Genomic DNA, 72,089 nt, shown 5'->3' on the forward strand with positions numbered 1-72,089 from the left:
ATATTAGATATTTTGCACAAGAGAAATTTGCTTTTCAAGATTGTGACTTCAAAGCATGAAAATAAGCTCTCCTAGTAACACCCAATTCTCTATTAGCTTATCTGCTTTGTTTCCCAACAGTTTGAGGTTCTGTCACATGGCTTGAGGTTTTCTTTCCTACCCTCTTTGCATTAATTCCACATTGACTCTGCTGCCTTTGAATCCCACATCAGCAGGAAGCCTCACAGACTACCAAGATTTTAGTGCTGATGCCCTACGGCAACTGTCTGTCCTAGGAAAGAGGAAATGAGTGGGAGGAGGTGAAGGTCAGAGGGAGCCCATGACCAACAGGCCTCTAGAATATTTGTATACACCCCTGAAACGCCAGAGTGATATGGTCAGAATTCTTCATGCAGAGCAAGAATTCAAGATTTCTCGTTGTCCAGAGTAGATTGATTTCATGGCTAAACTCGAAAGAAAGTTTGGAGACAAGATCTTGATTTCCAAGCACTATTCTCCACTGAAAAGGAACCAAGGGCTCCTTGAAGGAAAGTCTGTTTCCAGGACTGGGGCAGGAAAAGTAGAAGATGCTCCTAGAATATTTTGTTGTGCCAGAAAGCAAGGAAGTACTCAAAGAACAATGTGGACATGTCAAAGGAACACAGAAGCCAACTTCAAGGGGCTCCCACTGGCCAGATCTGGGACAATTCGAGCATCAAAATAAATAATGATAGTAATGAATGATAATCTATTAAATTAAATAAAATTCCAAAAATACATACTGATGGAAGGAAGGAAGGGAGGAAGGAAGGAAAGGAGGAAAAAGAAAAGGCTCTTCCTCATAGAAGAAGGCCAACTAATAAATATAGAAGGAATAATAGAGTTAGAAAAGTATCAGTGATGCAAAAAACAGTAGGTCATAGTTTGAGGTCATTTATATGATCTCAAAATATCTCCCAACACATTTCTTATTAATAATAAAGAGAAAAGAGTAAATAAGTTTAGAGTGAAAAAACCTTAACCAAGTTATCAAGGCCATCACTACTAATGAGTCAGTATATACCAAGTTATCCAACTCATTATTAGTAATGAGACATCCTGATATGATATGATGGTACTTCTGTCAAATATGCATAACCTGAATCTAATCATGAGGAAACATAAACATCAAACAAACCCAAATTGAAGAACACTCTACAAAGTAACTGACCTGTAGTCTCCAAAAATATCAAGGTGAAGAAAGATGAAGAAAGGATAAGGAAGTGATCCAAATTAGAGACAACTAAAGAGACATAACGATTAAATGTAATGTGTGATAATGGATTAGATCCTGGACCCGGAATAATAACTCCAATTTTGAGATACTTTATTTGAACAATTTATGAAATTTGAATATGAATAGTGAATTAGACAACAATAGTATATCAGTGTTAAAGTTCCTCATTTTGATAATTCTGCTAGTGTAAGAAAATGTCCTTGGCCACAAGAAGTACCCACTGAGGCATTTCAGAGTAAAGGGGCATGATGTCTCCAATTTACTCTCAAAGTTCAGAAAATTTTCTGCAAGTCAAAGTTTTATCAAAATAAAAAAGGTTAAAGTAAAGCAAACCTGGGAGAGTCGTGGCACATCAAAGACAAATGAGGTTTACTGAATGCTCTCTGCCTTTCCCAACTCCATGCAGCGTGTACACACACACACACACACACACACACACACACGCGGTAGCTAAATTCCTTGTCCACAGCCTCTGTATGGAAAATTGTGCTGTCCATTTACTTCCCAGCCACTCCAGGACAGGGAAGAAATAAAATCTTATCAATGGAAGAACACTTTCACCTTGAGGTGCTCCTCTCTCCTCTTAGTTACGGAGTGCTTTGAGAAAAAAACTGATCACCTGGGGGCTTAAACACAAGAGCTCACATCTCATCCCTTCCCTTAACGAAGGCAGAAAAAGAAAAGAAACTTCGTTGAGAATTTTAAAACCCTCCCCCAAAAAAGGTAGCCATAGCGGCAAGAAGTGCAGTGCCCAGTTAGAGAGGGCCTGACACAGTAGACTAGGGAGGGGGCAGGACATGGGGGTGTTAGCAAGGGGTTAGGTGAAAATCCTGCCCAGAGAATTTCAGGAGGGGACTTCGGCCCATGGTGGGGATAGCGGAGTGTAGCAACAGCAGCCCATCTCCCAGCCCCTGTGAGCACAGCCCGGAGATGAGGGGCAGCCAGCAACAGAAATAGGAGACCAGACAGTCATCATCATGAGCTGATGTGTTGTAACCCACATTGGATATGAGATTATTTTGCTCATTGGAAGATAATTCTGTATCAGGAGGATTGGTTTCTGGTACTAAGGAAACCAGAACCTTCCTGCACACTCTTTTTTTGTTTTAATTGTGGTAGAAAACACATATAAAATTCACCATTTTCACCAGTTTTAGGTATACAATTCAGTGGCATTAACTACAGTCATACTGGTGTACAACCACCACCACCATCCATCTCCAGAACATTTTTCATCTTTCAAAACTTAAACTTTTTACCCATTAAATACTAACTCACAACTCCCCCTCCCCTAGCCCCTGGCAATCAAGACTCTACTTTCTTATGAATTTGTCTACTCTACTTACCTTTATGAATTTGTCTACTCTAGGTAACAGATATAAGTGGAATCATACAGTACTTGTCTTTTGGGGACTGGCTTATTTCACTTAGCATGATGTTTTCAGGGTTAATCCATGTTGTAGCATATGTCAGAATTTCATTCCTTTTTAAGGCGGAATAATATTCAACAGTACCATATTTTATTCATTCAAATGTTAATGGACATTTGTGTTGTTCCCACCTTCTGGCTATTGTGCATAATGTTGCTGTCTCCATGAGTGTACAAATGTCCACTCAAGGCCTTGCTTTCAGTTCCCCTGGTTATATATACTCAGAAGTAGAATTGCTAAATTACGTGGTAGTTCTATTTTTAATTTTTTAAGGAAACTTCATACTGTTTTCCATCATGTTTGCACCATTTTACATTCCTAACAGCAGCGTACAAAGGTTCCATTTTCTCCACATCCTTACTGACACTGGTTATTTTCTGTGTCTTTTTTCTTTTGATAATAGCCAACCTAATGGGTGTGAGGTGGTATCTCATTATGGTTTTGATGTGCATTCCCCTAATGATCAGTGAGATTGAGTTATCTTTTTGTGTGCTTTCTGGCCATTTGTATATCTTCTTTGGGGAATATTCAAGTCTTCTGTTGTTTGATTTCTTTTTTTTTTTTTTTTTGGCTGCTCCACACGGCTTGCAGGATCTTAGTTCCCTGACCAGGGATCGAACACGGGCCCCCAGGAGTAGAAGCACAGAGTCCTAACCACTGGACCTCCAGAGAATTCCCGGGGTTGTTTGTTTTCTTGTTGTTGAGTTGTAGGGGTTCTTTATACATTCTGGATATGAACCCCTTATCAGGTATATGATTTGCAAATATTTTCTCTCAGTCTGTGGGTTGTCTTTTCAATCTGTTGATAGAGTCTTTTGATGCACAAAAGTTTTTAATTTTGATGTAGTCTAATTTACTTTTTCTTTATTGCCTATGCTTTTCATGTCATATCCCATACACTCTTAACTTGTATCACAATTCAGAGTCAAATGGGCACTTATTTGACTTAGTTGTTGACGTTCTTGCCCTGTCACTTACTCTTCAACTACAGGCAGTGATATGGAACTCCTCAGCAAGGGCAGGATCTCCACTAAATGGCGGAAAAAGGGTGAGGAATGACCCCACAAATTATCAGTTTTTAAATACAAACGCATCTGGGAAACACAGGCTAAAATTTTTTTAATCAATGATTCACATCCTCATGAGATCCTGTCATCAACCAATAACCAGCTGCTAAGCTCAGGGACACTCATCCTTATCCTACTCTGGTCTATGCTAGGGAAGGGAAACCCTAAATGCAGCCTGATAGCCTGGTCACATAGAACAGAAAAATAGTTTGAACTCTGTTTTTTAGGCAGCATAAAATTCTGTGATGTGTTGATGAAAAATAAAAAGAAGCAAAGCACAGTCCTTCTGAAGGGCTGGCAGATAACTCTGAGCATCATAATGACATCAAGCTTCAGATAAACTAGACGCATATCTAGCAGTATTTACAGACAAAATGATGAGCCCTCAACCTCCCCACCTAATGGGCATTTTCTAGCGCCTTCTCCCTGTGTCCAATAATAAAAGCCAAAGCATTATTTCATACATTAGTTACCTCCTCTATAACGCATAGATAATAGTAAAAACAAGTGCTTATATACACTTACTATGTACTAGATACTGTTTTAATGCACAAATTAACACACTTAACCCTCCCAGACAATTCTATGAGGCAGATACTGTTATTGTCATCCCTATTTCATAGAAGAGAAAACTAAGGCACAGAGAAGGTTTAGTAACTTATCCCAGGTCACAAGGCTCAGAGAGCAGAGCTAGCATTTGAATGTGAGCTGTCCAGTTCCAGAACAGTGATCTTAATCATGACAATCTACTCTCTGGCTTTACAATTACATGTATATTTTTAAATATCTTTATCTATAATCACCAAAAAAAACCTCTCTTTCAAGACAATTTTAGTAGGTGAAACGGTAAAAAAAATTGGCAGGTCACCTGCCATCCTTTACGGTTTGAGCGATATGTACCTATCCTTTTAAATTCCAGAACACAGATTCAAACAGTTGATGTCAGAATGGGCAACATCTCTTCCAGACCAGCTGGGATCTAAACCTTTGGTTCAATGAATAAAGTTTCTATTGTGGAATTTCAGGCAGACTCAAGTATGTAGTAAAATCTAAAGGTGGGGAAGCCTCCAGTCAAGGCAGTTTTGCTGGTTCCCCAAATTGCTCTGGCCAGGCAGCTATCTCTGTTCTGGATGCACTATGATGACCTCACCTGAGATCTACCACCACCCAAAGCACCCCTTCCAGTTATTTTCATGGGTCTTTTGGTTCTCAATTCCACATTTGTCTCTTTATGCCTCAATTCCCTTACCTGTAAAATGGGCTAAAATACCTATATCATAGGATCTTTGTGAGAATTAAATAACACATGTAAAGCTCCCAGAAGGCTGGTATAGGGAAAGTGATAACCTGTTATTGTATTATCAACACTACTGAAGATGCGTTTTCTCCCTTGTTTTGCATTTTATGTGATGGTCATTTCCTTCCTGTCGACTGTTCCACCCATCTCATGACACTATCATAGACAACTTTGGTTACTGATTGTTGTGGATTGAATTGTGCCCCCCAAAAAGATATCAAGATATCTAACCCCTAAAACCTGTGGATGTGGACTTATTTGGAAATAGGGTCTTTACAGATGTAATCAAGTTAAGATGAGGTAACACTGGATGAGGACAGACCCTAATCCAATGTAACTGATATCCTTATGAGAAACACACACACACACACTCAGACGATGGAGGCAGAGATTGGAGTGAAGCATCCACAAAGCAAAGAATGCCAAGGATTGCCAGCAACCAGAAGCTAGGAAGAAGTAAGGAGGGATCCTCCCCTAGAGCCTTCAGAGAGAGTATGGCCCTGTAGACTCCTTGATTTCAGACGTCCAGCCTCCAGAACTAAGAAAGAACAAATTTCTGATGTTTTAAGCCACTCAGTTTATGGTAATTTGTCACATCAGCCCTAGTAAACTAATACATGGATCTGGACTTTTCACATTCACTCTCTGGGTTTTCCTTCTCTAATTTCCTTCCCCAAACCATGTCTCTTGTAGAATTCCCATTCATATTTTTGTGCATGAGCTTCCCCTCATCTATGCAATATCTGAGGAAATGTTTAGTCACAGTGGTATCAGAAACTGCCTTGTTTTAATTTGTTATACATTAATTCTTTCCCTACCACAAGATATGATCATGCAACAAGATGATATGACACAGAACACTGAACTTCTTTTATTTAACTCTGTCAGTGTTAGGGAGAAATCTGTTATCATTGGAATCAGACACCAATCTTGTCCTTTTGGGTTATCGTGAATCCTCATTTGGCTCTGGCCATTCATAATCTTGATGTCCTAATATTCTTTCAACTGGGAGATTACAAAGAAACCACTGTCATTTCACCAACTGATTATTCAATTCCATATTCCTAAATCTCATTTTTTCCAGCTTCTGAGTTAAACATTACATTTTATTTCAGCTAAATCACCCCTGTAATAGGCTGAATCTTATTCTGTTGGAGATTTTGATGACTTCTCCATAGATGGAACATAAAACAGTGTCTAGCATATATACATTTTTACAGTTTAATTCTAGGCTCCCAAAAGATAAATCGTGAACCAAATGGGAAAAGAGACATGAATAAATAATACCAGCTGAACAGACTAAAATATGTAGGAAAAGTTAAGCCCCTCTCAGTAAATGTCAAGTATGAAATTGTTTTATATAATTTTATTCATTGGACCTAACCTACTCCCACAAGATTTCACTTGATTTTCAGAGATTGATACCATTATGTTCTGCATTCCAAGTATGAGATCAAAACACTTCCAGGGCCAGACTACAGTTCCCTGCACTGTGATGCAGAACTTGCTCTAACAATGGAACAGAGTGAGGTCTACGGTTCTGCTAGACCCTACGCAACACTAGTCACTGTGGACCGGTATGTGTGGGTAATCACTGAGAGAGGACCAGGGCTGCAGAAGGAGTCTCCACTACAGCAGCAGATCAGAGCAAGGAAGTTTAGTGCAACAGCAGAGGAATCACTTCTAATTTTCAACGGCTACTGCCCCAACTGGGGCTGATTGGAGACAGCACAGCAGCCTAGCTAACCACACATGTAGGCAGATGTGGCAGAGATCGTTCACCAAATCGTTAGTCTTTTCCTCCTAGACACACAACTAGACTACATATCCCAGCCTCGCTGTGATGAGATATGGCCAGGTGACTGAGCTCTGGATATCGGTATGTGGATCAAAGTGGTATATTCCACCTTCAGGAAAAGGCTGCAAAACCACCCATGCAATCCTTCCTATTCTCTCCTGTCCTTCATCTGCCAGCCAAACTTAGAGAATTCCCGGGGCAGCTCCAAGGCCCTGGGGCAGAAGCCAGCAAACTTTTCTATAAAAGGCCAGAGAGTAAATAGTTTAGGCTTTTGGGGGTGTAGTCTCTGTCAGGACTACTCAACTCTGCCATTGTAGCAGGACAGCAGCCATTAACAATATGTGAATGAATGAATGCCTGTGTTCCAATAATACTTTATTTATACAAACAGGTTGGATTTGGCCCATAGGCCATAGTTTTCCAAACCCTGCCCCAGGAGAACCACTAAGTGGGAAGACCTTGTGTTCCTGAATAACTGTGTGGATTGGACCATCCCATCCCACGTGTTGACCTCATTGGCTAGGACATGAATAATGGCTTGGCATGGGATTCTGCTCATGGTAGCCACTCAGGGATCCAGGCCAACAGAGGCATCACCTTAGCCAGAACTTTCACAACCACCCTACTGCTGAAAAGGGAGTACTTGGAATTGCCCTCTTCTTAAAGCTTCCTCCTATAAGTGGTGTGTGTCATTCACATTCACATTTTATTAACCAAGTCAAGGCATATGACTACTTCTAACTTCAAAAGGAGGACAAAAAAGGAGAAGATGGAGAGGTGACCCAACCACATGCCCAAGAGGAGGCAAGAATCCAATTATTTGTGAATGGCACTACTGATAGTACAGAATGGTAAACAAAGTTACCAGTCATTCACATCTTAAGGGCAAGAAAAGCTTAATCAGACTGCTAACCTCCTAAGAAGTGAAATGTGATGTTAGAACTCAGGCCTCTATTGATGGAGCAGGCTTGGATCAGATGACTGAGTCAGGGCTGTCAGAAAGCAGCGTTATGACACAGGGTAAATGCAAACTTGGAGGAGCTCTGGATAGGGGAAGGGAAGACTAGGGGATGGAAATTAGCATCCTGGATACAGTGTTGCTTCCAACCCATCCTGTTCTCTTCCCTTACAGATATGACAGAATTAAACTGGCCCATTTACAAGTGATTCTTGCTTAGGTTGAGCCATAAGAGATCACCAATACTTGATCATTTTTTTTACCTATAAAAACATCTTCGTATGATCAAACCTAATATATTTTAAATGTCACTAATATGCACTTTGAAAATAGAATAGCATAAAACAGTTACATTATGTTCACAGAGTGGGAGGTTTCTATCCAAAAATGTTCTCAGCATATATATGGAATCTAAAAAAAAAAAAAAAGGTTCTGAAGAACCCAGGGGCCGAACAGGAATAAAGACGCAGACGTAGAGAATGGACTTGAGGACACGGGGAGTGGGAAGGGTAAGCTGGGATGAAGTGAGAGAGTAGCCTTGACATACGTACACTACCAAATGTAAAATAGATAGCTAGTGGGAAGCAGCCGCATAGCACAGGGAGATCAGCTCGGTGCTTTGTGACCACCTAGAGGGGTGGGATAGGGAGGGTGGGAGGGAGACGCAAGAGGGAGGGGATATGGGGATATATGTATATGTATAGCTGATTCACTTTGTTATAAAGCAGAAGCGAACACACCATTGTAAAGCAATTATACCCCAATAAAGATGTTAAAAACAACAACAAAAATGTGCTCAGAAAATAAAATATTCCCTAGACTGTATACCCAGAACTGGTCCTCGAACATACTCATAGAAGGAGCAAGACTGACTGTATTCTTGTCTTGACACCTCACTTCTAAACCTAAGGAAGAGAGAACTGATATATTTTGAGCTCCAACTATGTGAAGGGCCTAGAGCCAAGGTCATAGTTGAGCTGAAATGCTGATTAAGTGTCTGGCTAACCCCCAAGCAGCCCTAAGGATCTTTTTGTCTAGAGGAATGGAGCTTGTAGCCAAGCAGAGGTGGAGAGAAAGTGAAATAGATATGGCAATATAGGGTCAGCTCTGAGCCCAGCCTGCGGGACGAGGTCTGAGCCCTACACTAAGAGGCTATAGGCAGAAGCTGGAGGGGCTGTTTTCTTGAGGGCTTTTGTGAGATATAAGACTTAAGTGGTAAGTCTTCAGAGCTATCAGGATTTTGTGCCTTCTGGGTAGTGGGAACAGGCAAGAGCACCTGCAGTAGGGGGTCTGTTTGCCAGACAGCAACAAGTAGAGGGCTGTGAGAACCCAGGTGAGATAACCCCCTCAGGAAGCTCAGGAAAAAAAAAAAAAACAGAGGAAGACTGAGAAAAGAGGGGAGGGCTGATGTCCTAGAACTGTGCAGATGGGGCAACTGGCCATAGAATGTGGGCATTTCTTACAAAGTGTGTTAGTTAGGGTTCTCCAGAGAAACAGAACCAATGGGGTATGTGTGGGTATGTGTGTATGTTTGTGTAAAGAGATTTTATTATAAGGAATTGCCTCATGCAGTTATGGAGGCAAGTTCCAAGATCTGTAAGATGTGTCAGCAAGCTGGAGACCCAGGAAGGTCATGGTGTAGTTCCAGTCTGAAGACAGGCAGGCTTGAGATGCAGGAAGAGCCAACTTTCAGTTCAAGTCCAAAGGCAGCTAAAAACCAATATCCCAGTTCGAAGGCCATCAGGCAGGAAGAGTTCTCTATCAAGGGAAGGTCAGCCTTTTTGTTCTATTTCGGCCTTCAACTGATTGGACATGGCCCACCCACATAAAGGAGGGCTATCTACTTTACTCAGACTACAGATTTTTTTTTTTAACAGCTTTATTGGTGTATAATTACTTTACAATGGTGTGTTAGTTTCTGCTTTATAAAAAAGTGAATCAGCTATACATATACATATATCCCCATATCCCCTCCCTCTTGCGTCTCCCTCCCACCCTCCCTATCCCACCCCTCTAGGTGGTCACAAAGCACTGAGCTGATCTCCCTGTGCTATGTGGCTGCAGTCTACAGATTTAAATGTTAATCTCATCCAGAAACACCCTCGCAGAAACACCCAGAATAATGTTTGACCAAATATCTGGGCACCCTGCGGCCTAATCAAGTTGACATAAAGTAACCTCATTTATTCACACAGTGATGACTTGCCACTTCACAGGATCTTCCCAATACCTTCTGAGTTAAATATACTGAGGCAAGTCAAGAGGTTAAGTGGATTATCTGAGGTGCCAGCCAGTGGAGGAGCCAGGACTTGAACCCATGACTTCATGCATCAGTTGTTTCTAACAGTTTCCAGCATAAAGGTTTCTTTTTACTGGCAACAAACTACCATAATTTTGTTTATTATCTTGATTCAAGAAAACAAACTATGAAGAAAAAAATTTTAAACTGGGGAAAACCGAATATGATCTGGATTTTAGATGATATTAAGAAATTACTGTAAATATTTTTAGGAACAATATGACAAGATTATGTAAAAATATAAATCATAGATAGACCATTACATAATGGTATTTTTGTCTGAGATAATACATCATTAATAAAGCTTTCTTAAAAACTGTGAGTTCTCCCAGACAGAACTCCAGTACAGCATACCAAATGGTGTCCATGGCATACCCTTATCAAATATTCAATATTGACCCTGCCTCAATGCATTGACTTCACTCTGAGCCAAGCTCTCCCCACATGATGATAAGATGGCTGCAGAAGCCCTAGCCCTCACATTCTCTCAGCTTTATGGTTAGCAGGGAAGAAAATGTTCAACTTCCTTACAGTATCTGCAAAGCCCTGGGCCTTGCTCTCACTGGACCTAACTAGGTTACTTGCCTTTATCTGAACCAATCAACTATAGCTAGGAGGTTTAACCTTGGAGCTAAAAAAATAGAGCCAACCCCATGCCACATGACATAGGCTAATATTGGGGAAGAGGTGTTTGCCCAAATAAATGTGGGGTGCTGTTAAGAAGTCAGAATAGATGATGAATAGCCAAAACCACCAATTTTACTGCCCACATCTTCCTAAATAGGATTGACTCTGGGTGTGCTATTCCTTAAGTTTTCAGGTAACAAGGAAAGTTAGCCCTTTGAGAATGGAATGTTTCCTAAAGACATGGAAATCTTATAAGAAATTGGCTCAGGACAGTAGTCCAATCTTATATTCCACTATTCTCTTATTCTAGAGAAATTATTATTTTATAGGCCTGAGACTTTATGTCTTCACTTGTGTTAGGTCCCTCCACTTGAAATGCCCTCCCTCCCACCCTCTCGCATCTTGTAAAACTCCTGCTTATCTCTGATGTCCGGCTCAGGTGCCACTTTCTTCACATAGGTTCCTCTGAGCTCCTCCCCATCCGACCTGATCCAACCTCTTCTGAACCCCTATAACACGGCATACCTCTCTTAAGACACCTCTATTCTTCTCGCAAATTCATGTGATGCAAAGCTAATTGTGTTATCATCTTATTCTCCCTTCCAGATTATAAAACCTGTTTTAATTCATCTTTATATGCCCCAGTACCAACTCGTCAGCACTCAACATTTACTAAATTCCATTCCACTCAGCTTGCAGAGATATGTCAATTCTCATAATGATTCCAACCACCATTAAAATAATTCAAAATGGGGACTTCCCTGGTGGTCCAGTGGTTAAGAATCCATCTTCCAATGCAGGGACTTGGGTTCGATCCCTGGTAAGGGAACTAAGATCCCACATACTGCAACTAAGACCCGACGCAGCCAAAAATATAAATAACTTAATTAATTTAATTAAATTTAAAAATAAAATAAAATGTAGCATGTATTTAAAAAAATAATAATAATTCAAAATGTTCTATCTCTTTACCTGGGTGGTAGGTTCAAGAGCATTATCATCATCATCATTATTTTTTTATTATTATTATTCACTCTTTACTATGTGGGATATATACAATTTTTTTAAAGCAAACAGTTAAAATAAAGCCTGCCTTCTCATGGATTCTCCATCATCTACACATCACTTTCCTACATGATGAGCTGCTTAAATTGCGGAGGGCTCTAGGTAGACCAGGCCCCGGCTTTAATCCTGCTCTGGATCCCTCATATGCTTCTTAGAGCTCAATCGCTGCTGCCTTAAGAAAGCACTAGTTGAAACTTGACGCCTACAATTCTTAATTACAATTGCATTGCTGGGTTTATGGGCATCTCTGCTCATTTAAACTCAATGCTGACTGACAAATTGTGCTCATCTGCCTATTCGACAGTAATTCAGTCAGGCAGCCTGCAGCTTGCACCAGATTGATGAGCAGCTGTTTGATCTGTTTGGGGATGTACTGCTATTTTCTTGGTGTAGGCAGCTTTGTGCCGCTGCTGAATGGATGGATGGCTTCATCTCCTCTAGTGACACTGTGGACACTCTGGATGGCCTCACCTGTAACTCCAAATGCACTCTTTAAAAAAAATCCATCAGCCTCCATCCCAGACATATTATCACACAGAAGAGCAGGACGACATGGCTCATGAGACTCAACTCAAACTCTCGTTGCTGCTTTTCAGGCCAGTGACAGCTCAGGTTGACACCCAACAGGTGGCTACCCTCAAACTACAACCCAAAACCTACTAAATCCTGACTACGGTGACTTCTCTCTAAAGAAGTTCATGCTGGTAGCTTTCTCTCTAAAGACTTTCAGTAGAATAACCCTACTCATAACAATACGAAATACAATACAATACAAAATACGATTCTGAGCCACCCACTCTTCCTCTGTCATATCCCATGGCCTTCAGTCTCTTAAGCACGGCAAGTTTCTGAGTTAATTATCTGAATCTCTTCAAGCTGTGACGAGATCCCCCTTCCCCCATGACTCACACTTTATTATTTTTCCAGTTCAGGTTTTTCATGGTCCCTGTGGCCTGAATGCAGAGTGAAGGAACAGTGTCCCTAAGGTATAAGCAACTACTTTATTGAGATATAATTCACATACCATGCAATTCACCCATTTTAAGTGTACAATTTAATGGTTTGCGGTATGTTAAAATATTATTTTTTTAAGTTGTGGTGAAATATATATATATATAATGTACAATTTGCCATTTTAACCATTTTCAAACATACCATTCAGTGGCATTAAGTACATTTGCAATGTTATGCAACCATCATCACTATTTCCAAAACTTTTTCATCACCCCGACCGAAACTCTCTAACCTTTAAGCAATAACACCCCATACCACTCTCCCCAGCTCCTGGTAACTACTATTCCACTTTCTGTCTCTATGAATTTGCCTATTCTAGGTACCTCATATAAGTGGAATCATACAATATTTGTCCTTACATAAATGGCTTATTTCACTTAGCAATGTTTTCAAGGTTTATCCATGTTGTAGCATGCGTCAGAATTTCTAAAGCCAAGCAATATTCCATTGTATGTATATACCACATTTTATTTACCTATTAATCTATTGGTGGACATTTGGGTTGTTTCCACTTTTTGGCTATTGTGAATAATGCTGTAATAAACATGAGTGCACAAGTACCTGTTCAAGTCCCTGCTTTTAATTCCTTTGTGTGTATACCTAGGAGTGGAATTGCCAGGTCATATGGTAATTCTATGTTTAGCTTTTTGAGGAACTGAACTGCCAAACTGTTTTCCGTAGCATCTGCACCATTTTTCATTCTCACTAGCAATGCATGAGGGTTCCAATTTTTCCACTTCCTCACCAACACTTGTTATTTTCCATTTTTTGATTTTATAGCCATCCTTGTAGGTGTGCCCAGCACCATTTTAACCCTTAGAGTCTGGGGTAGCAGTTTTCACAAGTAGTAGTAGAAAGAAAGAAGGAGATTCTCCAGCGTGGGTATGAAAATATACCACCACCCCATACGGAACTTAATGTAGATCAGCATTAATTGCACATGTTTTCTGGCGGTCTCACTTTACGTCCTGTGACACCGAGGGAAGGCACTGCAGACCCTAAGGTCACACAGATCTGTCCCACTTGCAAACATGCTAATTGGTTCCTATTAAGAGATAATATCAAGTGAACTGGTGAGTCACCCATGGGTGACAATAAAGCATAGGCACACAACAGTAATATATTTCATATCCTGTGTGTAAGGCAGTCTCCAGGAGTTGAAGTCAAATATCAGGGGAAAAAAATCCAACCTTTGTAACTCAAGCTAGTAAAAATCAAATATATGCACTTTCTTCCAGACTCCCAAATTGCATACCAACTCGATATCATAACCAATAAGGTCAATTCCCCTTTCATTGAGAAAATAAAAGCAATTCATGTGAGCTCCTCAAATCTCTCCTCCCCATCAAAATGTGTCTTTATCTTCATCTACTATGTCTCCCTTCCTGTTGTCTCTTCTTCAAGACTATCTCCCCTCACTGCCTGCCTCTACCCCAACTCTGTTTTGCTTGAGTCTTTTCTTAAAATGCCCCATCAGCTTTGCTATCCTTTCTCTCTGCTCTTGTCCCTCTGAAGTCAGAAACATTTAAGTTTTCTTAACCTGCTTCTGTCCTCAACCTAGCATCCCATATCTTCACCACACAAGCTCTTGACAAAGTAGTTTAAATTCATCCATTCCAGTTACTCATCTAATACAGACTCTTAAACTCTCACAGTCCTAGCTGCCCTCCTGAAGTGGTGAACATGGGTGAAAAAGGACTGCCCAGTCTTGCAAGACCTCCAGACACCAAGAAGGAAGACCAATGAAGCAGTAAATTCAGAGAGCACAGGCAGAGAGGTGATGGAGTTGGAGGCAAAGATACAACAGAATGGAGAAGGAAATTTGGGCAGGTGTGTAGGAAACAGAACCCGGAGCCTTATTAACAATAGAACCAGGCCCCTTTTATGGGGTTCCTGTCATCTCACCCATATGTAAAAGAGGGGCTAAGAGAACTGAGCTCATTGGGACAGAGCAGCGAGTTCACTAATGACTTCCTTCTGTTCAAGTCGTTTTAGGGTTGTCAGAGTTAGCAAACAAAATTACAAGATGCCCAGTTCAGTGTAATTCCAGATTAACAATTTTTATTCGTTATTCTATTTTGTAAGTATTTTATTCGTAAGTATGCCCAGTGCAATACGTGGATGTCCCCAACATAAGTATGTCCTAAACACTGCATGGGACATACTCATACTAAAAATTTTTTCACTGTTTATCTGAAATTCAAATTTAACTGGGCACCCTGTATTTTACCTGGCAGTCCTAGTCATACTTCACCTCCATGGAGGATTTTGACCAACCTCTTCCTAAATCTTGCTCCTCACTTGAGTTGCAGAACACTGTTCCCTCCCAGTTTCTGGCAGTGGCTTCTCTTCCTCAACCTGATCCTTGAATTCAGAGATTCCCCAGGGTTTGAGCTGCCGGCCAGGTCCTGCCTCGCTCTGTGTCTCCCCACTGGTAAATCTACTCCCCTTCTATTTCTTCCTCATACTGAATTTATGGCTGGTGAGTCCCCAGTGTATGTGCCCAGCCCTCACTCCTCAGAATTCTCTGATATACTTCCATCCTTCTTTAAACATCCTCGCTTAGCGTTTCCATCCCTTATCTCAAACCCAACACGTAAAACTGAACTCAAAAATCTACCTCCAAAACCTGTCCTCAGTTTCTCCATTTAATTAATGGTATCAACAACCGCCTGATCATCCATTCAAGAAATGTCCGACCTAAATTCGATCCTTCCTGTTTTGTTGCTTACATCCAGTCACCAAATCCTTTCCATTCCATCTCCAAAGATGTCATCTCGGTCACCAGGGCCCCACCTTTTGTCATCTCTCATTGAACAATCGTAACTCTTCTCCCAGATGTCCGTCCCTCATCTTCTAGTTCTTTCTTCAAACCACTGCCACACAATATCCAGAAATACTTTCCAATCACATCAATCCCCTCCTCAAAGGTCTGCATGGTTTCTACTGCCTAAGAATAAACTTTATTTGGGCCTCACTTCTATTCCCAAAGGAGCATTCTCTCCTGTTCTGAACCAATGTCAAGGGACAGTATGAGAGTCGGCCTTTGCCCAATTACAATATAGACATACCTTTCTTTTTTTTTTTCCTGTGACTTGCAGACAATTTGAATATACAGAAGAGCATAAGAATAAAATTAAATCATATTTTTTAAAGAATTAAAAGGATGCTATTGAAAGTTTCAATGATCAGACCCAAGTAATATCTGCAGGCCCATCTCACAGGGTAGCCTTACAAATACCTTCAAACTAAGCTTTGGGGTTTACTCTTTACTTCTCAAGGGCATCACCTTTCCCTCGAAAGTGCCTTCTTCCAGTTTAGAATTCCCTTTCCCCATCTAGTCGACCTTCAAAACTGCTCTTCTGTGAGGCTATCCCTCCTCTTTTCCCTTCCGCCAATCAGAATTCACTTCTTCTAAATACAACATTTTGCACCTTTATGTAGCACTTACTTTTCATCTTCCCACTAATTCCTTGAACAGACGGGTTGACTGGGTCAGTTGACTGTGATGGCCACTGGGAGAGGCGGGATCTGGTAAAGACAGCAAAGCAAAGGAAGCGTAGGGAGTTGGTGCTGCCTCAGAAAGCGAGCAGTGAAGTCAGGACACCTGGGCTCACGTGGGGCCCCCCACATACTGACTGCCAGGTGCCCGACCCGCTGCCCTGGGGAAAGTCCTCACCTGTGGCCACCATGTCGGCCAAGAGCCTGGAGAATGATGTCACCCATCCCCACGGCCCCTCCCCCTTGGCCAGTGACCAATTCTGGGGTAGAAAGCCCGATTCCTCGGCCCCAGTGGGACAACTTCTCCAGAGGACCCGTCCCCAGCCCTTCCCCCTCCGCAGGCCAGGACTGGGTTGACCTGAGACCACACTTTGCTCAACTCCTTCCCTCCCTCCCCTGCTGCCCTCTCTCCCCTCGGTTTTCCTAAAGAGCCCGCTATAAACCACACGCACCTGAAGCCCCGGCTCATCCCCTGGCCTTGCACCAGGTTCGTTGGCGCTGGGACCCATTCCCGTCATCCCTGAAGCGTGGATGGCGACGTCTCCCAGGGTTGTGAAGGAGCGGCGTGGCGGCGGGAACCGACAGGCACCCACTGAACGTGGCTGGAACCTGAACCTTAGCCCCCTAAAGAAGGCAGTCTCGGGGCAGAGAGCAAACTACGACCGTGGCGACTGCTCCGGTGGAGGTAAGGATGCGGCGCTCGGCCTGGAAGGATGCGGAGCGACTCAGACACCCGGGTCCACTCTGCCTGGCCTCAGCGACTCCACTTGAAACCACGGGTTAAATCCACTTCACCTGCCTTCACTAATCAAGGTCATTTAAGGCTTGCACGTCCTCCAAGTGGCAGGGAGCCTAAACAATAGGATGTTTGCCCGAGTTATTTTCCAGAAACTTGGACTCAGCTGCGCTTAGTTCAAGCTGAGCCGGTTGACTGGAGAGGACCACCCACTCTCCAACTGGGCATGCGCGAGTGTCTGCTGGGTGACCTTTGGACCCTGCCCGTGGCCTCCTGAGCCTGCGCAGAAGGGAGGTTATCGCGCTTTTTTTCCAGTCGCTCTGCCGAGGCTCTTTGCGCCTCAGATCGCCCTGTTGCTTTACTGGTGACTTCATATAAACACTCCTGCCCCTTACCTTGGGGGAGGCGGATTTGAGCTTTTCCTGCCTTCTTGCTTGGCTGCCTTGCGGATAAACCCTGTCTTTGCTGCAGACCTCGGCACCTCAGTCAGTCGTGTGGGCTGCCTTTCGGGCGAGAGGAACCTCGCTGGGTAACACATCATTATTTCTACCCTTACTGTTGCCTGTGAACGTGTCTCTCTTGATGCGCTTGTAAATTATTTCTAGTTATTCCTATGTAACACCCGCCCCCTCAAAGAAACTAGGACTGCTTGGCACCCCATGGTTGGGCAATAAGCGCTGATTCAATAAAGACGGAAATCATCTGGTGAGGGAAACAGTGGCCTAGTTTCTACGTGCATCCTCATGCAAGAGAAGGGTGGGGAACAGCCAGATAAAAGGGACACAGTGCAAAGGAGGTGGGTGCGATCCTGAGGGCCCGGAGGAGAGAGACAGGGGTTGGCTCACAGAAGGCTCCAGAATGTATTTTCCCACTTGTTTCGTGGTATAATATATTAACTGTTCTCTGGCCCTGTGTGTGCAGCTGTTGACTGATGGGTCCACCCAGTCTTTGTCTGCTTTATATTTTGGTCCTCAAGCACGGAGGATTCTGCTCGCTTAGAATTCAAAGTCCTGTTTCAATGTGCAAGTAGATAAAAGGTCTTCTTACAGATCAACTAAGAGCATTTCCTCTTTCCTTCCCATGTTTTCCATCCCCAAGTATACAATACAATGCAAGAAACAGCCATGATAGTCATAAAGTCAAACATCACCAGATGGTTTTCCAGTCCTGGCTATCTAAATACCATGTCATCTGTGTTACATAATTCTTCCAGAAAGCACGCTGCTTTAATTGTGAAACACAGATCATGACAGATTGCTCAGTTTTTTGACGTCATTTTCTTCGGTGTATTCTCCACTCTGAGCGCAGGGAAACTAATTATGCCCAGGTGGGGTCCAGGTGTAAGTATGCATGCTAACTCCAGAGGGCCTGCTTATATCTAAAACGGTTTCATTGGAGTGTTGGAGCTTTGAAAACTTGCTCTCTTGGCTCTTTTTAACAAGTGCTCACTTCTGTCTGAATATTCCCCCATCCCAGTGCTGACTAATGACTAATTGAAGTTCTGCAGGAATGGGACGGGCTCTGGGAAGAGGGTGTTCTCAGGTTCCATGGCAGATCCTGGGTTGCACCATTCCTTATAGTTTCTCCGGAAACCTATCTTTACAGCACATGGGCTCACTTGTTAAATTGTCATCGTCATAGACAGTGCTGAGATGATGTAGCTTCACTTCACATTTAGAATAGAAAATTCCACTTGTTAAGAAGATAGATTCTGGTATCAAAAGTAACTGGAATTCAGAAGATGGATGGTGGTGATGTTTGTGCAACAATGTGAATGTACTTAATGTCATGAAACTGTAGACTGAACATAAAATGTACCGTTTTAACTATTTTATGTATATTTTACCATAATGAAGAAAAAGTAACAGGTTCTGTTTTAACCTCAGGAGGTGGGGTCAGTAGAAATTAGAGTATTATGCCAACTTTGAAGCAGTCATATTTACAGAATCCTTCCATTCTATTAGTTACTTCAGAGACTATCACCTTACACTGGCATAGAATTCTTTTCAGTTGGCAAAGCACTTTTATATACCCTATCCTAGTGGACCTTTTTGTGTGTACAAAACAAGTGGATTTATCAGCATATTGCAAATGAGCATTGTTGCAGTTATCTTTGCTGAATACCAAACTACTCCAAAAACTAGTGGCTTAAAAAGAACACTCACTTATTTTACTCACCAATCTGCAATTATGGGCAATGCTTGGCAGGGATGGCCATCTCTGCTCCATGCAGCATTAGTTGGGGTGACTCAGTAAGGACTCCCAAGGATCCACTCCCAAGAATGTTTGTCTCACATGGCTGGCAAGTTGCGGCTGGCATGTCAGCCAAGAGTTCTTGTCACGTGGGCCCCTCCACCTGGCTACTTGGGCTTCCTACAGCATGGTGGCTAGGTTTCAAAAGTGGGTGTTCCAAAAAACAGGACTCTCCCGTCTCTCCAGGCTTGGGTCCACAAACTGACACATCATCACTTGAGCTGTATCTATCGGTCAAAGCTGTCACAGAGCCCACCAGTATTCAAGGGAAGCAGACATGGAGCCAGCCTCTTAAAGGGAAGGATATCAACCAATCTGTGGCCATCTTTAATCTGCCACAGGATGTCAAGGCTTAGAGTGGGTTGGCTATGGTTACTCAGCTTGTAAGTGAGACCCTTGGCTTTCTCCACCAAACTGTTCTGGGTTGGTATGATGATTAGTGCACCAAAATCCATCTAAGTCACTTGAAATTACTTCTTTCCCTTGAAGCCAGTGGATGATCATGCTTCAACCACTCTTTCATCAGGTTAGAGTACAGAAATGAGTTCTTAAGAGTAATTTTTAAAACTACAAAATGCTTTGAAAGACATCACTTCTGAGTCTGAGATCTAGGTATATACATGAAATCCTTAGTTTAGTTTCTGTCAATGATCTAAACACTACCTCCCAAAATATTTATCACCATCAAAATGCATATAAATGCCTTATAACATGTCCTAAATCTAAGCAATTTTAATAGCCAATATGGTATGTTTATCAAATTATCTCAAGTAGGAAGGGAATTCATTTGTTACCTAAAAATCTCAAAGATTAGAAACGTTCTGTTACAGCTAAGACGTATTTTCCATGGTATGAAGCTCCCATTTTAGGGTGAAGCTCTATAGGTGAAATAACCATTTTGCTTTGAACAATTTTACCTTGCAGCCATGTTTGCAGGAAAGAAACTTTTCCACCAAGTGGGAGATACTGACCTGTGAGTGCTTCATGTTGACAAATGAGGTTGTTAAGCCATGGAGACTTGGGAAAACATCCTTTACAATGGAGAGACCTGGCTGTCACCACCTTAACAGAGTGGCTGCACTCTGCATCCACATCACTAATAGAGGAACAATCTGACATTAAATGCCTCTCAGCGTGATATAGTAAGAAGTACACACTTCCACCTGTAAAGTATTCTTGCCAAAAATGTTTAACTTGACTCTAATTTACCTTAAGACCTAACCTTCAGGAAGCCTTTTTCAACTGGGCTTCCTCAACTGAACCATAGATCACAGAAAATGAGTTGAGTGACGATTTACTCAATTCTCCCAAGAATCGAACATAATTAGTACTATTCTAGATGTATGGGATCAAACTTAATTTGCTATATAAAATGGGTGCCTTAGGACAATAGAGCTCAATCCTCTCATGGATCTTCAGTTGTGAAGGGTCAAGTTAAATGAGGAAAAGTCAGACAAATCCTGGATGGGAGGCATTCTACAAAACAACTCACCTAGTCTCTTCAAAAAAAAAAGTTATGAAGAGAGACTTCCCTGGTCCAGTGGATAAGACTCTGTGCTCCCAATGCAGGGGGTCTGGGTTCAATCTCTGGTCAGGGAACTAGATCCTGCATGCATGCTACAACTAAGAGATCACATGCCACAGCTAAGAGTCCCCATGCCACAACTAAAAGATCCCGTGTGGCACAACTAAGACCGAGCACAGCCGAAAGAGAGAAAGGAAGGAAGGAAGGAAGGAAGGAAGGAAGGAAGGAAGGAAGGAAGGAAGAAACTTGAGAAAAAAGTTATGAAGAAAAAGTGCTGATTGTTAATTAAAGGAAACTAATGACCTCTCTCAGTAGATTTTTGCCCATTTTTCACCTTTATCCACAAGGATTCATATGGTATGTACTCTGTGTATCAAGCTTGATTTGCTCAGGGTAGTATCTGAGCTTATCCAAGCTTCTGCATGATTCAATATCTGTCTTTTTATGGCTATGTAGTATTCCTTTGTATAAATACACCACAGAGTATTTATCCATTTTCTTACTGATGGACATTTGGGACATTTCCAGTTTGGAGAAAAGACGAATAAAGTCGCTATGAGCGTTCTTGCACAGGTCTTATAGTGATATATGTAATCATTTACCTTGAGTATATACTGAGGAATAGAGTTGCTGGGCCATAGTCCACATGTGTCGAAATGTATTAGATAGTGGCAAACAGTCTTCCTAAGTGGTTGAACCAATTTAGACTTCTAATCAAAAGATCTGAGAGTTGGGAATTCCCTGGAAGTCCAGTGGTTAGGGCTCCACACTTCCACTGCAGGGGGCACAATTTCAATCCTTGGTTGGGGAACTAAGATCCTGCATGCCACATGGGGTGGCCAAAAAAAAACAATAAAAAGGATCTGAGAGTCCCAATTGTTTCATAACCTCACCCCCTTCTGGGGGATGTTGAAGAGGAGATATTGATGGGGAAAGGGCATGAGGAAACCTTCTGGGGTGATGGAAATATTCTATTTGTCGATCTGTTTACTGTTTACCTAAGGGTATACCTACATAAAAAATTTACCAATGTCTAAAACTGCTATAAAAGCCTATTTTTAAAAATTCATCAAGGTATATATTTAAGATTTGTACACTTTGAATGTAGGTTCTATCTCAATGAGAGAAGAGAGAACAGGAGACTAAAAAGACCTAACAACCAAATTTATGGGCAGGTCTTGATTGACTTCTGGTTCAAAACAAAAGTCAATTATAAAAGATAGTTTGGAGTCAATTAGAGTTTTAATATGCACTGAATGTTAAATGTTATTAGGAAATTATTTTTAATTTTCTTAGGTGTAATGGTTATATTGTGGTTATGTTGGAGAATGTCCTATTAGGAAATGCATGCTGGAGTATTTAAAGGTATTTAGAGTGGTGAAGTGTCATGATGTCCGTAACTTATTTTCAAATGATACAGCAAAAATGTGTGTGTATGTGTGAGAGAGAGAGAGAACGTATACAGATAGACATAGAGATAAAGATAAAACAATTACGGAAAAAATGTAAACCATTGTTGAATCTAGGTAGTGGATATAAAGGTGTTATTTTTTCAACCTTTCTAAATATTTCAAATCTTCTATAGTAAGTTGTTGGGCGGGCAGGGGAGAATATAGAGACCTGAATGACCAGCTCAAAATGCAGAGTAACTAAGAGAAGACCCTAGAATGAAATCTAGAATCTTGACTCCTAACTCTCTGTGCCATCCCCTGCATTGTTACTTTCTGTGTTACAAACTGATCGTTAGCTCTGAATATGCCTTTTTAGATTAATTTACCTCTGAGAAGTACTCCCAATGGTCTAACTAGGCAGCACAAAGACACCCCCAGATTTCTCTTATAAATTGCACATGCATTCTGCCTGCGAACTCACACCTCCCTCTGCAGGTCTGTCTCTCCCCCCTCCTCCTTCCTCCGCCATCCCCTCTCTCCATCTCTCCCTCAACCACTTTCAAAATCTGTCCGCAACCACTCTATCCTCGCCCACATTCCTTTCTAATGGAAAAGCTAAATTGAAAGCTGAGTGGCCCTGGCTGCCCACAAAGCCCCATGATTCCTACCCCCCACGCACACCCCCAGCACTTCTGTCTGAGGTTCCCTGGCCCAGCTGCAGTGCTCAGCAGAGCTTCTTAGGTGGCTGGGCCGCTTTGAAGGTTTACTTTCAATTAAAAAAAAAAAAGAAAGAAGCCAAATCAGCAGCTGTCAAGGATGCAGGGAAGATTTATTCAGGGTGGTCAAAGGGGAGTTTGGCCGGCAGGAAAGGCCTGGAGGTAGACGGGAAGGAAATTCCAGCTGGAGAGAGAAATTCCTCCTGGCAAGGTCAGGCCTGCACCAGGCTAGTCCTTCTGGGTAGGGCTGTGCCGAATCCTGTTGCTGGGCTGGGTCACAGGGGAAAAGAGCGTCCTGTTTGTAGACACTTGGAGGATGGGTTTGGGGAGGGGAGCTACCAAGGGAAGCAAACTGGTAGGGCCTTGAAAGCATAGCTTATTAATCAGATGAAACCAGGCCTGCGGGATCAAAACATGACTGATTTTAAAATTGCTTCCCGATTCAAAAGCCGGTGTCGCCCACCTCAAAATGTGATGAGGGGTGAGGAGGCCAGGTCCCTGGGCAGTTCTGCAAGCACAGAGCTTCCATTGAAGTCGGCCTGTGTGGAGAAGCAGTGCAGATGTGCAGAGAATAGCAGCAGCCAGAATCCATAGTTTTATCACCTTTCATTTCCTGTCTCTGTTCTTCTATGGCTTTAGACGTTTGACGGGCTATCGTGAAACCTAATGTGTGCTTTTCAGAAGAAATGAGCCAAGTCCTGCGTTAACCCTGATCGATGGCCGAGTATCTTCTAGAAGTAAACAGTTAAGCTACAGGCATGAGTTTGAAAAAATTCTCAGCCCCGCTCCCCATGTTTACATCCCTTCTCCATCCCACCCGATCCTGGATGGAATTGGAATAGAGAAGCTAGGGTGCATCCCATGCTCTATCCCTTTCGTGCAGAAGTGCCAACTGTTCAAATTACACCTGTTCCCGTGGTACAGTGCGCTACTGTTGAAGCTGCTGGTTACACTAGATGTTGCCTAAATATCCCAGACCTCATTAGCCCGTGACTATTATCAACATATGTACATATCACACTTTTATTATTATATACAGAGAGATTTACTTACTTTTTTTAGAAACAAATTGTGATTAAGCCCACCTTTGTCTGATTTCCAGACTTTGGCCTTGTACCTATCCTGACATTTCTGTCAATCCCTAAAGAGATGCCATTGTACATGCCCGAAGACCAGTCTTTCGGCTGCGGTCAGCATGGAAAGATGAAATAGACCTCTGTCTTTTCCATCTCCAGCTCTCCTTTGTCCACCACGCATGAAGCCCCCCCTAGGTGGGGAAGGCCCAGTGCTCCCACTGCCCCTCAGGAGGCTCCAGTGGTCGCCCTGGACTCCAGTGCTGCCTGCAGGGAAACCAGCCTGCCAGACCCGGCTGTCAGACAGCGCTGGGCTCCCCGCAGGGTGGAGGGGAATGGCTTCCTTCCTAGCTCTGCCTCATATTTTGGTGTCTGGTCACCAAGGCAGCTCTGTTATGCAAAGAGAATCACAAAGTCTCTCTCCATGTTTTATCAACTTCTGGGATCACCTCTTGCCTGGAAGGTAGTCCTCAAGTAAAATAATTCTGTCAACTTCTGGTCCTGATCCTCTCTCCAGAGGAGCTCAAATATAAGCCAGGAAGATAAATATACATTATTTTCCACTCCTTCCTTTTTTGTTCTCTTTCTTCCCAGCTTTACTTTCCCAAAATAAACTTCTTTTAAGCTGCAGAACAAAACCTCATAGGATTTTAATGAATGAAACATTGATGATAGAGATGGAATGAACGTATTATCTTCATCAACAATATCTTTGACTCTCAAAATTTTGTATAATTCTAAGTATCCTATCATTGCTGCCAACACTTAGCTTTTTTAAAGTAACAGCTCAGATTTTCGAAACAGGTTTATCTTATGAATCATAAATAATACCCACATTATGAAACAGATTTATTCCTGAGAAGTTGACCATAGGGCAGTTTTTTCCAAAATGTACATTATCCTCCCCATTAACATCCATTATAATATCAAAGACATAGTTTCATAAGAGCAAAATTTTAGGACTGAGGGATGCCCCAATTAAATGACAGGGAAAATTTTGGTAAGATAAAGATTTTAAATGTGGCTAGATTCACAGCATCCAGTGTAATATGAAATTAGAAATTACTCTGTAATAAAAATAATTTCCCTTTTTACCTCCTGATCATATAGTTACAAAAGAAGCTCTGTTGCTTTTTTGAGGCTGAGCATTAACTAGATCTGAGCTGCGATACCAAATTTAGCCAGGAAAGGGTGCTTTCTGAAACAGGGAAGATGCTTGAAGTTGAAGATTCTGTTTTTACGGAGATACTTGAAGGTAGAGGATCATGACTTTACAGCTACCTGTGACCGTTAAATTTTTGGATACTTTGGGATATGGCTCTTACAGTGAGAAATAGTCAACTACTTTAAGGGATCACTGAGGAATGTAAAGAGTAGTTGTAAGAGAAACGCCAATAAAGTAATAGTTTAGGGAAAATGGGCATAGGTTACTGTATGTGAAAGCTAAGAAGAGAATTATTCTTTTTCAGTGAATTTCAGGGAAGGAAAATTTTTTATAAGCTTTGGAGGTCCTGAAATGCAGTGATTTTTTTTTTTTTAAACCAATAACTTGTCATGTTCTTACAAAGGAAAGATTAGCAGGTAATCTAATGACAGAGGAACAGAAAAACTCATAGTCCTGAGGGATTTTAAGGGATTCCTTGAGAAAGGAGTCCTCCTTGGAGTGTGTGTGTGTGTGTGTATGTGTGTGTCCACTTGTGGATGTGAGGGGGAATAGTAAATATGTGTGTAAGGGTGTGCGTCCACACACGTACCCTTCTGTGAGTGCTTTGGGGCAGCCTTACCTTGGGGGGCAGGGGGGAGGAGAAGTCACTATTTTGGTTTTTTATAGAGCTTGTGTAGCCTTAACTGCTTTTCTGAGTTTAATTCAATATAGAATACTGGCAAGTGAGGAAGCTGTTATCAGATTCCTCTAAACTGTAACACAAAACGATATTACCCATCTATTCAGTGGCTGCTCAAACAGAAATAAAAGGGAGAGAAACTATGTGGAATTACTGCCATCTGGTGGAGAAAATGGAGACTGCTGTTGTAGACGGGGGGCGGGGGAAGACCTTTAGATTTGAGCTTTGTTGGTTTGGTTTTGTTTATTTGGGATTTGGTTCAGGTTTTTGTTTAGTTCACTCACATTCACCTCCTAAAAACTCTGACTCACTAACTACCCTGTTGGAAGAAAGAGTGAGCAGAGATCTCATAAGGCCAAGAGGCAGTGTAGGATGGAGCTTAAGCATGCGGACTCAAGTTTCAGACTCCCTGAGTTCAAGTTCCGGCTTCATTATCTGCTGATTGTACCACCTGGGGCCAGTCATGTACTCTTTAGTTTCCTCCTCTGTGGAGTAAGAATAACAATGGTATCTGTTTTCTACAGGTGTTCTAAGGAACCCTATCTGGCAAAAAGAAAGCACCATGTTTAGTGTCTGCATTATCCATACAAATCCTATTCTGATTTATCCATGTAAATTCTATTCTAACCTTCTCCAGGCAAAGCCTTGTCTATACTAGTCTAGGAGCACAGCTACACAGCCTTGCCACGGAAGGACTGGGTTGCTTGGAAAGATGTAGGGCCAAGCAGGGCAGTTCTGCAGCAGTCCAGCTGTAGGGGCGCTGCCCTCTCTTGCATCCCTGCAAGCATCACTATAAAAGAAACAATTCATCATGCTTTGTCATCTCACTGCAGAGCACATTTCTGTGCGTGTCCCTGTTGATTCCAAGCCAGATGATACATAACTCCTTAAAGACAAGGACTCTGCCTAACTTGTCCCCCATTAGCTGCTACATGGTACCATCCCTGATGGGACTATGTTCTCAAAGGAACAGACTTTTCCTCAGTCCCGAGACTAGTGTAGAGAGTACAGCTTTCAGACTCCAGACCCTCCTTTTCTCGGTCCTCATGAATGCCTAAGAGTGAAGAACGCTGAGGAGTAGACCATGGTGCCCAACTCCATACCAGGGGGACTGCAGCCCCTTGAGAGCTATTCCTAACTCAGTAATAATGAGGACCTCGGACTTCCCTGGTGGTGCAGTGGTTAAGAAGCCACCTGCCAATGCAGGGGACACGGGTTTGAGCCCTGGTCCGGGAAGATCCCACATGCCATGGAGCAACTAAGCCCGTGCTCCACAACTACTGAGCCTACGCTCTAGAGCCCACATGCCACAACTACTGAGCTCGTGTGCCACAACTACTGAAGCCCATGCACCTAGAGCCTGTGCTCCGCAACAAGAGAAGGCACTGCAATGAGAAACCCACGCACTGCAACAAAGAGTAGCCTCTGCTCGCCACAACTAGAGAAAGCCCGCATGCAGCAACGAAGACCCAACACAGCCAAAAATAAACAAAATTAAATCTTTAAAAGTAAAAAATAAAATAAATAATGAGGACCTTTAGCCCAGCTTGAGCCATGTGAAGCCAGAGGGACAAAACCCAAAAATAAGGATTAAACTCAAAACTCAGAAATTGAGGTTCCAGAAATGGGAAGCCAAGAAGGGCAGAACATCCAACCAGTTGCCTCACTGCCACCTCAGCCATGACCCAGATGCCCTAGAATGGGGTGAGGACACAGGAAGAATGGAGTAATAATTTTTAAAAAGTTGTCTTCCGGTTTCTAAGAAGGAACTGGTAAGTGCCTCTCTATGGAGGAAAAAGCATATCTTTTACATCTTTATCTTGACTTTTGGAAATTTTAAGTTAGGGTGAATGTCAGAAAAATGTTTTAAGTTACCTAAACATTTGTTAGAATTTCTGTCTCTCTGCTTACATTGCCTTGCAGACTGACTACCTCATCCACTAGAGACCTCAGCATATTCATCAGAGTGGGTTTAAATTCCCAATCTGATAATTCTGACATCCCTGCTATGTCTAGCTCTGATGCTTCCTCTGTCTCTTCGAATTGTGGGTTTTGCCTTTTGGTATGCTTTGTAATTTTTTCCTTAGTAGCTGAATATGATATACTTCGTAAAAGGAACTACCATAAGTAGACTTTTAGCGATGTGGTGGTGAGGTGTCAGGAAGGGGAAGCGTTCTGTTGTTCTGTGATTAGGTCTCCATCTTTCAATGAGCCTGTGCCTCTTCACTGTGAACTTCACACTTATTTCTGGGTTTTTTTCCCCTCCCCCCTTAGGTGGGTCGGGATGGCTAGAGCCAGCTGGAGTTGGGTATTTCCCTTCCCCCAGGTCAGTTAGGCTCTGATATTATCCCAGCAGGTTAGACTCTGGGTAACTAACCTAAACTTTTCCTGCGGGATGTTTTTTTTTTTTTATGGTCAACTCCTTATGATCTATAGTAAGAGAGCAGAGAAAGGCAGTATAAAAATCTGAAAGGAGGGGCTTCCCTGGTGGCGCAGTGGTTGAGAATCTGCCTGCCAATGCAGGGGACACGGGTTCGAGCCCTGGTCTGGGAAGATCCCACATGCCACGGAGCAACTAGGCCCATGAGCCACAACTACTGAGCCTGCGTGTCTGGAGCCTGTGCTCCGCAACAAGAGAGGCCGCAATAGTGAGAGGCCCATGCACCGCGATGAAGAGTGGCCCCCGCTTGCTGCAACTAGAGAAAGCCCTCGCACAGAAACGAAGACCCAACACAGCCACAAATAAATGAATAAATTTTTTTAAAAAATCTGAAAGGAGAGATAAATTCGACTTCTTCCACTGATCCTTCACAGAACTACTCGTCATTAACCAAACTGGCTTCTTCTACTGAAAGTCCTCCTTCTTCTCTTATTCCCTAGTAGATGTTTAATCTCATAACGAAATGACTACAGGCATGAGCAAGGAGAAAAGGGTCCAAAAGAGAGACTGCTTAATACAAAGTGCATAACCAGTCCGTAGGTTGCAGTATCTGACTTAAGGTGGAACGTGAAGAGACTGAACAAGGTGATTAAGAGAGGGAGGCACATAGCTAAGAACAGCTTGTTTTAACCTGTGATGCCCTTTCTCTTCCATCCCCATGGTACAGCTTTACCCTCATGTGTGCATCTATCCTACTATTGTTATGTTGTGTAGTCTATGATATTTCAAAATCAGTTATCTTGCTACTAAATCATTTTGCAATGACTGTGTTGTTGCAGAGAAGTAGCCGTGGCCTTTAAAAAAAAAGTCTGTCCTATTACATAATAATGTTTGTCTTTTGTCTCAGTTACCACAAAAGAACAAGTGATGTAAATATCTGTATCTCTCCTGCTCAACTTTCAGAGGCTACATTTAATACACTGGAAGGCGGACACTTGCCGTGTCAGGTAGCTGTTAGTGAATATCGGACCATTCCCAAAATGCAGCGACTTATCATTGCTCAGGAGTCTCTGGGTCAGCTCAGTGGTTCTTCTGGTCTGGGCCATGCTAGGCTGCAATCACCTGGCCTCATTTAGCCAGTGTTTGCCCGGGCATCTCCAATCAACTGCTGAGTCAGCTGGCGGCTGACTGCTCTAAGATGGCTCAGCTATGACGACAGCTTGATTCTGTCACACGTGGTCACTCTTCCTCCGGTAGGCTAGCCTGGGTGTGTCCACCTGGTAGCTGAGCAAGGTTCTCAGAGATAGAACAGATAAACTCAGGCCTCTTGAGGCCTAGGCTTGACATTGAGATGGTGTCACTTTCACTGCCTATTGGCCAAGCAAGTCCCTCTTGATGGGAAGAGCTGCAAAGTTACATGGCAAAGGGTGGGGATACAGGAAGGGGTAGAGAATTGAGGCCATTTGGGCAGTCTTATACAATGTGTGAGGAAGACAATCAGATATTCATTACATCCCCAATTTTTTTAAATATATTTTTCTTAACCATATTTGCTTATTTATTTATTTATTTATTTTTATTTTATGGCTGTGTTGGGTCTTCGTTTCTGTGCGAGGGCTTTCTCCAGTTGCGGCAAGTGGGGGCCACTCTTCATCGCGGTGTGCGGGCCTCTCACTATTGCGGCCTCTCTTGTTGCGGAGCACAGGCTCCAGACACGCAGGCTCAGTAGTTGTGGCTCACGGGCCTAGTTGCTCCGCGGCATGTGGGATCTTCCCAGACCAGGGCTCGAACCCGTGTCCCCTGCATTGGCCGGCAGATTCTCAACCACTGCGCCACCAGGGAAGCGCCTACATCCCCAATTTTTGAATACCCCTTGGAGTAGACATTTATTTTCTCTTCCTCCTTCTTCTGGTAACCATACCTCTCTTCATTTGAGGAAACTGTTCCTCCCTCTTCTGGCACATGGTTTGAATGGGGCTGACCCTACCTCTCTGCCACAGAGATTGGTCTGAAGGGGGAACTTACCCAAAGGGACAGTACTAGTATCCATCCTCCCCTGTATTGGTCTGAAGATATCTACACAAGGTACCCACTAGACACTCAATTTAGCTTTTCCAGGATTTTTTTTTTCACTGTTATTAGGAGGGGCCCGTTTCCTATCTGATCAAGAAGGATGTAAGCATCCATCATCCCAGCCTCGTGGAGAAGCCACAATACAAAATAAAGTCACAGAGTGTCTGGTTTCCATCATCCCTGGGGTGGCTCCCACCATTGTCTTTACGCATTTTGATAATGGGAACCAATACCTTCACTTTTGCCCAGGTGGTTCAATTTGTGTTTCTGTCACTTGTAACCAAAGGAATCCTAACTGAAGGAGCCCCAGAACATAAAATTTCCAACAGAAAAGGCAATGTTGGGACTTCCCTGTGGCGCAGTGGTTAAAAATCCGCCTGCTGATGCTGGGGACACGGGTTTGGTCCCTGGTCCGGGAAGATCCCACATGCTGCGGAGTAACTAAGCCCGTGCGCCACAACTACTGAGCCTGTGCTCTAGAGCCCATGAGCCACAGCTACTGAAGCCCGTGCACCTAGAGCCTGTGCTCCACAACAAGAGAAGCCACCACAACGAGAAGCCCACGAACCACAATGAAGAGTAGCCCCCGCTCACCGCAACTAGAGAAAGCCCGCGTGCAGCAATGAAGACCCAATGCAGCCAAAAAATAAAAATTAAAAAAAATAAAAGGCAATGTTTGTAGTTTCTAGGGTACTCTCTAGTTTCATGAATCACTTATTCTTTTTACATATAGAGCAGGGCCTGCAATTCAGATACCTAAAGGGAACAGACAGGCAAATGAAAGTGACTAAATGAAGGAAAATGGAACTGTGGAGCCCTGCAGGGTATCTCCCTGCCTACAAGAGGCAGCCACTACTCAGAATTTAGATTCGGCAAATTGTTTTCTTGAGGGAATGTGGGCCCAATGTTGCTGGATCTTTCAATTTCTTTAAAAAACAAAAACAAAAAAAAAAACACCTGAAAATCTCCATTTTAATGTTGAATTCCCCAATTTTTAAATAACAAAATCCACTCATAGACCAGACACCTCATGAACTGCCAGCTTGGAATCTCTGTAGGGAACCCACCAATAATGCCCACTGCTGAGTCCCATGCTATCCTGGACTTCATTCCTCTTTCACTTGCATCACCAACACAAAAATGTTGGAACGCTTCTTAAGTACTAAAGTCCATGTGACAAGAACAGAGGTCAAGAAAACTTTGTGGGAATGAGGATGCTGGGCTTAATGTTGCCAGAACAGCTCCAGGTCTTTGCTCAAAACCCATCAACCCCCTGTTAGCAGGAGTGTCCTTGCTCAAAACCTGCCAACTACCCCCACCTTTAGCGGGAGTGAACGTAAATCTTGAAGTTAAAGGGTCCAGAGATAAGAAAGGAAGCCACACACAAAAAAAGAAAAAAAAACAGATGGAACCAGCTGGGACCAAAATGGCAACAAATCTGACCTCCAACAGACCCTGAGCCTCATTATACATTGATTTTACTACATTAGCACACACCTATCAACAGCCAGGACCAGACATTAAGGACCAAAAAAGGATAAAAAGGGGGTGACACCACACTCCCTCAAAAAAGCCCTACCCCTTCCCCGCAGTAAACTAATGCCTATGCATCACTTCCCTTTAGCTTTATTCTTTAAAATTAAATCACTCTCACCAGCTGGGTGAGAAGTTGATCTGTGAACTTAGTTCCAGCTTGTCCATTCTTTGGCCACTGAATAAAGCTTGTGCTGTGTCGGAAGCTTGGTTTCATTATTCACCTACTCAAACCCGAAGGGAAAAATAACCCTCCCCCGCCAAGGCAGGCCCTAGCAGGGTCCGTACACTTATTTCGGTAACATTAGCAGCCGAATCACTCAGCATACCAGCCTAAAGATACATGATGTGAATTTGTGCCTTAAGAAAATTACAATGTTATGGACCAGCCAGCTGCTTATATACAGTTGAAACTGTGAATGCTAAATCTTTGAAGACCAAAGTTCTACTTTATTATTTAATATAGGATGCTTTTGCCAGTTATCTGGTGTCTGTTAGCTCCAAGCCTACCTTTTTATACACCGCACTGTAGGCTGGACCTAGGAATCATGTTTCCCAGACTCCCTTGCCAACTGGCTTTCAGTTAGGTTCAATGAATGGAAGGCACTGGCAAGAGATTGGAAGGCAGGACTTGCAGAGAAGAAAACTCACTTGACTTGGCATCCCTCTAGCAGCAGTGCACAGCAATGTTCCTGCCTTGCTGGGACCCATCAGAGGTACTAGCCGCAGCCTTGGCTGCCCTGCCCCATCTACCCTCAAGGCAGCCTGAGCACCCACCTCTTCGGCTGTCCAAGCTCTACCATTGGGCATCAGGAATTAATCAGTCCTCAAGCATTAGCCCTCTAAGGATGTCTCCAAGATCCTAGATTCTGATAACACCACTTCTTCTCTTCTAACCTTAAAGATGGTAGTCATTTTCTTAAATTATTAATCTCTGCGTTACATAAACATCCACTTCTTGCTCTTTCAACCTTCTGATATCCTGCACTATTTAAATTCCTTCTGTTTGAAATAACTTTACTCAACCCTGACTGATAACAATTATTAGAACAAAAAGTTTATTTTGTATACAAGAATTCCTTTTTCTGAAATCACACTGTGAAGAATAGTTTCTTCAAATCTCAAGATTCTTGCTACAAGAAAGTAGTTACCAAAAAGCCACAAAAAGCAGTTCTGTAAAATAGTTATTATGATTGTTCAGTTATTTATATTTAAAGCCCTCATGACCCATAAAAAGATTATACCTAAAGTGCCATTCATAATTGACATAGCCCTAAACCTGCCTTCACTCTTCTTGAATCTATATCTATACAGGCCAACTGAAGCCAACACCTAGGAAACAACATTCTTAGGAATGTTCTGCCAATTATGCCAGTGGAGTTGGGTCTGGATTTAAGATGAGCTAATAAGTATTTTAAAATTTTTTAAATATGTATTTTAAAATAATTAATTTAAAATTAAAGATCTTTAAAACTTAGTATTTTTTTAATTTTTAATTTTATTTATTTTCTTTAATTTTTTGTCTGCATCAGGTCTTAGTTGTGGCACACAGCATCTTTGTTGAGGCATGCAGGATCTTTCATTGCATCATGCGGGCTTTCTCTCTCTAGTTGTGGTGCATGGGCTCCAGGGCGCATGGGCCCTGTAGTTTGCGGCACGCAGGCTCTCTCGTTGAGGCGCTCTCTCCATCAAACACACATCCCCTGCATTGGAAGGCTGATTCTTTATCACTAGACCACCAGGGAAGTCCCTAAACTTTAGTGTTTATAAACCAGCTCTACTGGGGACTGGAGGATGGTAATTACTCATACTAGAATAGGAGCCTTTGTTTTATGAAAAGCCCCACCTGAGGATATCTTGAGATGTTTAGGTATATGAACATGTGTTTCTCGAAAATGGGATTATATCATTCTTTTCTCTAGAAACACCTATACCAAACTAATAGTTGTGGCTGCTTCTTGGGTAAAGGAATTGTTTAACTGTTGTCTTTTTATAATAAGTTCATATTATTTTTATTATAATGAAAATCATTTTAAAGTTCCTTCAGTGCAAATTTAAAAGACTTGCATTTAAAAGACTGGGATTGGGACTTCCCTGGTGGTTTCAGGTTCGATCATGGGTCAGGGAACTAAGATCCCACATGCCACGGGACAACTAATCCTGCACGCCACAACTACTGAATTTGTGAGCCTCAACTAGAGCCCACATGCCACAAACTACAGAGTCCACATGCTCTGGAACCTGCATGCCACAAGTACAGAGCCCATGCGCCCTACAGCCTGCGCACCAAAAGTAGAGAAGAGAAAACCCGTACACCACAACTAGAGAGAAGCCTGTGTGCCACACCAAAGAGCTCACACGCTGCAACAAATGATCCTGCATGCCTCAACGAAGATCCTGAGTGCCACAACTAAGACCTGACACAGCCAAAAATAAATAAAATAAATAAGTAAATAATAACTAAATCCTTTTTAAAAATTCATCAAATGTTTAAAAAAAAAACAAAAAATAAAAGACTGGTATCGACATTCCCTTTTTAAGGAAAATGCCTAGTGTGTGCCTTTTCCATAAATAGCTATGAGGTGCATTGTACTAAAAGAAAAGTAATATTCCTGCCCCAGGGAATATAAATCTTATTGGCAAGATTCACAGACATCTTTACAATAAGTAGTTAATACATGATAGACTCTTAATACACATTTGTTTAATGAATACATGAATGTACCATCAAAAGTATTTTATTCAAACTCTCATTTCATAGAGGATTAGCCCTGTTCTGTCATTTCTCATACCTAGATCGTATTTCATCACTTCTAAAACACACATTTCTCACTTTTCAACAATCCTGAAATCAGAATAGGACTTATTATAATTGTGATTTTTTAAGTATTGTTTTATAGACAATCTAAAGCATTTTCTCTTTTATACTATAAGATGGTATGTCTTACATTGACAGCATCTTGGATTGAATGAAATACAATACATATTATATTTTCTGTATTTTAGAAAATACATATGACAATTTAGGCATGTTTCCCCCAAGGTTCAACTGAGGAAAGTTCTCCTGTGGCCACTCCATTCAGTGAACATTCAAGCCTCCAGTGATCAGATGAAATCCAAAACTACTGATTTATGAATGTTAAAACCAACAGCTGACAAGTAACAGCTTTATAAAAACTTGTCTGTTCATGAGGGTTTACTTCTCAAATTTTTCAAATTATGCTTGAATGTTAAGCATGTATTTCCTGTTTTGAACTTAATGTTAAGGCATAAGTGTATATAAAAATCATGTGCATTTCTAAGCATTTATGATATACTTAAAATATTTTCATAATTTAGTCTTTGAAATTAATCAAAGGTTTAAAAGGTCTAAGAAATATGAAAATGACTAATCTGTATAAGAACTCTGAGAAGACCAGAGGGCAGACAGTAGAAGCAAGAAGAAATACAATCCTGCAGCCTGTGGAACAAAAGCCACATTCACAGAAAAACAGACAAGATGAAAAGGCAGAGGGCTATGGACCAGATGAAGGAACAAGATAAAACCCCAGAAAAACAACTGAATGAAGTGGAGATAGGCAACCTTCCAGAAAAAGAATTCAGAATAATGATAGTGAAGATGATCCAGAACCTCAGAAAAAGAATGGAGGCAAAGATCGAGAAGATGCAAGAAATGTTTAACCAAGACCTAGAAGAATTAAAGAACGAACACCTAGAAGAATTAAAGAACAAACAAACAGAGATGAACAATACAATAACTGAAATGAAAAATACACTAGAAGGAATCAATAGCAGAATAACTGAGGCAGAAGAATGGATAAGTGACCTGGAAGACAGAATGGTGGAATTCACTGCCGCAGAACAGAATAAAGAAAAAAGAATGAAAAGAAATGAAGACAGCCTAAGAGACCTCTGGGACAACATTAAACACAACAACATTTGCATTATAGGGGTCCCAGAAGGAGAAGAGAGAGAGAAAGGACCCGAGAAAATACTTGAAGAGATTATAGTTGAAAACTTCCCCGACATGGGAAAGGAAATAGCCACCCAAGTCCAGGAAGCACAGAGAGTCCCAGGCAGGATAAACCCAAGGAGAAACACGCCAAGACACACAGTAATCAAATTGACAAAAATTAAAGAGAAAGAAAAATTATTGAAAGCAACAAGGGAAAAATGACAAATAACATACAAGGGAATTCCCATAAGGTTAACAGCTGATTTCTCAGCAGAAACTCTACAAGCCAAAAGGGAGTGGCAGGACATATTTAAAGTGATGAAAGGGAAGAACCTACAACCAAGATTACTCTACCCGCAAGGATCTCATTCAGATTCAATGGAGAAATTGAAAGCTTTACAGACAAGCAAAAGCTAAGAGAATTCAGCACCACCAAATCAGCTCTACATCAAATGCTAAAGGAACGTCTCTAAGTGGGAAACACAAGAGAAGAAAAGGACCTACAAAAACAAACCCAAAACAATTAAGAAAATGGTAATAAGAACATGCATATCGATAATTACCTTAAACGTGAATAGATTAAATGTTCCAACCAAAAGACACAGGCTCGCTGAATGGATACAAAAACAAGACCAATATATATGCTGTCTACAAGAGACCCACTTCAGACCTAGGGACACATACAGACAGAAAGTGAGGGGATGGAAAAAGATAATCCATGCAAAGGGAAATCAAAAGAAAGCTGGAGTAGCAATATTCATATCAGATAAAATAGACTTTAAAATATAGAATGTTACAAGAGACAAGAAAGGACACTACATAATGATCAAAGGATCAATCCAAGGAGAAGAACATAGGAGCACCTCTATACATAAGGCAACTGCTAACAGCTATAAAAGAGGAAATCGACAGTAACACAATAATAGTGGGGGACTTTAACACCTCACTTACACCAATGGACAGATCATCCAAACAGAAAATAAATAAGGAAACAGAAGCTTTAAATGACACAATAGACCAGATATATTTAATTGATAGTTATAGGACATTCCATCCAAAAAGAGCAGATTACATTTTCTTCTCGAGTGTTCACAGAACATTCTCCAGGATAGATCACATCTTGGGCTACAAATCAAGCCTTGGTAAATTTAAGAAAATTGAAATCATATCAAGCATCTTTTCTGACCACAGTGCTATGAGATTACAAATAAATTACAGGGAAAAAAACGTAGAAAAACAAAAACACATGGAGGCTAAACAATACGTTACTAAATAACCAAGAAATCACTGAAGAAATCAAAGAGGAAATCAAAAAATACCTAGAGACAAATGACAACAAAAACATGATGATACAAAACCTATGGGATGCAGCAAAAGCAGTTCTAAAAGGGAAGTTTATAGCAATAAAAGCCTACCTCAAGAAACAAAAGAAATCTCAAATAAACAATCTAACCTTACACCTAAAGGAACTACAGAAAGAAGAACAAACAAAACCCAAAGTTAGCAGAAGGAAAGAAATCATAAAGATCAGAGCAGAAATGAAATAGAAACAAAGAATAGCAAAGATCAATAAAACTAAAAGCTAGTTCTTTGAGAAGATCAACAAAATTGATAAACCATTAGCCAGACTCATCAAGAAAAAGAGGGAGAGGACTCAAATCAATAAAATTAGAAATGAAAAAGGAGAAGTTACAACAGACACCACAGAAATACAAAGCATCCTAAGAGACTACTATAAGCAACTCTATGCCAATAAAATGGACAACCTGGAAGAAATGGACAAACTTTTAGAAAGGTATAACCTTCCAAGAGTGAACCAGGAAGAAATAGAAAATATGAACAGACCAATCCCAGGTAATGAAATTGAAACTGTGATTAAAAATCTTCCAACAAACAAAAGTCCAGGACCAGATGGCTTCACAGGTGAATTCTATCAAACATTTAGAGAAGAGCTAACACCCATCTTTCTCAAACTCTTCCAAAAAATTGCAGAGGAAGGAACACTCCCAAACTCATTCTGTGAGGCCACCATCACCCTAATACCAAAACCAGACAAAGATACTACAAAAAAAGAAAATTACAGACCAATATCACTGATGAATATAGATGCAAAAATCCTCAACAAAATACTAGCAAACAGAGTCCAGCAACACATTAAAAGAAGCATACACCATGATCAAGTGGGATTTATCCCAGGGATGCAAGGATTCTTCAATATACACAAATCAATCAATGTGATACACCGTATTAACAAACTGAAGAATAAAAACCGTATGATCATCTCAATAGATGCAGAAAAACTTTTGACAAAATTCAACACCCATTTCTGATAAAAACTCTCCAGAAAGTGGGCGGAGAGGGAACCTACCTCAACATAATAAGGGCCATATACGACAAACCCACAGCAAACATCATTCTCAATGGTGAAAAACTGAAAGCATTTCCTCTAAGATCAGGAACAAGACAAGGATGTCCACTCTCGCCACTATTTTTCAACATAGTTCTGGAAGGCTTAGCCATTGCAATCAGAGAAGAAAAAGAAATAGAAGGAATACAAATTGGAAAAGAAGAAGTAAATGGTAATGGTATATACCATTCTGTAAAGAATCCAGGTTCACAATCCCCCTTCCCATTCTTCCAGGCCTCTGAAACTAGAATTATTGGCCCATGCACTAAGAAGGCCACTACCCAGATGGCCACCATCAGAACCACAATCTTCAAGATCCCAGTGTGTTGAGCTCTGCAAGATACCTAAAAGAAACCAAATAAATTATTTTCAATACAATGAGCATATGTTGATTGCACAAAGCATACCACCGGCCCTCAGGAGTTTCAGGGATGTGCAAAGCGGGGATATTCACTGAATTTGGGTAACATGATCTGGGCCAGGGCAGAGGGTTTGATTTCGGTGGACCCTGGGCCAAGATGTAGACTTTCTTAGCAGTTCAAGGTTAAACCTCTGACACTATAGAAAATGTCAAGGTCGATATTTAAAATAAGAATGCAGTTTTTCCTAGTCCACAGACACTAACCTGAACTGTTAACTGAAACTAAATGCCCATTTTCACGGTGTTTTTAATTTGCCAGCTGGATCATGAGCAGCAATTTTTTAAAATCAATTGGAATAATCAGTGTCAGAATGCATCACACATCATAAAGATATGTATTGTTTGATGAAACTTTTGCTTTGGGAATATAGATATACGTAGAGAAAGAGAAATGTGTGTACTGAATCATAGTGTAAAATGCATTTATCACTGAAGTCACAGTCAGAAAAGTTTAAAAGACACTGGCTTTTCTAAATCCAGTATTTAGGAAGAATCTACTCTGCCGTTTATGCTGAGCCTTCAAGGTGGGGTCAAAAAGAGAAGAACTCTTATGTTACTCCCACAAGATGACGCACAAAAAGAAAGTTTAAACCAGCTCTGGGGAGATACTACAGTGTTACTGAGCATGACCAAATCATTTCTTTCTACAAACGTATCTACCCAACAAAAATGGTGCCAAAGCAGTGGTGGCCAGCCACTGGAGAGACGTGGCTGTGGTGAGTGCCACGGTCTTTTTATAGGGGTGAAGAATGTTCTAAGTCCACTTGGTCACAAGGACAGGCTTCTGTAAGGGAAAATGAGATTCTATGAGGGAGGATTGCTCTTGGATCACAAGACCCATGACCTTTGATTGATTCTGCAATCTTCTATAAGAAATCTAAAATGCCAACCACCCTGTATGAGGGATAAACGTATGACCCAAGACTTTCTTAAGGGGACCTAGAGCACACAACCTCTCTGGACACCTTTTAGATCAGTAAGATTCCTTCCAGCCCAAATGTTCCATGTTTCTCTGCCTTTTGCACTCAAGGAAAAGGAAATGATTTACCCATGAAGTTGGAACACACTTCCCTTTCACCATCCCTCAAGTGCTATTTTCTCTGTGAGTTTTTAAGTCTTGTTCTAAAGTGGTTTCTCATTTTTATTAAAGGGGTGTAACAATGCCCAGCACTGTCTTTCTTTGATGGATTGTACATGCTGGGAAGGGCTCACCAATTGGCTAGAGGTAAAAGGAGGCTGGTTTAAAAAAAAAAAGTTATTTTTAAAAACTGCAGGGAAATGGGGTTTTCTTTTTCTTTTTTTTTTTTCTTTTTCCAAATTACTGGTATTTCTGAGGCTAAGCTAAAATGCATATGGTGCTGACCACAAGCTCCCATGTACAATACATTTTTTTGCCTTCTGCTTCTCATACCACTAATTAATACTTGCACTAAATCTAATGATTATGAAGATGGTAACAATACCCAGATGGTCATAAAACTGCATTTAGTTTTTTAATTGCTCTGTTCAGCCTTTGTAATGATATGATGCAATATGCTGGAAAGTAATCTCTTTCCTATTATGCATAAGGTCAAATGGGATAATGGACATCCAAGGGAATTGAGAAGATGATGCCAATCTCTTCATCTCTGGGTAGCATTTTTGACAGATGACAGTTCAAGCATTGCTTAAATCCAGAACCGTGCCTCCCTGAAATTCATCAGTGGCCCAGTTCTCACCCACTACAGAATATGTCCATTATTCAGGATGTTGTCTCTTACCCTGCTTCCTTCCCCACCCCAATAAGAGATCCAAACATTCTGTCAGTCCGGTTTCTTTTGTGAGGCAGAGCAACCCCTGGAACTTGCTGGTGTTAATAATGAGATGGGATTGCAGAGCCGTTCTAAGTGCCTGTCATGCACTGCCATCTGCATCGAGCCTTCCTTCCCGAAACTATTGTCAGATTTCCATTTCCCAAGCCCGGCCTGCCGCCTTGCCCTATTACACTGTCTCCTCTACTTTTAGCTACAGCAAGAGCTCAATTGCGCATGATCACTTCCTACGAGCTCCTGTGGTCTTTAAAGCCTTCCTTCTGGCTTCATACGGCTGTGTTGGAACTCAGCCCACAGAGGTGCGAGTGCTGCCTGAGTACCCCCGTGAGCATTCATACACTCATGCATGGAGCACTTTTTACACTTGACTCTGTGCTGTGTACCAGGGACCCGGATCCAGCTGACCTGGCCCTCACCAAGTTTACAGCCTCCATTGCCAGGGGAATTTCTCAGGGCAAGACCAAGAAACAAGCCCACCCATTTTCTCTCTGGACATCACTCCTCAACTCTCTGTAACTTCTAAGCCCTTTTTCTAACTGGGCAAGCCATCCCTTACCCTAACACAAAGCTGAGGTTGACTCAAGAGCTTGGACGTTCAGTGAAGAAATGTCCCAGTGAACACTCACTAGGAACACTCAGTGAAGATTAAAAAGAAAACCCAGAAAGAAAGGAAAATTTTAAAGTACAAATTAAAGATTTAGTTAAAGAAAGATTATTAGAGCACCGCTTTTCAAACATTTTGACTGTGACCTAAAGTAAGAAATAGATTTTATACCCTAATGAAGTATACAGACAAAAGTATTCATAAAACAATACTTACCTTTATTATGCACAAGGTACTCTGATATTTTATACTCTAACTTGTTAAGTTCTATTGTACTTCTTTCCATATTTTTTCATTCTATGAAAAAGTGACATAATAACCCACTGAACTGATTTCATGACTCAATAATGGATTACTATCAGTTTGAAAAATCTGAGATTATAAGCTTCTGGATTGCTAATCCAAACTGATCTGTACTCTCTCCAGAGTTCGTCCAGTACAAACTGCAGTGGACTCTGGTGCCAGTAAAGTACTCAGTCAAGTGTCTGGCTGTCCCACCACATCCATTCTCTACTTCTTCCTGGTCATATGACAGCTCAGCTAGAGGCCACACTTCCCAGCTTCCCTTGTAGTAAGGTAAGACCACATGACTAAATTTCACCAATGAAAGGTGAGTGGAAATGATTGTGTGATTCTGCACTACTTGGTTAAAAGAAAATCCCTTACCCTGGACTTCTGCCTTTTGCCCTTCCTTTCTAGAACCTGGAGTGAGAACAAGGTGACTTGGAGTGTGTAGAGGAGGTTAATGACTTAGGGCCGGCGGGGGTCAGCAAACCACTGTCCATGGAGCAAGTGTGGCCCACAACCTGTTTGGATAATAAAGTTTTATTTGAGCAGTTGCAACAGACACCATAGGTGCCTGCTCTAGAGGGTACAGAGCCTGGGTCCCTGGGTGAGTTCCTGGAGCAGAGCCTTCCCATCTTCCTGAACTGTTCTATAAGAGAAAAGTTAGCTTCTGTCTTGTTTGGTCTCAGCATTTTGGAGTCTCTTCGTTATGGCAGTTTATCCTTGCCTTGTCCAGTGCACCCTCCCGATCCTGTCTGCCTCCAAGCTGCACACCTCTCCCAGGGCAGAACTGTCACTGTCCTCTCAATGCCTCCAGCACCACACTTAGTCCCTTTGTTTATGGATCTGTCTCCACATTAGACTGTTATGCTTCTCAAAAAGAAAGACTCTGGAGATTCACTTTTGTGTCCTTAGCAAAATCCCTGTCACACAGTCGTTTCCCACACATTTGGGTCCCTGGGACTCAGGAGTGAAGGAAGTTTCCCATCTAGGTCCCAAAGACTTCAGATCACCGTCCATGTTTCTGTGGCCTCTTCCCATCCCTCATCCTTATTAACATCAACCTTATTCTCTCCTTTATTCTATTGCTGATAAATTTAGCTTAAGAACTGTCACGAGCTAGTTGATGAGACTGTTCTAAATCTTGGGTAAGTTCAGACTTTCTTGGCATGGGTCCTAAACTGGCACTGGTTAGCTTCTGGTTAGTGCCACTGTATAACCCGTAGCTTCCCTGTATACTGTCTTTTCCTTTGGTCATGGAAAATTAATTTTCTCATGACATTCAGAAGTCTGTGAGTCTTTCTAATCACCCACAAAGTTCCATCCTGAAGAAAACATTCAGGTCTCAAGTTGTCTAAAGAGTTGAACAGATAAACCTACTGTGAGACTCATGCATAGCCAATCTACTACAGACTCAATTTACCACTTCTCACAACTTGCCTTGGATTTTGTTGGACACCTTCCCATTTTAGTGGTACAGAAGGGAGTGACCTAACCAAATCACACAGAAAATGTTCACTAAGCACCAATGGGAACTTAGTGCTAGATAATAAAAGGGTAACAGGCTTCTCTAAGTTTTGCCAATTAAACAAAAAATTTTTTTGCTTGGGGACCCAAAATTTACAAGTATATAATCTTCTAAGGAGGATAAATTAATATTTTGACTTACAGCATTCGAGACTGACTGGTATCGATCAAAGCTGATGAGTACAATGTTATACACAGATGTACACAAAAGATAGTCAATAGTGAGCCAAAATGCACAGATGTTATCTTCAAACTTCCAGTTGAACAGCCTGTGAGGGATGTACAAAGGAATGGAGATCACACCTGTACAGGGAAAAAATGAGGGTAAAGAAAAATAGCACATATCAATGAATACGAAGAGACATAGGAACACAACACAATGAACTATCTGAACTGACCAAAAAGAGCTTGATTATAATTTAGAAATTCATGGTATTTCATCAACAAACTCAGGACTGATCTCCTACACATTCTTTAAATACCATTTTTAAAATAGCTGTCACAAACATCGTACCTTCAATGGCTTCTTATTACTTTCCACATTAAGTTCAGGTCCCAACATGTATTTCCAGGCATATACAGCGCACATCATCTTTGTGTTCATGATCCAACCCAAACAGGATGGGCCACCCTTCCCCCAAACACATCTCGCATTGTCACATCTCTTTGCCTTTGCCAACAACATTCTTTCTTCCTAGAATATCCTCCTCTCTTCTACGGAGAAGTCTATTTAATTCCTTCTAATTCTTCACTTAGTTTAAAAAGTGACATTGTCCTTGTCATCTCTCCTGGAACTTCCTGGGTAGAAGTGACCCCTCTGTCACCTGCCCTCTCATGTACAAATATATCCTACTTTATATCGTTGTCATATGTTAACTTGTTTCTCCTGAGGACTGGGACTGTGTGGGAAGTCGATCTTTGTATTTTTCACAACATCCAGAGTTGACCAATGGCTCGCACATTTAACTCAAGGAAATTAATAACAGCTAATAGGTATTGTGCAATTACCACATGCCGGACATTGTGCTATGTGTATTACATATATCATCTCATTTAACTTTCATAGAAACTTTGTGAGGTAGGCACCATGCTGAGTTAGCAGATAAGGAATCTGAAGTTCAAAAAGGAGACATAATTAGCCCAAGTAAGGGAAAAATTGGATTTGAAACCAAGCAATGTGATTTCATAACCCCTGACTTTAACTGCTATCCTTCACTGAATGAACAAATACCTGAGTGATTCAACTCAGCACAGAAACTGCTTCATTGTGGAAAATGACTGAACTGGGTTCCTTTTCCTTTAGCCTTATAGGGGTTTTCAGTTGTATTGACATTTCAGACAGGTGGTCTACTCACTAAGAAAATAATCTATTAAGTGGAAGCTCGGTTGAAATCTTATTTTGTTGGATATCTTCATATTTTATGAAGGCACTTGGCAGGAATTCCCATTTTCCATATGAGAACCAAGTTAGCCTATCATGAAGAACAATAGTAAAGATAAAAGAAAAGGAAAGGGAAGATTGAAGGAAACCCTGCATTCTCCCAAAACAAGATGACACGAGCACCCCAATGTTCATTGCAGCACTGTTTACAATAGCCAGGTCATGGAAGCAACCTAGATGCCCATTGACAGACGAATGGATAAAGAAGATGTGGTATATATATACAATGGAATATTACTCAGCCATAAAAAGGAATGAAATTGGGTCATTTTTAGAGATGTGGATGCACCTAGAGACTGTCATACAAAGTGAAGTAAATCAGAAAGAGAAAAACAAATATCATATATTAATGCATATATGTGGAATCTAGAAAAATGGTACAGATGAACTGGTTTGCAAGGCAGAAATAGAGACACAGATGTAGAGAACAAACGTATGGACACCAAGGGGGGAAAGTGGGGTGGGGGTGCTGGTGGTGGGATGAATTGGGAGATTGGGATTGACATATATACATTAATATGTATAAAATAGATAACCAATAAGAACCTGCTGTATAAAAAATAAATAAATAAAATAAAATTTTTTAAAATGTATATTTTAAAGATAATTATCATTGTAAAAAAAAAAAAAGACATGACACCATGAAACTCTTAGAAGAGAACATAGGCAAAACATTCTCTGACATAAATCATACCAATCGTTTTCCGTAGGTCAGTCTCCCAAGGCAATAGAAATAAAAGCAAAAATGAACAAATGGAACCTAATCAAACTTATGAGCTGCTGTACAGCAATGAAACCATACACAAAATGAAAAGACAACCTACAGACTGGGAGAAGATATTTGCAAATGATGCGACCGACAAGGGCTCAATTTCCAAAATATACAAACAGCTCATACAACTCAATAACAAAAAAAACACAACCCAATCAAAAATGGACAGAAGACCTAAATAGACATTTCTCCAAAGAAGACATAGAGATGGCCAACAGGTACATGAAAGGATGCTCAACATTGCTAATTATTAGAGAAATGCAAATCAAAACAACAATGAGGTACTACCTCACACCAGTCAGAATGACCATCATTAAAAAGTCTACAAATAACAAATACTGGAGAGGGTGTGGAGAAAAGAGAACCCTCTTACACTGTTGGTGGGAATGTAAGTTGGTGCAGCCACTATGGAAAACAGTATGGAGGTTCCTCAAAAAACTAAAAATAGAGTTGCCATATGATCCTGCAAACCCAATCCTGGGCATATATCCAGACAAAACTATAATTTGAAAAGATACATGCACCCAATACTCATTGAAGCAATATTTACAATAGGCAAGCGAGGGAAACAACCTTAAAAAAAAAAAAAAGATGACATGAGGATATAAAGGTGTTGTTTTAGAACCAGTGTAAGGAAATGCAGAACTTAGTCTCCTGTACCTAGATTTACATACAAATATGAGAGACAAGACACCATTGAGAAGAAGAGTTGTATGGTCAGTTCTTACCTGTAGTTCAAATTGCCTGCTTGTTTTATATTTTAACTGTATGTGTATGTATGTATATGTGTGTGTGTATATATATCTTTTAGGATGCTAAACATTTCTGGCATATTTTATTTTTTTAATTGAAGTATAGTTGATTTACAGTATTGTGTTAGTTTCAGGTGTACACCATAGTGATTCAGTGTTTTTGAAGATTATACTCCATTATAGGTTATTACAAGATAATGGGTGTAGTTCTCTGATCTTCCTATGGTACCTTCCATCTCAAAGGGGTGTGTGTGTGTGTGTGTGTGTGTGTGTGTGTGTGTGTGTGTGTGTGTGTGCACCCGTGATATCTCAGGATCACCTGAGATAAATCGAAGTATCTTCAAAACAGAGAAATTTATTATATTTTGGCCCAGAGTTGTGGCTTCCAGTGTTCCCGACAGGAGCATTTTCCACATACACACTCATTTCCTCCCCTGGATGAGAAAGAAGAGTGGGATGCCACCAATCATTTGCATTACAGATGCCATTGTCTATTTATTGATAATGTTTTTCGCAAACTTTCTGAATTAGATAAAAGAGAAAGCTGTGTTCAAATCCTCTGGAGCTGCTTGAAATAGCAGTTAATTGAAAACAGGCTCAAGTCTATTCCTTTTGTTTTAATGAAACCCTGCTGTCACCTTGAGTTCTTTGGGATGGTTTAGTACAAGCGTCATGCTCAGTTCCTCTGTCTTGTTGAGTGGTTTTGCGGCTCCTTCCAAAGGAGTTTCAGAACCTGAAACTGAACCTGAAACCATGAACCTGAAATACATCTGTGATATACCCACTCCTAGGTGTTTCCATAACTTCCACTCTGGAGTCATGCTTCTGGGTCAAATAGACTTGATAAGAAAAACTAATAGTCAGGTCCTTGAAAAGAGCAATAAGCCTTTGGCATGACCAATTGTGGGGGTGGGGAGGCAGGGGAGTGAGGGAAAACAAACTATATTAAAAGAAGATGGTGAAGCAAATAAAAAGGAAGTGAAGGAACCAGGGGGAGGAGAGAAGAAACCCTCTGCTACACCCTCCACCCCTAGCTCACTCTGCTACACCCTATCTGGCATCAAATACACCGTACACACACCCTCAGATTCTTGCATGGGTTTCCTGGGCATGAACCACTCTTCCCTCAGAGGCTCCTTTTGTTTACTCCAATGCATCTTCCTCAGTGAGCCCTACCCCTGAAGTTTACATTGCAACCTCTACCTCTAACACATTTCCTCCCTGCTATTATGTTTTTCTCAGTAGCAATGATCAACCTCTAAAATGCTATGTAGTTTTATTTACTTATTTATACTGTTTACTTTCCTCTCCCCGCCCCTGCTCCCAGGAAAAATACAAGCACCACGAGGGTAAGGATTTTTGTCTGTATTTTCACTGATATATCCCCAACACCTAAATGGGTGCCTGGTTCAAAATAAATCAGTATGGGATGAATGAATAGATGAGGATGGGAAAGCCCAGTTTGTGTAAAAATTGTCACCAGTCCAGTATCGCCCCTTCTTTCTGAAGCCAGTTAAGAAGCTGCATCTTCCATGAGAAAATGATAATCAAAACGTCGGGGGAGGAACTTCCCTGGTGGTCCAGTGGTTAAGACTCCGTGCTTCCACTGCAGGGGGTGAGGGTTTGATCCCTGGTGGGGGAACTAAAATCCCACATGCCATGCCAAGTGGCACAGTCAAAAAAAAAAGGTAGGGGGAGCTAAAAGCCTCAAAGAATTCTTTGGGCCAGCAGAGGAGTGTGCAGATAACAGTGATTGTATAGAGGGTATTATGGACTAAATGTTTGTGTCCCCCCACCAAAAGTCATATGTTGAAACCCAAACCCCCAGGGTGATAGGACCTATAAGGAAGTAATTAAAGTTAAATTAGGTCGTAAGGGTAGAGCTCTAATCCAATAGGATTAGTGTCCTTATAAGAAGAAACACCAGAGAGCTCACTTGCTAGCTCTGTCTCCAGGCCATATGAGGGTGAAGCAAGAAGGCAGCCATTTACAACCCAGGGAGAGAGCCCTCACCAGGAACCAAATCAGCTGGCACCTAAATCTGGGATTTCCCAGTCTCCACAGCTGTGAGAAAGTAAATTGCTGTTAAGTCACCCAGACTGTGATTATTTTGTTGGGGCAGCCCAAGCTGACTAACACAGAGGGAAAGAGAAGAGTCCTGAACCAAGGCATGAAGGTACAGGCATACTTCATTCTATTGTGCTTCACTTTATTGCACTTCATGGATATTGCATATGTTACAAATTGAAGGTTCGTGGCAACCCTGCATCGAGCAAAGTCTATCGGCACTATTTTTTCCAACAGCATTTGCTTACTTTGTGTCTCTGTGTCACATTTTGCTAATTCTCGCAATATTTTTAATTTTTTATTATTATATTTGTTATGGTGATCTTTGATGTTACTATTTTAATTGTTTTGGAGCTCCACGAACTGTGCCCATGTAAGGCGGTGAACTTAATAAATGTCATGTACGTTCTGACTACTCCACCACCCTACCATTTCCCAGTCTCTATCCTCTCCTCAGGTTTCACTATTCCCTGAGACACAACAATATTGAAATTAAGCCAATTAATAACCCTAAAATGACCTCTAAGTATTCAAGTGAAAGGAAGAGTCAATGGATGCGGCAATTGTCACTGTTGTCTTATTTTAAGAAATTGCCACCAGGCACCCCAACCTTCAGCAGCCACCACCCTGATCAGTCAGCATCCGTCACCATCGAGGCAAGACCTTCCATGAGCAAAAAGAGTATGATCCAATGAAGGCTCAGATGCTCGTTAGCATTTTCTAACAATAGAGTATTTTTTAATTAAGGTATGTACATTTTTTTTTAGACATAATGCTTTTGCACACTTAATAGACTACACCTATACCTTTTATATGCACTGGGAAACCAACGAATTCATGTGACTATTATTTTGATATTTGTTTTATTGCAGTGGTCTGGAACTGAACCCACAGTACCTCTGAGGTATGCCTGTACTAAAGATAAACTTTGCCATCCTGAAAATGTGGTTCAGACTCTGTCATCAGCAGCCACCTTTTGCCCTTGAAGATCCTGTCTGGATCATCCATCACATGCTTATGTAGGCCATACATGCCCACACAAATGTAGATGTGGAAGAGGTACCCACAGATGGAAACATCAGTTATGTGATACCAATTTTATAGATATCAATTAAGATATAAATAGTATATTTTTCTGGAATAGTGTATAGATGACATATATCAGCGTAGCTAGTACTGGAATTTTTCCTCAATAAGTCTTTGCTTTTCAACTAAATTCAGCCTGGGAAGCTTCTCAGGTGCCACAAATTTAAATTCTCAACAGGAGGCCAGTTCGAAAACCTGTGAAAAGAGGACATTCAGCCAGAAAGCCCACCATACCGAGTACATGTGACACTCTCATCTGCACTGGCATCGCCACATGGTTCTGGAGCTCTGGGTCTCATGACCCCAAATATTAAGAATTGCTGTCTTGTAGCTACAGAAAATCTCTCACAAGTTCTGCCCTGGTCCACTGCTACCACCATGAGGTCCTACAGGCTCAGAGCTGAAAGGTACACTTTCGACCATGGCAAAGGAGAAAGAAGAGCGTTGACACAAAACTCAAATCTTGTTACAAAATGCTCTCAGAGACTGCTAAGTCTTGTGCTGTCATGGTGAATATTGTGTTAGAAAGTGGACCTCTGGATGAAGCTGGCAGGGGGCAGGGGAAACATGAAGGATGAGACCGGCAGATTAAGAGATTCTGGCCTGTGTCCAATCGCTCTCACCTGGAGCAAAGCCATTTCTTTTCCCATCCACCTGCTGATGGAGGGAGGCCACCAGGACTGCTGAATCATCACATCTGCAGGGACATTTCTCAAAGACAAACCACATCTTTACGTTGTGGTGCTCAAGCCCACGATGGTGGGGCTGCCATGATGCTGACATTGGGCCTTACACAGAGGCACTCTCTTCTTGTCTAGAACCATCTTCATTCGAAAGTTTCAGGCCTCAGGCTGTCTCAGTTGGATATAGTTTTACCCCATCCCTCCTGACCACCAGGTATTCAGGGCCTAACTCCCTTTGGGGTAGTCAAAATACATTTTCCACTTTAAGCACTGAGTGTCACCTAAAAGTTGTACAGTTCTGTGAAGAAGGAGGAGAGGGATACATATATTTATAATAGAATATTCTCTGTTCACATAAATACACTTGTGTATTTATCTGTGTTTATGTGAGCATAGAGAATGATGTGGAGGGATCTACATCAAGTTGTTAATGTTGGTTACCTGGAGGGGCAGAACTGAGGAGAGAAATGGGGAGATTGTTGCATTTTTTAATACTTCTATATTGGCTACCCACTTTTTTCTGTGACCCTATAATTTCTATACCAGGATTCCTAAGTCAATCTCTCCAACTAGAAGTTTCCTCCAAAACTTTTATCATTGCAATATCAGAAGCAGAAGCTGCTTTCACAAATGCTCCCTAATTCTGTGAATAGTGTCATACTCTTGCCCCCAGAACTCAGTCTTCAACACATCTTCCTCTTTCTCCTGCCTGACCCCACCTTGCAGCTCTGCTCACGAACTTCTTTTCCACCCTCACACTCACTCAGAGCCCACTGCTGATTTCTGCCAAGGTCACTGCAGGATTCTCTCTGAAATGAAGCTACCCTCTGCTCCAGCTTTTTCCACCGGCTACATCTCTTCTGATGCCTCTGAGGTAAATCTTCAACCCATTCAATCATTCACTTAAATCTCACATTGCCTGCTGAATAAACTCCAATCCAGACTCACACTAGTAGTCAAGGGCCTTCACTATATAGATTCCAACTACTCCAGCTTCACCCTCAGCTGTTCTCATACAGCCCATTTGCACACTAGCCAGCCTGGAGCTCACACTTAGGAAGGTATACACGATGATTTTCTACCAGCATATCGTTGCTGATTTTTGGAATACTCTTTCCTCTCCATCTCTGCCTATGGAAATTCTACCCACCCTTTAAAGTTCATTTCAGAGGCCACTACCCACTAACCAAATGTGCTTTCTCCCTCCTCTGAGTGCCCGCAGCACTGGGTGGGTCTTCATGGGTTCTCATATCAACCTGTCCTGTTATAGTCATTTCTGAACTTCTCTTATCTACTCTACTGTATTGAAACCTTATTAAAGAAAGAGATTAACCTAGTCTTCTCGATATCTCCTCATTATCTAACTGTACTTGGTCCCTAACAGTACTTACATGGTAGGTACTCTACTAACATTTGTGTACTTGGTTTGAGTTGACATTTATCTTCAGAGAGATCAAGAGTGAAAAGACTAACATTTGTTGAGCAATCACTGTGTTCCAGGCAATAAAGTAAGTATTTTTTGAGTTTTGTTTCGTTGTAACGTAAATGCAAGCGTTTATATAGCTGTACACAATAACAGATTAAATTATACTAGAAGCTCCTATAAAACCATATCATCAGTTGACACTTCTGCATATTCACTCATTATGATAAGCATTGTTAAAAAATGATCATCAGGCAGTAAGAAATTATATAGTGCATGTTTTCAAAGAAAGATTACTTTGATTTCAATCATCTCTTACAATTATTAACACTGTGGTTCCATATTATATGCAAGGGAGTTAAGTGTTGGGTGTACTTTACAACATTCTATGCCATATTATAAAATAATATTATTAACTATACTATGTAATTGACCTGAACATCCTATTTTCTGATTGTGCCGATTACCAGCATATACATTATTTCCTATTACTCCAACACTGTGATATTAAAGAAACTATGCTTACTTAAAAAGGAATACTTATAAACCTAAACATATGAGGAAAATAGGTCCAAAAACAAATAACTCATAGACTAAAGCAATACTGGACTTATTTTTATTCCATAAAAAGAACAGTTTTCAGATGAAAATTCCCCTACAAACCTGATTTACATATATATAACATGCCCATACAGTGCCGTATAGCCTCCCCTGAGTTTCAATCCTTAAACTTTTTGTTTTTAATAATAAAAATAAAATAATGAAATAATTATTGAAATAATAATAATAAAAGCTTATTTTAAGGTTTCAGAAATGAATTATAACTGAAAAAGATTATCTTAAATAAAGATATGTAACTTACCAACAAAGAAGTCAGAAATGGCCAAGTTAAGGAAAAAGTAATTACTTCGATGTCTAAGGTTTTTGTCCACCACAAAAGCTAAAATGACCACAGCATTTCCTACCATTATAGCAAAAGCTAGTAAGCGCATTAAAAATGCTAAAGCAATGCTAGTTTCTGATGGTAAATCAGTTGTGTCATTAGTAGCTGGCATCACATCAAATGATGAAGAAACGTAATACAGCAAACTAAGCTGGAAAGACAATTCTGACAAGTGTGTTTTCTAATCGAATACCTAAAATATATAGTCTCCTACTCATAACAACAGTTTTTAAAATCTAATGCTGATTTCATAGTACTTCCTGATTCTTGATAAAGCAAACTTGTGTTAACAGTTTCCCTTTAACTGACACTGAGAAAGTATTTCCAAAAGACAGTGAAATGTTTTATCTTAAACATTTTGATGTGACTCATCCATCTCCCATTAATAGAGCAATATTATATAATATATATAAAATATAATTGATACACTATATAGGTAAGGAAGTGGGCTCAAATGAGAAGATACAGATCCAGTTAAATATTCCCGTCTGACCAAGATAGAATATCAGGGGCTGAATTCACCATCCCATCTGAAACAATGAAAAAACTGTACAAAATATATGAAACCATAGTTTCTGAGGCATGGACATCAGTCAGTGAAGGACAGTGATCCCTGAGAAGGGGAGAAAATGAGGTGAGCCCTGCAGTTGCCCCAGCTCACTGTCTTGAGAGAGTTTCCAGGGCACAGAGCAGAGAGGAGCATCCAGGGGGAGCCCAGTAGATTCCCTGAGATGAGGAGGTAGAGCTGAGAGTCGGGCAGTACCAGACAGAACTCTATGCTTCAGAGCTGCAAAGGGCCCTCCTCAAGTATTTACGAGGGTACTGACCAGCACAGTATGTGGGGAAATGTTCTCAGACAGGAAGAAGAACCACTCAAAAAGATTAGAAGGAACAAAACCCAGGGATCACAAGGGGCCAGTTACAGACTTTGTTCCCACCAGCCAGACTGACAAAACTCAATTCACGGGGCATTGGGTAATATATTCAGAAAGGTCTTGCCTCAGTAGTCAGAAATAGGTAGCCCTATACCGAATACTGCTTGGATCCTGCCTCACAAATCTTAAAAGCAAGATCTGAAAGGACCAAACCAGTTCCAAGTAACTTAACGGCAGCTCTGAACACAGCTCAAGAATATTTATAGAACATAAAAATATCCAGTCCCCAGCAAGGTAAAATTTATAATGTCTGGAATCCAATTAAGAATTATCAGGCATGCCAAGAAGCAGGCAAATAAGACCCATAATGCAGAGAAAAATCAATCAGTTGAAACCACCCATAACTGGCATAGATATTAGAATTAATAGATAAGGACATTAAAGCAGTTATTATAGCTGTATTCCATATTTTTAAACAGATATATAAAGAAATAAAAGTATTTTTAAAAGACCCAAATCAAACTTCTAGAAATGAAAACTGAAATGCCTGAACTAAAAATACATTACAAAGGATTAATGACAAATCAGAAATTGCAGAAGAAGAGATTAGTGAATTTGAACATATAGCAAAGTAAACTACCCAAAATAAAAAACAGAGATAAAGGAGAATTTTTTTTCAATTTAACAGAGCTTCAGGGGAGGGATAAATTGGAAGATTGGGATTGACATACATACTACTATATATAAAACAGATAACTAATAAGGACCTACTGTATAGCACAGGGAACTCTACTCAGTACTCTGTAACGGCCTATATGGGAAAAGAATCTAAAAAAGAGTAGATATATGTATATGTATAATTGATTCACTTTGCTGTACACCTGAAACTAACACAACATTGTAAATCAACTATACTCCAATAAAAATTTAAAAATAAATAAAGGAGATGCTGCACCCATCAAAAATTTAACAGAGCTTCACTAAGCTGTAGGACAACTTCAAGTGACCTAATATATGCCTACAGAAGTCCCTGCAGGAAAGTAGAGAGCAGGGAACAGAAGAAAAAAATTGCAGAAATAATGGGCAAAAGCTTTCAAAGTTTGATGAAAACTATAAACCAAGAAGTTCAATGAACCTCAAACACAAGAAACATGATGAAAACTGCACAAAGCACATCAAATCAAACTGTTCAAAACCAGTGTTTAAAAAAAAATCTTAAGAGCAGCCAGAGGAGGGAAAATTACATAAAAAATAAAAAAGATATGGATGACAGCAGATTTCTCATCAGAAACAATGTAAGCAAGAAGATACTAGTCCAACATCTTTCAAGGGTTGAAAGAAAAAAAATGTCACCCTAGAATTCTGTACCTAATAAAAATAACTTTCAAAAACAAAGGTGAAATAAAGAGTTTTTCAGATGTATAAGAGCTGAAAGGATTCATCATCAACAAACTAGCACTACAAGAAATGTGAAAGGAAGTTCTTCAGGCAGAAGGAAAATGAATCCAAATGGGCATAGGAATCTATACAAAGGAATGAAGAACAACAGAAATGGAGGTTTTCTTGCTTGTCTCTCCTAGTAGAAATAAGTCGCTAAGGGCTAAGGCTGCATTTTGTTTCATTCTGTTTTATTACTTTTTGTTTAAGTATGATATACACGACAAAAGTACATAAATCGGGACTTCCCCGGTGGTCCAGTGGCTAAGACTACACCTTCCAATGCAGGGGGTGCAGGTTCGATCCCTGGCTGGGGAACTAAGATCCCACATGCTGCGCAGTGTGGCCAAAATTTAAAAAACAAACAAAAGTACATAAATCATAAGTGTATAAAATACATGTCATAGATGTATAATTGATTAATTTTTACAAATTGAACATACCCATGTAACCACCACCCAAATCAAGAAACACTCAGCCCTCATGGGTAAGACTATCCTGACATCTATAATCATAAATTAACTGTGCCTATTTTTGTATTTTATAAATGAAATTATACATTCAAAATTTACATTAGAATTGGGAGATTGGGATTGACATATATACCCTAATATGTATAAAATGGATAACTAATAAGAACCTGCTGTATAAAAAATAAAATAAAATTCAAAAAGATTTACATTAAAATACTTCACATATATTCTATATGACATGATTAAATTATAAAGAAATTTATATATTCTACTCCACTATAATTTATTAATTTCATTTGCAATGCTTTTAAATTTATTAAAGTGAAGAATAAAAGGAATTGGTTACATTTCCCCTTTCTTTACAATTTCACTGGAAGGAAAAAACTATTCTTTCTCACTTGGTAACCATAACCTGAGCCTGGAGATTCCTTATTGGACAATTCTACTTCATATGTACTCTTTAGGTATCCACTTCAAAAACCAAGAATAGGATCTGGGTAATAAAAAGGTAAATACCTCTGAGTTCAGAACTTACATGTCTTTCATATATACATAGTTTCCCAAAGAAGAAACACTCTGATGAAGCAAGTGGCAAGCTATCTCTCCCCACTCCATCCCATTCTCCTTATATCAGTCTTGATAGAAACTTAGAGTAAATTTAGCCTTCCTAGCTACATCTCTTCAGATCAAGGTCCTCAGTTCACTGCCCATGCAGGCAACAGTAAGTAAAATAGTATCACATTCAGTTTACTTATTTTATTTATCACTTTCAAAGTAGTAGGTTAACAGAAAATTGGAATGGTTAACTAACACACCTGCTTAAGAAGATGAGCATGACAAAGAAACAAAGTGCTGATTTACAAACCTCCAGCACTGTGTTTTGCAATGTAAGGTGAGGGGAACTAAAAATAGGTTTCTGTTAGATAGATGATTACACTTTTGTGGTGGAATTAAGGAGAAAGGGTTTACGCTTTACAGGAATTTACATATGTCTTCCTTACTTCACCAAAATTTTCTTTCTCAGTAGTGGTTAGTCCCTAAAACTAGAGCTACCATTAAGAATCCCAAAGTCTGGTAATATTCCAAAAAAAAAGGCAGTATGTATATTAATTTGAACCTAAATACAAAAATTCCAAAGAGATAGTGGGATGAATTATCTATTCCCTGCACCTTGCCAAGCTGGGACTAATTATGCAAATGTTTGTTGCCTCTTGAAAGGGTTAATCCCATTTCTCTGTATTGGACCGAAGGGAAAATCGTGGAATATCTCATCTCTTTTTACAATTTATTTTATTGAAATATAGTTGATTTACAGTGTTGTGTTAGTTTCTTCTGTACAGCAAAGTGACTCAATTATATATATATATATTATATATATAATATATATATATTCTTTTTCATATCCTTTTCCATTATGGTTTGTCATAGGGTATTGAATATCGTTCCCTATGCCATACAGTAGGACCTTGTTGTTTAGGAGTATCTCATCTTGTACCAGCCATATAGACCAGCCCAGTGACTTAACCAGAGGGACCTACATTAAGGAGAAATGTTTGGATTAAAGTAGTGATAAATGGAAGAAAGTTGAAATTGTTGCTGAGGGGAGGGTAGCTAATAAATGGGTGTTAAAAAGGGAACATCTAATAAATTCTGGTGCCTTAAGAGAAGCATAGAGCATGAGAATATTATTCTGTCTTAGCTTTGACTCAGATGCCCTTTAGGTGAAGGACTCGTTTATCAAAATCTCCTCTTTTGAATAACCAAGAAGTAGAATAGCCAACCCAGTGAACATATATGTACTTCTGAGAGTGGTCTGTGTCCTCATAATGGATGAACAGGTGGAAGGTCTGACTGTAATCACATGGAACAATACTAAGGTGGCTATGTCTTTTGGTTCCCATTTCATAGGATAGAGCTATTACTGAAGACCTGAGTTAGGAAGAAAACCATGAGAATATATATCCAGTTGAATCTGAACAACATTGATTAATAATAATCTAGGTGAACAGTTGCATGGCCATTTATTTTGGTGGTGAAGGTTTAAGGAAGGTACTGGAGTATGACAGTAGAAGTTCATCTTCTACATGTTCCATCTGTCAAAACATTGTGTGTAAAAACAGCTCCTTTGCCCAACATTGTGGGTGGAAAGCCATAAAGATGTAGAGGAACAATTGGGACACTTGGATCACTGAGAAAGGAAAAGAATTTAGTATAACTTGTTGGGCCCACCTTACTGAGAGTGAAAAGCCAGAAAGTCTATGTGGATGGCTGTGGGAAGCTCTATGGCACATCCAAACCAAAGTCAGTTTAGTGGTAACAACTACTCACGGGACCTTAGCCTAATGGGGTCAATGTGATCAGGTCCCAGGTTTATTTCCTAAATGTAAGAAGCTAATACTCAGTGTCAACAGAGGGTCTGGTGGATCAAACAGCTTTTGCCTCCTAAAAAAAGAGAGCCTTCGGAGAATTAGGAGCTGGGCTAGGAGTAATTGATGAAGAGGAATTCACTTTTAATGAGGAAAGATATTTTGAAGAAAACAAATGCTTCTGGAGCAAATGGGGAACCTCCAAGGCATTTTCCTCCAGGAGGAAAGTTAAGGATGGCAACACAGCACTGCGAAAATGGGCTTTGCAATCAGAGCAGACACCAAGATAACCTGCCCAAACTCAGCAATGGAAATGAGCTTGTATATCAGCACAGCTGGGCTCTTTGGTATCTTAACTCAAAGGAGTCTGAGCTATCTGAGGCCCCAGAGCCAGAGATTCTCACGCATGGGAGATGTGTGGGCTACATAGTCTGCGGAAATTTGTAATTGGAGAACGCAACCTCTAGAGGTGCTCTTTAACAATTTCAGTGCCGCAACTGAGGGCGAACCGTTCCTTTCCTCTAACATTATTCACGAGCATTGGACAAACTTTAAACAGGACTAGAGGGCTCCCCAAGGAGAAGAGATAAACCCAGCTGTGGGACATGTCTCACTGGGAACCACTCTCTCTCAAGCCATGTATCAGAGAAAAGGAATTTGACTGTGTTTTCAGGAGGTTTGGAGTCCTAAAATAACAGAGACATGGTCTCTAACCTAAATTCCTATGATAAGAGGTAGATTTTATTGAGATGGACAAAATAATGATATGTAACTATGTCTGATTTATATTGTACCGTGTATCCATGACACTGCTGTATGGTGCAATACACAAATCATAGGTAAATTTAATATTGTAGAAGCTAATCAAATTTATGATATTACTGAGGTGGTTGATCAAATGTTGTGAGATTAGATTAAAACTCCCTCATGATGTTATCCCTATGGAGGAGAAGTGGCCTGAAGAAAATTTACACTTGATGATTGACAATTAGTAATCTCTCTCACCCAATAGATGTGTACATTAAAGTGCAGATTACTATAAGTCAGGGAGACAAAAGTATTATGAAGTTAGTGCAAAATATGAGAAAGTTTGTGCTATTCTGTGCTAATATTATTGGATTGTTCATCTGTTTAAATCCATACCAACCTCTTGTTAGTTATTATAGATGTTTGCAGTTTGGTGAATTTTGATTGTCTCTGTGATTATATGATGCTTTAAGGCAAGTAATTACTGTCAAACCAAGAGTTATCATTAGGTCTAAAAAGGCCTTGCTCATAGGTCAGGGAGCTAGACTGTGCTATGAGGGGTAATTCCAGAAGACCTGGAGTTGGCCAGATCAAGACATGAACTGTGCTGATTAATAGTGTTGCTTTGTAACCATGAGTCTGAGGAGTTTCTGGCCAGTCTGTTCCAGCTTTCAGCATTGTTTATTGGTAACAGTGAGACTGATGATTTGTACCTGGTCTTCATGAGACCTCAGAGAGCTGTTGGGGCAGATTATGTAGCAAGAATATGCCTATGTGACCTGCAAGGTATAAGAAACCCTGGCTGAGACTCCGATTCTCGCTCCCTAGTTTCAAGGTGTTCCCTGTCAGTTTGTCCTCGTCCTAGAGAGGAAGCACATATGTATGGCCTTTACAAAAAGAGGACATCTGGAGCTCAGGCCTGACTTCTCCAGTGAGGCCTGACCCCTCACTGTAAAGCAGCCTTGCACTGTGATGCCTGTCTTTCCTCTATGCTGATGCTGTATCAGATCCCTTTCCTGCCATAAGCCACAGATTTGTAAGCATTTTCATTTTGGTTCCTGTGAGTCTTCCTTAGTGATCAAACCCTGTCTAACTGTCACTGTTAGTGCAGTTAGATTCCAGATACTTTAGGGAAAAAAAGCAGTTACAGCCATAATTTCTCACCCTCATCTCCTCCTCACCTCCCCACCCCCATGCTACACACAGACACACACACAGACACACACACACACACACACACACACACACACACACGTGCATACACACACTCTCCTGGGACAACAGCTCACATCTCTTGCCCAGCAGAAAGCAGACAGCCTAAATGATATACAGTGGAAACTTGAGTCTGTCAAAAATTGCAAGATACAAGAAAATACTGGGACTTGATCTTTTCTCTGGGGTTGGGGGGGTGGGTAGGGAATCCCAGGAAATAGAGGGGAAAGGGCTTTGGTAAGAAATGGGGGTGATTAAAGAAGAAAGACAAGAAGGATGAGGCAGAAGAAAAATGAAAAGTAAGTCTGAGAGAGCCTTCACTTGGAGCACTGCTAAAGGCTTATGTCCTCACTCCTTGTGAGCCCAAGAAGGCTGAGTCACAAGACCAATGGCATAATACCCAAGCCACTCTCCATCCACAGTACTGGCCAGACTCTACTGAAAGTTTACAGTGAAGAGCTAACTAAACTTGCATCAAGGATCAGTGTGTATTCAGAACCAACAAAAGAGAAGAAGAGCCCAGAGCAGATAAGGAACAGCAAACTTGACAGGTGTCTTAATTTATGTTATCCCACAAGCAGATCCTGAGACAAAGATCTGTACAAGTAGTTTATTTGAGATATGATTCCAAGAGTAGGGGAAAAGTAGTAGTGGGAGAAGAGTGGGGAAAGGAAGCAAGCCAGGAAGGGGCATTGAAGTTATACTTTGACTAATGAAATCTTAATCCTACTGGGACACTCTGGAAGCCAGTGTAGAACATCCTTCTCAGAGTTATTCCCGTAGTTGTGAGGGAGCCATAAATCATTGGCTAAAGATTGCTAGGGTTTGAGGGTGGCATTAATTCTCCAGTATTTCCAACCTGAGGTGCGTATGCAGAGCAGTCTCAGGCCACCAGAGAATGCCGTCAGCAAAGAAATGCAGATGCTGGCAGGTGGGAGGTCAGCAGGTATGAGCTACAGCAATGGGGCCAAAGGAGATAACAGGCTGGGCACCGACAACATAGTTATAATCCCAAGGGCTTTTCTCCAGCAAAGAGTAATAGCAACCATGTTCCCAACTTTTACCTTTCTTAGATGGCAGCTAAGGCTCATTTTGTAGACAAGAAGGGGAGGGGTCTGCCTCACTGGTTACCCTGGGGGCTCCCATGTGGGGTTTTTGAACTTGGGTGCTAGGTCCAGCTGTATCATACTTTAGATTCATATCCTGGAACTGAGCCACCTGGGAAGGTACATGCCACCTCTTACCCAGTACTACCATGGACACAAACCTATTAGCAGATAGACACCAAGGGGCAAAATTGGCCTAACTAAAGATGTAAGTGTGCTCAGAATAGCCTCACAGAGTGAGCAGGATATGATAGAGGTTACTGTGACCTTGGTGCTAGAGTTGATAATGTGGTGAATGAGTGGCTGTTCCAAAGGGTAGATCCAACTTTATTGAGAGAATGTGCTATGCGAGCTTTCACCATGTTGCAAGAGACCAAATGACCTGCAAAGCCTGAAATACTTCCTATCTGATCCTTTTACAGTGCTAACCCGCTATCATAAGCAACAAATGAGTGCCCAGACCCTAGTCAGGCTCTCACTACCTCGCACAGTAGAGGAGATCTCAAGGAGGAACCAGAGAGGCTGACTCATCAGCCTTACTGTCGTTGGGAGTCACCAAGACCACCTTCAGGTCCAACGATTTGCTAGAAGGGCTCACAGAATGCAGCAAGTCTGTTATACTCACAGTTATGGTTTATTACAGCAATGGGATACAGATTAATATCAGCAAAGGAAAAAAGGCACAGAGTCCAGGAGAAACCAGGCACAAACTTCCAGTTGTCCTGTTGTCCTCTCCCAGTGAAGTCGTATGGACAGTGCTTAATTCTAGCAATGATGTGTAACAACACACATAAAATATTGCCAACCAGCGAAGCTCACCTGGGCCTTGGTGTCCAGGGGTCTTATTGGAGATTGATCATATAGGCATTTAGCATCCACATGGCTGACCTTAATTACTTAGTCTCCAGCTCCCCCAGAGGTCAAACTGATATCACATAGCCCAAGATCCCCACCATGAATCACATTGTTAGCTAGACTATCTGGCTTGGCCAAGGCCCCAAGTAAACAAAAACAGTGTAACGGGCAAGATATTCCAGGAGCTTAGGGGTTATTTCCTAGGAGCTGGTCAATGGCCGAACTATTCATTAAAATATGAAGGGTTTGGACAACCCAGGCCTGCTGAGTTAATCCTTACTGCACCCTTACGTTTAGTGTTTCCCCAGAACTGGATGAATGATGGAGAGATAAAGAAGTAGCTCAGGGGGATTTCCTTGGCAGTCCAGTGGTTAAGACTCTGTGCTCCCAATGCAGGTGGCATGGGTTCGATCCCTGATGGAGGAACTAAGATCCCGCATGCCGCACAGTGCAGCCAAAAGTAAAAAATAATAATAATAATAATTTTTTTTTTTTTTTAAAAAGTAGCTCAGGAAAACATACCAAGAAGCTGGATGGAGAACAGACTGGAGAGTCCTCAACCCTGGAGAATGAGGAGCTATGCTTCCTACACATCACAGTGGGCTCCTTCCTGGATACCCATGGATGATAAATGTTTTCAGCTGTTTTGTTCTCTATGAGATCTTCCAAAAGCTCTCCACCAAGTTGAGGGCCATGAGACAGAGGCAACTAGCCAGAGCTGTGGCAGCTATAAAACTTAATGTCATTAAATAATAAGAAAGCTTTAGCAGTTACTCCTTGAGAAATGCAAAAGGACTTAAATGCACAAACTGAAAAGCGTACAGAAAATCTAAGGCAGCTTAACTTAAGAAAAAAAAGACAAAAGATCAATATGTGAAAAAGAATAAAAGAAGGAAAAAGCTATAAAGAAAATGCAAAATAGTTTCAGCAAGAAAAGAGCTTGGTCTTTATACTTTTTCTTCATCCTCAATGTAAACCTGCTAGAAAGTCCCTGCATGGTGATGGTTTTAGTCCCTTGTTTGCTGAAGGAAATGGAACACGTTGGAGACTGAAACCGAGCTGGACCCTGTGGGACTCCATCATCTGCTGGATGAGATTAAGGCTCTTGCTCTGTCCCTCTATTTCTTTTTCTTTTTTTTAAATTAATTTTTATTGCAGTATAGTTAATTTACAATGTTGCATTAGTTCCTGCTGTATAGCAAAGTGAATCAGTTATACATATACATATATCCACTCTTTTTTAGATTCTCTTCCCATATAGGTCATTACAGAGTGTTGAGTAGAGTTTCCTGTGCTGTACAGTAGGTTCTTATTAGTTATCTATTTTATATATAGTAGTGTGCATATGTCAATCCCAATCTCCCAGTTTATCCCTCCCTCCCCTTCCCCCCTTGGTAACCATAAGTTTGTTTTCTACATCTGTGACTGTATTTCTGTTTTGTAAATAGGTGCATTTGTACCATTTTTTTAGATTCCACATATAAGCGATATCATTTGATATTTCTCTGTCTGACTTACTTCATTCAGTATGACAATCTCTAGGTCCATCCATGTCGCTGAAAATGGCATTGTTTTGTTCTTTTTTATGGCTGAGTAATATTCCATTGCATATATGTACCACATCTTTTTTAACCATTACCCCATCGATGGACATTTAGGTTGCTTCCATGTCCTGGCTATTGTAAATAGTGCTGCAATGAATATTGGGGTACATGTATCTTTTCGAATTATGGTTTTCTCTGAATATATGCCCAGTAGTAGGATTGCTGAATCATATGGAGCTCTATTTTTGGTTTTTTAAGGAACCTCCATATTGTTCTCCATAGTGGCCATATCAATTTACCTTCCCACCAACAGTATAGGAGGGTTCCCTTTTCTCCACACCCACTCCTTGCTATGTCCCTCTTGTCATGAGCAAGATGAATCTTTAACTCTGTGTTCAATTGCCTTCCATCCACTTTTTTTTCACCGTGACCGGATGAGGCAAGGTAATGATTATTTCTGTTCTTAGTTATACAAGCAAAGTTAATGAATTAAGTTAAAGGATGTAAACAATGTCAATAGGTCTTGGATCACTAGTCACAGTCCATGAAAAGAAAATTATTTCAATTCATTATTTAATAGCAAATTACTAGTTGTTGGTGGGATTTATTTATGTATATTTATTTTTATTTACAGAACTTGAATTTTTAAAGTATCATAAATATTTAAAAAGAATAGTTAAATTTACATCAGGAGTGATAGAAAAGGAAGGGAAATGGTACACAAGTTACAAAGAGACTTGACACTTCAATAAATTCAAATAGCATACCAAGAAAAAATTCTGAGCTTTGCTCCTAACCCATTCTATGTTCACACAAGGTAAGAAAATGAAATGTAGCCAACATGATTCATCGTTATTCTTTTTCCTGAATTTTATCTACTTGGCAGCCCATAGGCATAATCTTGCCACAACCTAAGGCTACCAGGCAAGATCCCCAAGGCTGTTGAATTGCTTTCCCTTCTCACATAGAATTACAAAAAACAGTGCGGTTATCATGCACAGTCCATAAAATAAATCCATGTTTACTTTCTGGGCCAACCCACTCAGTGCCCCTTCACCATCTTATCTACAGTGGTTACAGTCATCCTGTTTACTTTTGCACGTTATCTTATACTACAGACAACGTCAGCAATGTATTTATCAGCCTTTCTTTCCTTCCCCTTTCACACTGAACGCTCTCTAGTGTCTCCAGTTTAGAGACTGGAATTAAGAAATTGCATAAAACAAGTGTTTCATTGCTTTTTTAATAGCAAGGCCTTGAAAGTTAACTAAGCAAAAATACTGGCTGTTTTTGAAAGGGACTTTGTTAATTATGGAAGAATGGAAAAAATCCTAGTATCTCTTGGGAGAGAAGTAATAATGAATAAATGCAAAGAAGAGTAAAGTTTACAAATGTAAAGAGTAGAGTAACAAATGGGGAAAATCACTTAGACTTTTAAAAAAGATCATTAGCATTAATTTGCATTCCATGAATGGAAAAAGAATCAAATCAACCCTATTTTAAGTCATATCTCTCTGTGTAATGTGTATTTTGTCTTTATCAGAAACATTTTCAAAAATCACAAGACTTTCAGCTGTATGCAGTTTAAAAATTCATAATGTTTCTAATATCAGATATCTTTATGCTGTTCAATATGTTTTGGTGATTGATTTATATTAATTGAAAATGTATTTTACAGAATGTGCTCTACTACACCAGAAGTTTTATATCTATATTTTATAAAGCCATTGTCCAAGATGGTGACAATCACATATATCAATGTTTATTTTTAATTTTTTATAGATATATAATTCAAATACCATAAAATTCATCCTTTTAAAATATACAATTCAGTGATTTTTTTGTATATTCACAAAGTTATGCACTTGAATTCCAGAACATTTTCATCACCCTAAAAAGAAATCCCATACCCATTAACAGACACTTCCTATTCCTTCACCACCAACCCCCTACCTCCCAGTCCCTGGTAAATCACGGATGTACTTTCTGTCTCTATAGTTTTGCCTATTCTGGACATTTCATATAATTAGAATCATACACTATGTGCTCTTTTGTGACTGGCTTCTTTCACATAGAATACTGTTTTCAAGGTTCATCCATGTTGTAGCATGAATCAGATTTCATTCCTTTTTAATGGTTGAATAATATTCCATTATGTGGATATACCACATTTGTTTCATTCATTTATTGATGGACACTTCAAGTGTTTTCACTTCTGGGCTATCATGAATAATGTTGCTATGACATTTGTTTATAAGTTTTTGTGTGGACATTTTTTTCCAATTCTCTTGAGTTTATACCTAAGAATGGAACTGCTGGTCAAATGGTAACTAACACTGTTTTTAACTTTTTGAGGAATGGCCAAACTGTTTCCTAAAACAACTACATCATTTTGCATTCTAACCAGCAATGTACAAGGATTTCAATTTCTCCATATTGTTGCCAACACTAGTTATTTTCCATTTCTAAAAAAATTATTATGATATTATCCTAGTGGATATGAAGTGATTTCCCACTGTGGCTTTGATTTACATTTCCCTAATGTCTAATGGTGTAGAACATCTTTTCATGTGCTTCTTGGCCATCTGTATTTTGTCTTTGGAAACATGTCTCTTTAAGTATTTTGTCTACTTTTCAATTAGGTTGTTTGTTACTCTGTTGAGTTGTAAGATTTCTTTCTGTGTTCTAAATACTAGGCCTTTATCACACCTACAATTTACAAATATTTTCTCCCATTTTGTGTGTTGTCTTTTCACTTTCTTAATAGTGTCCTCTGAAGCACAGAAGTTTTAATTTTGATGTATTCTACTTTATTTATTTTTCTTTAGTTGCTTGTGCTTTTGGTGTCATATCTAAGAAACCATTATCTAATCCAAGGTCATGAAGATTTACTATTATGTTTTCTTCTATGACTTTTACAGTTTTAGCTCTTACATTTAGGTCTTTGAGACATTTTGAGCTTATTTTTTATATATGGTGTGAGGTAGGAGTGCAGCTTCATTGTTTTGCACATGGATATCAAGTTGACACTATTTGTCAGAAAGACTGTTTTTTTGCCCATTGAATTGTCTTGGCACCCTTGTAGAAAATCAACTGACAACAAATGTACAGGTTTATTTTTTGACTCTCAATTCTATTCCATTGATCTATATGTCTATCTTTATGCCAGTACCAATACCCTTCTTTATTTTTTATCAGTTTAACAATATCCTTATATTTTATAAATTTATTTATTTATTTTTGGCTGTGTTGGGTCTTCGTTTCTGTGCGAGGGCTTTCTCTAGTTGCGGCAAGCGGGGGCCACTCCTCATCACGGTGCGCGGACCTCTCACTTTCGCGGCCTCTCTTGTTGCGGAGCACAGGCTCCAAACGCGCAGGCTCAGTAGTTGTGGCTCGCGGGCCCAGTTGCTCCGCGGCATGTGGGATCTTCCCAGACCAGAGCTCGAACCCGTGTCCCCTGCACCGGCAGGCAGACTCTCAACCACTGCGCCACCAGGGAAGCCCCAATCCTTATATTTTAAATGGTAAGATTTTTTAAATCAAATTAATTTATTTATTTATTAATTTTTGGCTGCGTTGGGTCTTCGTTGCTGTGCATGGGTTTTCTCTAGTTGTGGCGAGCGGGGGCTACTCTTTGTTGCGGTGCGCGGGCTTCTCATTGTGGTGGCTTCTCTTGTTGCAGAGCATGGGCTCTAGGCACGCGGGCTTCAATAGTTGTGGCACATGGGCTCAGTAGTTGTGGCTCGTGGGCTCTAGAGCGCAGGCTCAGTAGTTGTGGCTCACAGGCTTTGTTGCTCCACGGCAGGTGGGATCTTCCCGGACCAGGGCTTGAACCCGTGTACCCTGCATTGGCAGGCAGATTCTTAACCACTGCACCACCAGGGAAGTCCCAATATCCTTATAGTTTAAACACCAAATAAAATATATTTAAAGCTTGTGAAACAGAAATTTAAGATGACATGAAATCACTAGAAAAGCCAATGTTAAAGAGAAACCTCACTAACTTAAGATCAATATGAGATCACATTTTAGCGTTCAAACAATGTAGCTTCTTCCAAGCCCTTATAAAAACAAAAACAAAATAGCACAACAGTATAGTGGACAGAAAACAGAACTGAACAGTGTGATTTTCCACAATCTTAAGTATAGAATTTATTTCCAAATCTAGTCATTATGACTATATTTAAACAAGTTAGGTAACATATACAAACATATAAAGCCTTAGACTTCTGGTTTTGCACGTAAGGAGCTTAGAAGTTGCCACTCCCTCTACCAAATAAAAAGGTGAATGGACCAAAAAATAAACTCTTTTTGGATGCATAAAAGAGAAAAGGACATAGAGCAAACCACTGTCTCCAAGATTGGAGAGACAGACACAGAGTCCTGAGTTACCAGAGCAGAGCAGAGAGTCTGAAAACAGGAAATGCCACAGGAACTAGCACCAGGGTAGGAAACCTGAACTATAATTAATGATTTGCTGGAGGATCAGTGCCGACAACTCTGAGAGTTGAAAGCTCCACGGGGATCCAGTCACAGGGAGATACCCACAATACTGTGAGATTTACCTCCAGGAGCTTGACCAGGTTCCCACAGTAAATATCAGAAAAATCCCCTTATGCTTCCAGCAGGGGAAGGGGAAAAGGAACCACTTTGAAATATACCCACGCACTCTGTTAACTCAGCCTGCCCAGCGTAAACTAGTTAACCGGAACCTGACCTGCTTGGGGCTTTATCAAACCCTAACAAATATGGGGAAAGGGAAATACCCAGCTCTAGCCCACTCTAGCTATCCTGTCTTACCTAAGTGGGGAGAAAAAAAAACCTGAGAGACCCTTGCAAAGTTCACAGTCCAGATGCATAGGCTCACTGAGAGACAGGGATTTAATCATAGAACGTAGAACACTTCCCCTGGCCCCCATGGACTGGATCCCCGTGGAGTTTTTAACTCTCAGAGTTGTCGGCACTGATCCTCCAGCAAATCATCAATTACAGTTCAGGTTTCCTACCCTGGTGCTAGTTCCTGTGGCATTTCCTGTTTTCAGCACATTACTAAAGGGCTACTTACAGCAGTTTCTTTTACCCAGAATATCATGTCTGGCTATAAAGGAAAAAAAAAATCACAAGGCATACTGAAAGGCAAAAAACAATTTGAAGAGACAGAGCAATCATCAGAACCAAACGTGACAGGGATGTTGGAATTATCAGGCCAGGAATTTAAAACAACTATGATGAATATGCTAAGAGCTCTAATCGATAAAGTAGGCAGCATGCAAGAACAAATGGGCAAACACTAACTCGAAAAGATAGATGCAGCCCCATGTTCATTGCAGCATTATTTACATTAGCCAAGACGTGTAAACAACCTAAGTGTCCATCAACGGATGAATGAATAAAGAAAATGTGAGATATATATTCTGTAATATTCCAGTTTTGAAAGCAATGGCACACATTTGTTATCCCTATGTTGAGGTATGGCAAACATGTGTGTCACAGGCAACTCACAAAATCCAAGGGATAGGAGTACCAAAGAAACCCCCAGAAAATAAAGTTCAACCAGTATATCTATGAGAGTATCAGAATATGGATCTATGCTAATGGCTCATCCTGTTGTCCAGTGCATCACCGGATTCTATCTTTGCTCCTAAATATCTTTGAAATCTGTCTACATAGTTTCATCTCCACTGCCATTATCCTAGTCCAAACTATCACAATCTCTTTATTACTGCAACAGCCTCTTAAATGCTTCCCATTGTTCACTTTTGTTACTTTTCAATGTATTTTTTGCCAAGCAAGCAGAATTGTGTTTCTAAAAGACAAATCTGATTGTTCCACTCTTCTGCTGAAAATCATTCAGTTGTTTCGTATTACTCTTTTTAAGATCTTATCAGGGTCTACAAGATTCTGCTTGACTGATTCATTGGCTACCTCTTCTCCTTCATCTCACAAGGTTCTCTAGCCCCATGCACTCCAGCCACACTGACCCTTCATTTCCTCTAAGCAGAAGTCCTCAGAAAATTTATGACGAAAAAATGAACTGTTAGGTAGGTCCTTCCACCAATGCAATTCCCCAGATCCTTCATTTCAGTTGGGATTTTTTTTCTCACACTCATCAGCCCCATGCTTTTGGACAGCTTCTGTCAACTGCTTTCACTGGAGTTTTCTTTCAGCTTTCTTCCTGCCTTGTTACGTCACCACAGTTACAACAAAACCACTGCTACCCTAGACCATTTAGGGTCCTATTACTATTTTTTAAATTGTGGCAAAATATACATAAAATAAAATTTAGTATCTTAACCATTTTTAAGTGTACCATTCAGCAGTGTCAAGTATATTCACATCGTTGTACAACCAATTTCCAGAACTCTTTCAACTTGCAAACCCAAAATCTCTATCTACTCCCAACAACTTCTCATTCTCCAGTCTTCTCAACTACTGTTCCACTTACTGTCTCTATGAATTTGACTACTCTAGATATCTCATATAAGTAGAATTATACAGTATCTGTCCTTTTGTGACTAGCATATTCACTTATAATGTCCTTAAGATTTATCCATGTTGTAGCATATGTCAGAATTCCCTTCCTTTTTACAGATGAAAAATATACCATTGTGTATATAACACATTTTCTGTACATATTCATCTGTTGATGGACCCTTGGGTGGCTTCTACCTTTTGGCTTTTGTGAATAATGCTATGAACATAGACATACAAATATCTCTTCAAGACCCTGCTTTCAGTTCTTTTGAGTTTATACCCAGAAATGGAATTGCTGGGTCATATGGTAATTTTATGTTTAACTTTTTGAGGAATCACCATACCATTTTCCATAGTGGCTTCACCATTTTACATTCCCACCAACAGGGCACAAGAGTTCCAATTTCTCCACACTCTTACCAACACTTGCTATTTTCTGTTCTTTTGATAGTAACCATCTTAATGGGTACAAGGTGACATCTCACTGTAGTTTTTTTTTTTTTTTTTTTAAATTATTTATTTATTTATTTATTTTTGGCTCTGTTGGGTCTTCGTTTCTGTGCGAGGGCTTTCTCTAGTTGCGGCGAGTGGGGGGCCACTCTTCATCGCGGTGCGCGGGCCTCTCACCATCGCGGCCCCTCCCGTTGCGGAGCACAGGCTCCAGACGCGCAGGCTCAGTAATTGTGGCTCACGGGCCCAGCTGCTCCGTGGCATGTGGGATCTTCCCAGACCAGGGCTCGAACCCGTGTCCCCTGCATTGGCAGGCAGATTCTCAACCACTGCGCCACCAGGGAAGCCCTCACTGTGGTTTTGATTTGCATTTCCCTAATGATTCATGATGTTGAGCATCTGTTTGTGTGCTTATTGGCCACTTGCTTATCTTCTTTGAATCAATATCTATTCAAGTCCTTTGCCCATTTTCAAACTGGGGGCCTTTTGTTGTTGAGTTTCAAGAGTTCTCCATATATTCTGGATATTAGTCTGAATATCTTATCAGAAGCATGATTCACAAATATTTTCTCACATTCCATAGATTGCCTTTTCACTCTGTTGACTGTGTCCTTTGGTGCAAAGAAGTTTTTATTTTGAAGTAGTCCAATTTATCTACTTTTACTTTCCTTGCCTGTGCTTTTGGTGTCATTTCCGATGAGTCCTATTAGTTTGTAAGCATTTTTATACTAGAATCAGATATAGATAAAACAAAAAAAATGGAAAAGAAATATTGAGTTTAAAAGAATAAAAAGTTTCCCCAAAGAATCGACATTGATGCCTACTTTATCCATACTATATGGTCTTATTTTTATTGGAGCTCTATACTCTTTCTGTTTTCTTCTCCATCATGCAATTTAAACATCTAGTTCAAACCTATAGACATTTTCCTTCTATATAGTCTAGAGTCTTACCTCTGACAAATTATTCAATCCTGCCAACATTCCTTCTTTGACAATATCTCTGCCAATTTTAAATCTAAATTACCCCTTGGCTTCAAGCTGTGCTGCTGTACTTGACTCCATAGTGGTATATTGAAAGGAGAAAAGGCTCCTCTGGGATTTCTCATGCACACCTTCCTGCACAGCCCACCAGTAGAGAATCACAGCTGTATGTGAGCCAACAGCCTTTCTTCCCGCATTTCACTGCTAGTTTCATGACTCACTTTCCTGTCTGGGCTCCAAAGAGCATCTCCGGCTTTGACTGGAGATCATCCCATAATGCTTATTTGGTCATTCCCTTTTTCGTTTCAAGGAAGTTTCTGTGGGTCCTCTCCTCAGTAAATCCAATTTCTCTGATGTCTGGCTTCTCCTTCATCCAACGTAATGCATCTGGGCCAGCCAGAACCAAAGCATTACACCCAGGCTGGCAGCATTCAGCAGGCAGCTAACTGAAGGGTAAATGAGTAAGACAGCAGAGCAACAGCAATGAAGGGGTATCTAAGTGGCAGTGAAATGGCTTCACAATTAGAAAAACAGGTTAGACTTAAATGGCATCTACCCGATTGCCCAGCCCAGGACCTGAATGCCATCTTAACTCCTTTCTTTCCCGCAGCCCTCAAATCCAGTGCCAAGTTCTCTCAATTTTACCTCCTAAATACACCTTAAATCCATCTACTTCCATCCATTCCCACCATCAGTAGCTCAATTCAGGCCACCATCATCTCTCACTGGCTTTTCTTTTGACGCTCTTTTGCATTGTAGGGGAGGAAAAATAATTTTCCCTCTACCATTCTGAGTTCTTGGCTAAAAACAGATTAACAAGAGAAAAAACAAAGAGAAGTTTATTAACACGTATGCCTCCTGTATACATTGGAGATACCTAGGAAAAAAAGAGTAAGTCTTCTGAGATGGCCCAAGTCACTACCTTAAATACCATCTTCAGCTAAATACAAAAGAAAGATTTTTTGGGGGGTGGGGTGGCGTTGGGGAGAGGCAATTTACAAGAAGGTGAGAGAAGGAAATGTTTGGTAAGCAAAAATTGCCCTGCTTGCAGATAAAGCTCTCAGGTAAAAATGTTATATCTGGTAAAGCTCTCTTCCTGGTAGAGGCCCCCTTTCTAATGTAAATTTTCTTTATAAATGTAGATTTCCCTTACAAAAGGGTAATTTCTACTCTGCTTTCAGAGCTTCTGCTGTGTTTGCAGTTTCTGGAAAAAAATCAACTCAAAGTAACTCATATGCCAAAGAGAGATACATTAGGGTGGCATATTCAGCTATCTGTCAGCACCAAGATCTTACTCATTATAGACCAATGTGATTTCACTTCTTTTACAATGAGATATATACCAACCACCACCTACTGAGCTCCCACTGTGTGTGAAGCTTTAGACTAGTGACAGTTCGCACATTATCTCATTTTATTCAACCCTCCAAATATCCTATGAGGAAGGATTATTAGCCCCATTTTACAGATGAGGAAAGTAAGGCTCAAAAGAAGTTAAGTAACTTGTCCAAGATGGTTTCCATGCCCAAGGCATGGAACCAAAATTTAAATTCAG

The 72,089-nt window shown here is 40.6% G+C and overlaps 1 protein-coding gene across 1 annotated transcript; it reads right to left on the reverse strand.

Annotated features, from left to right (window-relative positions):
• Positions 1 to 31,918: 31,918 nt before the first annotated feature.
• HRH4 (histamine receptor H4) lies at positions 31,919 to 55,429 on the reverse strand. Its single transcript, XM_082417662.1, has 3 exons — positions 51,932 to 55,429; positions 42,988 to 43,148; positions 31,919 to 38,541 (listed from the first exon to the last, which is right to left on the reverse strand). The coding sequence occupies exons 1-3, from the start codon at positions 52,122 to 52,124 to the stop codon at positions 38,155 to 38,157; spliced, it is 741 nt and encodes a 246-aa protein (XP_082273788.1). The 5' UTR covers positions 52,125 to 55,429; the 3' UTR covers positions 31,919 to 38,154.
• Between the last annotated feature and the right edge of the window lie 16,660 nt (positions 55,430 to 72,089).

This window comes from Balaenoptera physalus (genome assembly GCF_965194825.1).
Source record: "Balaenoptera physalus genome assembly, chromosome: 12".
Lineage (NCBI taxonomy): Eukaryota > Metazoa > Chordata > Mammalia > Artiodactyla > Balaenopteridae > Balaenoptera > Balaenoptera physalus.

Bases quoted from the DNA above. Each gene is read 5' to 3' on its own strand.
- HRH4 (XM_082417662.1), bottom strand. From the start codon at position 52,124: ATGCCAGCTACTAATGACACAACTGATTTACCATCAGAAACTAGCATT. The intron at 43,149-51,931 runs GTAAGTTACATA...TTCCCTGTACAG, and splicing joins CATTTCTGACTTCTTTGTTG to GTGTGATCTCCATTCCTTTG. The intron at 38,542-42,987 runs GTAAGTCAAAAT...GGTTTCTTTTAG, and splicing joins ACCAGTCAGTCTCGAATGCT to GTATCTTGCAGAGCTCAACA.